This window comes from Spodoptera frugiperda, chromosome 10 (assembly GCF_023101765.2).
Source record: "Spodoptera frugiperda isolate SF20-4 chromosome 10, AGI-APGP_CSIRO_Sfru_2.0, whole genome shotgun sequence".
Classification (NCBI taxonomy): Eukaryota; Metazoa; Arthropoda; class Insecta; order Lepidoptera; family Noctuidae; genus Spodoptera; species Spodoptera frugiperda.
Window position 1 is genome coordinate 1,904,164 of NC_064221.1, and position 60,948 is coordinate 1,965,111.

At 38.2% G+C, this 60,948-nt stretch overlaps 4 protein-coding genes across 4 annotated transcripts in view; 3 read left to right on the forward strand and 1 right to left on the reverse strand.

The window, feature by feature from the left end:
- Positions 1 to 14,237, forward strand: part of LOC118277671 (lactase/phlorizin hydrolase-like) — a 23,427-nt gene extending 9,190 nt beyond the window's left edge. The window contains exons 12-22 of the mRNA XM_050696425.1: positions 764 to 897; positions 5,263 to 5,372; positions 5,847 to 5,991; positions 6,580 to 6,746; positions 7,701 to 7,958; positions 9,140 to 9,228; positions 9,434 to 9,581; positions 10,169 to 10,332; positions 10,739 to 10,891; positions 13,268 to 13,356; positions 14,076 to 14,237. Of these exons, the coding sequence (XP_050552382.1) occupies positions 764 to 897; positions 5,263 to 5,372; positions 5,847 to 5,991; positions 6,580 to 6,746; positions 7,701 to 7,958; positions 9,140 to 9,228; positions 9,434 to 9,581; positions 10,169 to 10,332; positions 10,739 to 10,891; positions 13,268 to 13,356; positions 14,076 to 14,214 (1,596 nt within the window). The 3' untranslated portion in view covers positions 14,215 to 14,237. The remainder of the gene's footprint in view (positions 1 to 763; positions 898 to 5,262; positions 5,373 to 5,846; positions 5,992 to 6,579; positions 6,747 to 7,700; positions 7,959 to 9,139; positions 9,229 to 9,433; positions 9,582 to 10,168; positions 10,333 to 10,738; positions 10,892 to 13,267; positions 13,357 to 14,075) is intronic.
- Positions 14,238 to 20,079: 5,842 nt separating this feature from the next.
- On the forward strand, positions 20,080 to 38,580 carry LOC118277638 (lactase/phlorizin hydrolase-like). The gene is made up of 21 exons (XM_050696197.1): positions 20,080 to 20,221; positions 22,255 to 22,361; positions 22,871 to 23,018; positions 23,591 to 23,757; positions 24,234 to 24,491; positions 24,706 to 24,794; positions 25,309 to 25,456; positions 26,238 to 26,401; positions 27,315 to 27,467; positions 28,020 to 28,108; positions 28,613 to 28,717; positions 31,709 to 31,815; positions 32,911 to 33,058; positions 33,559 to 33,725; positions 34,085 to 34,345; positions 34,794 to 34,882; positions 35,307 to 35,454; positions 36,111 to 36,274; positions 37,226 to 37,375; positions 37,871 to 37,962; positions 38,366 to 38,580. The coding sequence occupies exons 1-21, from the start codon at positions 20,193 to 20,195 to the stop codon at positions 38,499 to 38,501; spliced, it is 2,919 nt and encodes a 972-aa protein (XP_050552154.1). The 5' UTR covers positions 20,080 to 20,192; the 3' UTR covers positions 38,502 to 38,580.
- A 738-nt stretch (positions 38,581 to 39,318) lies between these two features.
- LOC118277669 (myrosinase 1-like) lies at positions 39,319 to 50,185 on the reverse strand. The gene is made up of 11 exons (XM_050696192.1): positions 49,966 to 50,185; positions 48,163 to 48,272; positions 47,544 to 47,691; positions 46,957 to 47,123; positions 46,242 to 46,502; positions 45,789 to 45,877; positions 45,211 to 45,358; positions 43,347 to 43,510; positions 40,878 to 41,027; positions 40,223 to 40,314; positions 39,319 to 39,524 (listed from the first exon to the last, which is right to left on the reverse strand). The coding sequence occupies exons 1-11, from the start codon at positions 49,992 to 49,994 to the stop codon at positions 39,389 to 39,391; spliced, it is 1,494 nt and encodes a 497-aa protein (XP_050552149.1). The 5' UTR covers positions 49,995 to 50,185; the 3' UTR covers positions 39,319 to 39,388.
- Positions 50,186 to 51,487: 1,302 nt separating this feature from the next.
- On the forward strand, positions 51,488 to 60,653 carry LOC118277479 (ATP-dependent RNA helicase DDX24). The gene is made up of 13 exons (XM_035596300.2): positions 51,488 to 51,730; positions 52,258 to 52,780; positions 53,215 to 53,898; positions 54,344 to 54,496; positions 55,039 to 55,192; positions 55,622 to 55,799; positions 56,485 to 56,614; positions 57,296 to 57,428; positions 57,906 to 57,995; positions 58,309 to 58,538; positions 58,896 to 59,073; positions 59,819 to 59,987; positions 60,486 to 60,653. The coding sequence occupies exons 1-13, from the start codon at positions 51,584 to 51,586 to the stop codon at positions 60,585 to 60,587; spliced, it is 2,871 nt and encodes a 956-aa protein (XP_035452193.2). The 5' UTR covers positions 51,488 to 51,583; the 3' UTR covers positions 60,588 to 60,653.
- Positions 60,654 to 60,948: the final 295 nt, after the last annotated feature.

Below are 60,948 nucleotides of genomic sequence, written 5' to 3' on the forward strand. Positions count from 1 at the left end.
ATGGCAATTGGCTCACTACCTACATGGGACTTACAACATAAATTGTGAAATGTGGGTGTACATTGTATAGCGGCATTATGTGCCATAATGTGCACCTCTGCCTACCCCTTCGGATTATAGGCATGACGTTATATATAAATGTCTCTGAATACCGCAGTTAGTATGAGAAACTGTACAATCATCCTAAACCAAGCCGTTTTATGGCACCTCATGTTATACCCGTTTATCTTCTACAAATATTAGTTTTCATAGAGATTCCTTAAAACTACATTAAACAGTATAATTTCAGCTAATGTGCTGGAGAATCCAGTCAACGGATAATGAATTTTTTATCTTTACATGTACCTAAAATAAATAAATAAATTGCAGTGCATTCAAAACCCAACATAGCCAATATATCGTAGCAAATCAATCACTTTTTAAGTGTGGGAGAGCCATGCTTGGGCGCGAATGGGACGACTCGACCGGAGTGATACCACGGCCTCACAGAAAACCGACGAGAAACCACGCTTGCGTTGTGTTTCGTTGTGTGAGTGAGGTTACCGGAGGCCCAATTCTTCCTTTCCCAATCTTCCCAATCCCCGATTCCCGAACAACAACCCTTAAATTCCTAACCCCCAAAAACGCGGCAACGCACTTGTAACGCCTCTGGTGTTTCAAGTGTCCATGGGCATACTACCTCCCATTAAAGCCGTGGCAGTTACTTTTAGAACACCTTTATATATGTGTGAATATAGTTCAAATAAAGGTTGTGTGAAGTTAATTGAAAAAATCAAACAATAAGTGTTTAAGAAGACTAGTAGAGATAATACATAGTTGCGAGATTACACGCTGTATCGTCATGTACTATGTAACATCAGTATACATAATGAATTCTTTACGAGTACTTGTGTCTTGGTAAGTTTACTCAGTTATTTTATTGTAGTACTATGTCCACTGCTTCAATTACACAGTAATAAGGTAAGATTTTCCATATCTTAAAACTTATTATTTATATATTTAATGGGTCAACGTTTCTCCGGCCATCGTAAGTGCGGGCCTGCGGACGGCGAGTAGGGGTTGCTCGCCGCCCGACCAGATTCAGACCCGTGCGTGCGGCGCGTCGCGTTCCGCGCGCGCCTCAAAGAGCCATCAGACCACCACAGATGCGGCCCAGTAGGGCTGATACCTGATCCGGAGCTGCGGACTACCTAGCGGGTCTACCGGGACTCCGGCTCCAAAAGCAGGAGAAGGAACGGGGTGGTTTTTAGTCAGTAAGAGTCTGACACTCCCTCTTGCCCCGCCCAAGGCGAGAGAAGTTATTGGATGATTTTCCCTCCTCAAAAAAAAAAATGGCTCGACGTTTGGCCGCTATCTCACCTGATGGTAAGTGATGATGCGGCCTACGATGGAGCACGTCTGCCCATAAGCAACCTATTCACTCGGGCTTTGAAGACACCCAGGTTATACCCATTAGGAAACACAGGAATTATAACACGGATGATCAGTTCATCCGTGACCATGGCACTTGCAACAGTGCTGAAATATCGGAAAGTCATCGACATAAATAAACATGGTAAATATCCCATCTTAAGTTCTAATGATAGTGTTAGTGATCATGTCAGTTTAAAAATATTATAAAGCTGTTAGTTTGTTTGTTTAAACGTCCTATTTTTTCAGAAATACTGGGTCAAATTGAATGATTATTTTTGTATTTAATAGGTCGTTTATCAAGGAATGCTATAGGTAAAACATCACGTTATAATCAATGCTTACTGAGCACCGTGGGAAAACATGTGGGAGTAGATATCCTATTAAACATTTTAAAGTTTTTGTCAAATCAGTTCAGTGGTTTCCGAGTTTGAGCCAGATTAGCAATTAACACTAGGATTAACCGCTGTACTCAGAGTCATTTAATGGTTACTTAACACAGTCCTAAGCAATTGTTTTCGGAACAAAATCGTTAATAAAGAATAGTAATTTAAGTAGCCATTATTTTTTATGGAATATAGCGGTAAACGAGCAGACGTATTACCTAAAGGTTAAAGCAGACCTATCAGCAATCGCCGCCGCCCATGTACACTGGAAACACTTAGTGCGTTGCCGGCCTTTTTGGAGTTTGTAATTTAAGGGTTATTGGAGAATCGGTCATTGGGCCCCTCCCAATGACCGATTCTCCAATAACCCCTATGGTTTGGGCCATAAACGAGCGTAAATGCGGCAATAATGCGGTACTTTCCTTAATGTTTGCTTCATTGGTGGCTGATTAATTAGGTTTATTCTTTCATTTTCCTGGTTTCGTATATAATTGCTACGGTTTGCCCTTTTACTATGTAGGTTTCATAAGCAGTGATTAGCGGCTAAGCAATTATTGTTCAAGCAAACAATGTCAATGGACGATGTCGATAAAGTACAATTAAAGTCAAAGTCAAAGCATTTAAGTACTTATGTCAATTAATTCAGTCAGTCTGTCTGCAAATGGAGCTAGATACCCGTTGTGAAAAGTAGATAGACTGATAATTTGCAGACTAGACATAGACTGAGTTAATAAAATCGGTGGTGGTTCGTCCCAATATGTCTGAAAATACGTATGCACTTGTAATTCCTCTGGTGTTGCGGTTACCGATGGTTGATATTATAAGTAATTACTTGACATCTAGTGATACGTCTCTCAGCCCATGGACATCCACCAGACAAACACCAGAGGCGTTGGTCGACCTTTTGTGCAATCGGGGATTGGGAAGAGGAGGTACTTAGGCCTACAGTAACCTCACTCACACAATGAAACCTAACGCAAACGTTGTTTCACGTCGGTTTTCTGTGAGGCCGTGGTATCACTCCGGTCGAGTCGGCCTATTCGTGCCGAAGCGTGGCTCTCCCACAGTACACTAACCTGACATTGAATAGGTACCAACATTGAATATTCGATATTCACCTTTGTTAATCAGTCACCGTTGTTTTTACCTTTGAGAAATAAAATGCGTTAAATCGTTTTGTTTGTTACCTAACCCACATATTTCATACAAAAAAATAATAATAAAAGAATGTCGATTATTCGCTATTTTTATAAAAATGTTTATAAAAATATGTTAATCTAAGTAATTAATAATTTAGACAGTTAAGTTAAAGTGTTAAGATAAATTCAGGTACCTATTGAAATAATGACAAACAACTATAATTGCATGGAAACCATTATAATGCAGACTGTTTTTTAGCTTCTTTATACCTAAACACTGGCGTCATACTTACCTAGTAGGTACTATTTGTTTTCGAAAATAATTCTTGTAATATTTTTCCTTAAACAAAATTATAATTTAAACCGACTTCTAAAAAGGAAGAAGTACTACGTTCGGATGTTTGTTTTTTTATTATTTGCCAATTGTGGACCGATTTTCAAACTTATCTATCAGTACTTATAACTAGTTATAACAGTAATTTTTGGCATCTTAGTTTCTTTTTTGTTTTTAATTTTTTGGATTTTTATGTCAATTTTTTATACGCAGTTTTTTTATTTATTTTTTATGCCCCACATTAGGACTTTGTTTTATACATTTGATGGGTTCACAAAAACAAAATCCAAAACTAATGGATTATGGACTTCCTCTACACACAAGAGGGAAAGACGGAGTGTCAGACTCTTACTGACTAAAAACCACCCCGTTCCTACTCTTTGAGCCAGAGCCGGTAAACCCGTAAGGTAGGTAGTCCGCAGCTCCGAATCAGGCATCTGTCCTACTGGGCCCCATCTGTGGTGGTCTGATGGCTCATCGAAGCGCGCACGAAACGCGACGCGCCGTACGCACGGGTCTACTGTGCCCGTGCGTTCTGGTCGCGTGGCGAGCTATGGTGGAACCGGAACTGAAGATTTGTGCAAGTATACTGGAGTGTGCAAGTCAAGAACCTTGTACAAGTTTTGTCACACACACGTTTCGGTATACTTGCACAAATCTTCAGTATACCGTACAGGTATACACCGCTACAGGTGGGGCCACCATGAGGCCCTTGTCTAGAGCGGTCTCTACGTTTAACCCGCCTCTGGTAGTGGTACATACCTACATACGTAATTACACCCAATTATGTAAACCACCGACCTCTGCCTACCACTTCGAGGACTTGAAAGCCGTGATATTATACCAATGAGGTCACTAGTAATTAATTAAGCATGAGAAGTAACAAGATAATTATAATCTTAAGACAATTATTTTTTTAAAGTAAAAATATACATTATAGTGTATTTATATCTATGTAACAAATAAATCCATTGTTTTTTTTAGTCACATTACATCATTATTATGTACAAAAAATAAAAACATACATACACTCGAAAAACAAAATATGAATTGCACGCACTTATGTAATAAACGTTAATAAAAAAAAGAACCCCGATTCGAGAAAAATGTTCTACGGGTTTTTGTTAAAACCTTATCGATGCGGAGTTTTTAGATACGTGAATTGGGTAGTTTCCTAGGTCAAAGATAAATTATTTTGCCATTTCAATATAATGAAATATCCCAAAATAATCCTACAATCATTCTTTAATTTGACGATATGCTTATTTATTTAATTTTTCTAGCTAATTTTAGAGAAGTAAGTACACTATTTGACGCAAAAATATTATAACGTCATACCTTGCGATCTCCTACAAAATTTTAGACGCGTTCTGATTAGCCGGTTCGAATAAACCAACTAATCATAGCGCCGAACGCGCTTTCGTTTCGATTACTTTAAACCTACTCAACACTTAGATAAAACGAATCAAAGTTTAGTAATGGAAGCAAATACGAAATAGACGATGTATAAAGAGCATACTCCTTTTTAAAAAACAAAGGCCGGCAACGCACCTGTGACTCCTCTGGTGTTGCGGGTGTCCATGGGCGGCGCTGATCGCTTACCATCAGGTGACTCGTTTGCTCGTTTGCCTCCTATTCCATCAAAAAAAAAAAAAAACTTACTTAGAAGCGACGCCACGCGATATTTCTTATCGAAGTATCTTTGAAAGTATTTGATAAAATAAAAATATGTGTGTCTGACATTTTAAAATAATGTACAAGACTAGCATTAAAATAAAAAATAATCATCTAGCCTATTCTCTTTTTTTAAAGACGGGAATTTCGTCCAATTACACCTCTCGCCCTAAGTGAGGCGAGAAGGAGAATCAGCCTCTTACTGACTAAAAACCACACCGTTCCTACTTCTGCTTCGAGCCAGATTCCTGGCAATCCGTTAAGTTTTCCACGGTTTAAAAGGTTTAGCTGCTACAAAGTGTTTGTTTGACATTCACAGCATCCTGATCACCCGTTGCTGGTCTACAGAAGAACCGACCTTCCCACCTTCGTTCAAGTTCGGAGTAGCCACTGCTGCATATCAGGTCGAAGGTGCTTGGAATGTTAGCGGTAAGTCTTTAATACATTAATCAACTGCCTAGTTTCCAGTTTTTGACATAACATGAAAGAGATAAATTACGTCACACGAATTTCATGATTTTTGTCCTTGTCACAATTGGTCACATGTATGAGACCTCCCCCTCCCTAGTGTGTCGTCACTTTTTATAATTTTACATCTAGATTTTTTTGAGGATTTTGACAATAGTTCCAATTTAGTGTTTTAAGAGTTAGATTATAATAATTGAAATGTGACGTCACGAATTTTAAGACCCTTCCCGCCCCCTTGTCACATAAAGTCACACTTTGTCGACCCCCCCCCCCCCTTATCGTGTGTCGTAATCAATGAGCCCAAATGGATGCCTGGCCTTAATGGCATTTAGCTGAGCATTGGCCTTTTTGCACCGTAATGATGAACCCTTTTCAGAATACAAAAAGCGTATTCTTTTGGAGACTTTGTAAACAGTCTTCATCATAATTTTTCAGATAAGGGCGAAGGTGATTGGGACAGGCTCTTACACACGCATCCTGATTTGAAGGGACGAGCCAATGGGGACGTGGCGTGTGACTCCTACCATCTGTGGCGGAGGGACATCGAGATGTTAGAGGAACTGGGAGTGGATATATACAGGTAACTCTTGAACACATCAACAGTGTGACACAGACTACTGCTGGACCATAGCACTCCTTTAAATATATAGGAGATTAGATGCAAGAGAGGTTTACCAGTCTCCACACTTGCATGTTGCGTGCCTTGACGGGGCCCATATAAAAATTAGTTTAAGGGCCCCCGTTTTTAAAGGGGGAGAATCATCTAATGGCTCTTCCCGCCCTATCTCTCAAGCCTCAAAGAGAGGACTTATCGATGCTATAACAGTGAGTCCATGTTTGGTGTCCCTTATACATTAATTCTCCTAAAGTTACTGCCAACTTTTGAACGCATGCTTTACGCGGAAAAAAAGGAAGAAAATATTTGGAATTTTGTAATTTCTGAAATGAAATAAAAAAATGGGATGTCATTATTTTGTAGTAATCCCCAACGCGAGTAAGAACTCGTATTATTAATAATGGCTATTATGGCCACTAGTATAATAGCCATAAAATTGATACGGCAGATACGGCGTAAGCTACACCCGAAGTGGTGGGTTGGAAATTGCAGTTAAAAAAATAGCTTTCATTATATAGTAGAAAGATTAAAAGACCTATTCTTGACTTCCAGGTTCTCCATATCCTGGCCTCGTCTGCTTCCCACTGGGTTCCCCAACTACATCAGCGAGGATGGCAAGAACTACTACAACAACCTGATCGATGGTCTACTGGAGAAGGGAATTGAGCCTCTGATTACCTTATACCATTTTGACCTGCCACAGTCTCTCCAGGACTTGGGTGAGTGAGCTCTTGTGTCTTCACTATCGTTATACAGGATGACTTTGAATTCGACGTATTCCGCTTAGTGTCATATTTTTTTTTGAAATAAATCCAGTTTTCTATCGACCAAATTAGTGACACAAAACAAAATTACATAGGAAATTATTTGCTATTTTAAAACAAATGATATTTCTGCTATTATTACTATTTATAAATGATAACTGATGTATTGGCAACTGGTTAAAACTAAAACTACTAAAATCCAACCAGTATTTTTATTTATTGATGTGTTTGTAATTAATTCGGGATTTTTTTACCAAAACCAAAAATGTTGAATATCTCAGAAACTAGCCACTTTCCGCCCAAGGACCTCAGGGCTAATTTTGTAGGAAATTAGTTGTATTATCACCTTCTGAGAAGAATACGTCGAATTCAAAGTCACCCTGTATACATTAATAGCTCTTAAGATTCCACTGCCGGACCATGGGCCTCCTCTACAAACAAGCGGTTTCGCATAATCTCAACGCTTTGTAAGCTTAATATAATCAGGTTTATTAAAGAACTGTGCTAGATGGTCGCTGTTAAAAATGTAGTCTCTTATGGTGCTTTTCCACCAAAGATACTGTGGATGCGTTTGGCTTCCACTAATCAAATTTATTGGTACACATAACTAAGCACCGGTGGAAACGGACTCAGCTAAGCTATGTTTATTATATTAAAACATACGTGCTATGAATGCATACGATGGCTTTCATACTATCGATGCATCGCATACTCGAACTGCGCATCTTCCTCACACAGCTACATAGATTAGTATCAGTGGAAACGGTCACATAATTTTACAGCTTAACTATTACATCTTCGTACCATAGCTACATATCATATCTCTGGTGGAAAAGCAGCCAAACTTTCTACAAACCCCTCTGAAGATTAACAGACTGGACATTACATCAAAAAGTCTATTTATTCCAGGTGGCTGGGCGAATCCTTTAATAGTGGATTGGTTCGAAGACTATGCGAGGGTCGTCTACACTCTATTTGGTGATCGAGTCAAGATATTTGTGACATTGAACGAGCCTTTTGTCATCTGCGAACTGGGGTACAATAGGGGTCATGTACCCTATTACCAGGATCAGGATATTGGAAGGTTTTTGTGCAACAAGAACACCATGCTAGCTCATGCTAAAGCTTGGAGGGTTTATGATGAGGAGTTCAGGCCTTTGTATCATGGTAAGCAAAATTTTAACACTATTATTAGAACTTATGACGAGATATTTACCATGTTTATTTCACTTCGATGAGTTTCCGATATTTCCACAAATATATAAATATCATATATGATAATGATAAACATGGTAAATATCCCGTCATAAGTTCTTATAATAGTGTTAGCGACCATGTCAGTTTAAAAAAAAATTACAGTTTTTTACCCAAAAAACATTTTTGATTTCATTTTCAAGGAGGATTTACGGGATGGTTTTTATTGAGTAAGTTCTGAAAACCTTCTTCCTAGTCTAAAAAATACTATACTGAAAACCGCTACAAAATCGGTTTAGCCAAATGCGAGTAAATCGCACACAAATATACATACATACATACAGGCCAATCTGACAAATTAGACAAAACAAATTAAAAGTTTAGATTTAGCTCTTTCCGTCATTCAAAGTCGTTCAGGAAAGGACTAAGAAAAAACCCTTTTTTTGCTTCATTTCAAAAACAAAGTTCATTGACCCGTTGTGGATTTTAAATCTCATCTTTTTGCAGTGATTAATTACAATAAGATAAGGTAATAGGTATCAATTAAAATCGGTTCTTCGATTAGGTGTCATTAGATGTCCATTAGCATTGAGTAAGACGAAAACATTATAAAAAAAAACAATAACAGGGTAATGACCTATTTTGATTTCTTTTAAAATATAATGCACGTACTTTTTATTTACTTCTAAAATTAAATACTTTTTGACTATAAATTGATTTGAAATATCGTGTGACGATGACGTCACGATTTACTGCATTTTAAAGAGTAGGTAACATGACGTAACGACCTCCCACTGAATAATCTATAATATATAAAAATAAGTCGGGTGTTCTTTCCTAAATCTATAACTCAAAAACGCTCGTAAATAAATTTCAATGGTTTTGCATTCGTTGGAAAGGTCTCAAGCTCCGTGGAGTTTACAGCAAATTCAAATAATTCAAAAGCCCAAATTCTGCTACAAGTCATTATTCTACGCGAACGAAGTCGCGGGTAACTGCTAGTCTTTTATATAAACAAATAATAAAAAAAACGAAAAATGGTTAATTCCCTCGTCGCTCAAATATTCTTAAGTGCAGAATAAGAGGCGAGAGAATAAGAGAATTTATTATTGAGTTCGATTATTCGATGTTTTCATTTATTAATTTTTTTCCAGGAAAGGTGTCCCTATCGAACCTTTTCATTTGGTTTGAACCCGCTACTCCTGCAGACAAGGAGCTGTCCGAACTGGCACTTGAACATTGGGTAAGTCAGATTTTATAATAGAATTATAAAAATAAGGAGATCCCATTTTGATTTGTATTTATGTATATATGTTTGCTTGCGGTTATCTGGCTATTGGCTGGATCGATTAAACTTATCAAAGTAAGTTTAATGATCCACAGTTTACTTGCGTTACGTTCAAAAGTGCCTTCTAATTGAAATAAATGATTTTGACTTTGACTTTCAGGAAGGCCGCTACGGTCACCCAGTCTTCTCAAAAGAGGGAGGTTGGCCTCCCAAAATCACGAAGTTCTTGAATGATAAGGCTAAGAAAGAGGGCTATCCTTATCCTAGAGTGATTCCTTTCACTCCTGAAGAAATTGAATTTGTTAGAGGTAAGTACTTTATTTTTTTTAAATATAGTATATTTTCTTCTTCTTATCTACCTTTTAATTTCCAGTTTCAGTTGCAGTCATACCTACCTTTCACAAGTTATGTTATGAGTCCCATGTAATGAGTAACTATTTATTGAGATACAATAGCTCATAGGCATTACTGTGAAATTGCTACGGTTTATGCTATTAAAATTCTTGCTGTGGAATACTGGTAATGCATTAAAATCCCAATATTCTGTGTTCACCTCTTGCTCGGTAGTCGCGTTTGCAACTACTTAACCAAAGATATCCAAAGTTTATATTTTTTAGGAATTTATTAATAAGTTTAGAAAAAACCAAATTCCATTTGGAATTCAATCAAACACGTATGTTAAACATCAATTTTCAAAGTCAAAGTCAAATAATTTATTCCAATTAAACCATTTACTTAGGTACCGTACTTTTGAAACGTCAACAAAGAAAGAAATAAATAAAAGTCTGTCAGCCTATCCGTCAGTGAGGCAACGTGCTCGTTCCAAAGTGAAGCTTCGAATGGGGAAGAATGAGCAAGAAACTCCATTAAAAAAGTTTTGTGTTTTAAATTCCAGGAACATATGATTTCTACGGCTTAAACCACTATACAACCTTCTTGGCACGTCCACCGAGACCTGGTGAGAAGATTGGACCCTGGCCGCTGTACGGCTCCCAAGAACTGGGCATGGTGATGGATAGCGACCCATCCTGGACTACCGGAGAAGTGGATTGGTTCGCGGTAAATGTTGATTAAAGAAAACGTTTCTCCACCTTTTTATTTTCTCCAACTATTCATGTATGGTCCGGACGCAGCTATGTAGGTTGTATAGCTCCTTCCCTCTTGCACTGCTCAATGATCGACCATTGTGACACAATTGTAATAATAGCAGACTAAGGCCCCAGGTCACACTGTCACCTAGCCATTTCGCCAACCGTCAAGATATTCACCAAAAAACTAACCCGTTCCTACTCCTGCTTTTCGAGCCGTAGCCCCGGTAACCCGCTAGGCAGTCCGCAGCTCCGGAGTCAGTCCGCAGCTCCGGAGTCAGTCCGCAGCTTCTGGTCGATTTTGGCCTAGTTGCTTAAAATTAATTCATCATTCAATCATTCTTCCTATACTTATATTTGGAACGGAAAAATTTCAGATGCATCCCGAAGGTATAAGAAAACAGCTGCACTGGATAAACGATAATTACGGAGTAAAAGAGATCATTATAACAGAGAATGGCTTCCTTAAAGTGAACAGACAACTCAATGATTGGAACAGAGTGAAATATACCAAGGATTATTTGGAACAGGTAAAGACAAAAATAACAATTTGACCCTTTGGCGATAGAACCACCATCTTTTCTCTTCCCGTATCATCATTGTTCGTCTAATACAAAGGGCTCGTAGTGTGATCAATTTCAAAATCAACTTCTTTTAAAGTCAAAATTCAATGTCAAAATTATTTATTTCAAATAGACCGAAAAGGTACATTTGAATGTCAAAGTAAATATTATATTATTAAAAAAATTCTATCGGTCAGTCCTCTAGTGAAGCTATTTGCTCGTTCCGAAGTGTAGATTCCTATGGAGATGAACGAGCAATAAATTCTTGATTATCACATTTTGTTCTTCTGTAGATCTATCCAGTGATAACTATTTATTTATTTATTAAGACACAATTACAACATCATAACAGAATATTCCAAGGCGATGTTATAATAATTATAATATATAGAAATATAGGTACATATACATTTAATAAAATAACAAAAAGAGTTCATATTATGGCAATCATTATCGCATGATTTCATTGCCGCTCGATATAAAACTGTTTTTGTAATTTTCACAAATTTTAAATCAACTGCTATCACGTTTTATACATTTATTTGACCAGGTTTACAAACACTGATTGTTTAATCAGCTTAACTAATAAAGGATATCTTGAAAAATATCTTCAAAATATTAAAACTATTATATTAGCAAATAGGTTACAATGTAAATCTTTTACACGTCAATATTAAACAATAATAAAATTGTTGAAATGTAAATTCTGTAAATTGTCATTAAAAAAAAATGCAAAATGGCCGAAGGGATCGGGATAAAATTCAGGAAACAGATAGATTATGATCTGGAATAACACATATGCTACTTTTATTTCTCAAGATCTCGTAAATTTCGAGATCTTGTATTTCTAGTCTGGGGGCATCCATAAATTACGTCACACATTAAGGGGGAGGGAGAGAGTCGACGAAGTGTGACATTGTGTGACAAGGGGGTGGGAGGGGTCCTAAATTTTGTGACGTCACATTTCAATTATTATAATCTAACTCCTTAAAACACAAAACTCATGTCATATTATGTTAATTTTACTAAAAAAAAATAAATGAAATAAAACAAATTTCACAAATTCTGTTTTAATTTAAACATTATTTCTAGATGTAGTAAAATGTAAATGTAATGTAAAATTATAAAATATGACGTCACACTAGGGAGTGGGTGGTCTCACAAATGTGACCAATTGTGACAAGAACGGGGGAGGGGGTCAAAAATTTGAAATTCGTGGGACGTAATTTATGAATGGCCCTTCTGGTGAGATCTCGCTTGAGCCTCAATCTGGCGGGATTAGCATTCCCTAGCTAGTATCATAGCATGTAACCTATGTCATAAGTTTTAATTAAAAATCACGATTTACTCACGTACATTAACCACTTGTATGTCGGTATATAAGACACAATAGAAAACGCATTGTGTTTCGTGTAGATCTGCGTTCCGACAGACAACGGGTTAATGGAGAAAAGCTCTACTCTCTCCACTCTCACTGTAACTGTGCACGCTGCTCATAAGCAAGAATTTCTCCGTGACTCGAAACTAATAGAGCTTTTCTCCATTGATGTACATAAGTAAACCGTGATTTTAGTTAATATGATAACTAATGATATATGTTTTTAAACTGACATGGTCACTATCTTTAATATTAGAACTTAAGACGGGATCGTGATCATGGCGCTTGCAACAGTGCCGAAATATCGAAACCTCATAGACACAGATAAACATCCCAACTAACATTAAGCGCTAATATAAGAGTTATAACAGATATATAAAGGAGCTAAACAAATCATCAATAAGTGTTATCACATAGGAGTTATAGTGAGCTATAACTCTATTATACCCCTGGATTGGGCACAAGTTCTTATAGCCTTAGGTTCCACAGTGGCGATGTAGTGGAGTTACAGAATGAATTTAAGAGCTATAGTAGAGCAATTGTGGAGGTTCAGTAGCGCTAACTGAGACTTAAAGCGCTGTAAGAGTAGTATTTAAGTGACTAGTGACTCCTCAAGCGGTATGGTAGAGCTACATGCTGCTTACTGACACTTTGAGCGCTATAAAGGGAGCAAATGTATGAATATAAACTCCGTAAGGGGCACAGTAGATCTATGATGTATCTTACTTACTGCTTGAGCGGTTAGAGGGTGGCAATAAGGTAAATTGTAACACCTTGAGTTGCAGTATAGATCTACAATAAGAAATTGAAGCTACTATTCTACCTTCATAACACTTTAGGTTCTAAAGTAAGCTCTATTTGCAGCCATAATGTTTGTTGGGATGGTACATATCCCGTCTCAAGTTCTAATGTTAATCTCTCATGATAGTTATTATAAAAATATAAGGTTTACTTTAAACTTTCAGATACTGCTTGCTATCAACGATGGGATCAACGTCACTAGTTACTTGCATTGGTCGCTGATGGACAATTTCGAGTGGTTTGTTGGCTATAAGTAAGTATTACAATATAAACAATATATTTTTACGTCATTTTTTATGTTATTCGAAGAATTTGGCTGAGAATTGCCCTACCTGGGAAGTAAATTGGAAAATAGTAAAAACCTACCTAGAAAGCGAATTACCGAAATCGCCATTGATAAAAAAGTAATAGGGTAAAAATATAATAGGATGACTAATTTTTATTTTAATGTCCGTCTTGTAAATTATTTAAAAACATTACACACGTGTTTTTTATTTACTTACGGAAACAAATACTTTCGAAGATACATTGTTTTGAAATATCGCGTGATTTAACTTCTAGGTACATTTTATACGTAGAAATGACGTATTTGCTCCCATGACTCCTAAACTTTGATTCGTTTTATCGAAGTATTTTTTATGTTATATGCCAAAATAAAAAAAATACATGTCTAATATTTTTTCATTACCTTTTTAAGCCCGTCATCATCCCTATTAATATTATATGCTTATAGAATAGAATCAGGCGTTACTTTGCGGAAATCCATGCTATACTGCAATTTTTCATGTTATGTATGTGTTTTATGTTGCACCCCTACTGCATGAGCATTTAATTGCGGGCGGGAGGGCGGTGCTGCACGCCGCATGTAAAAAAATACATGTATAAGCGGAATGAAAAAATCTTACTGTATTTTTAGTATATTATAATATGCTTACCTAATACTTAATTAAAAGATTTTCTTGTAACTTTCAGTGTATACTACGGACTGTACGCAGTGGACTTCAAGGATCCGAATCGCACCAGAACACCAAGAGAGTCCGCTCGATACTACTCCAGAGTAACTAGGAGTCGGACCGTCAACCATCGACATATTGGACTTAATTACGTTTAAATTAAAAAAAAACTGAAAACCTATTTGAAAAATTGTTTCATTTATTACATTTTGTATGTTTTTATTTATAGTATAAGCCGGTAAACGAGCAGACGGATCACCTGATTGCAAGCAATCGCTGCCGCTCATGGACACCCGAAACACCAGAGGCGTTACAAATGCATTGCCGCCCATTTGAGAGTTAGAAATTTAAAGGTAGTTGGGGAAGGAACGGGGTGGTTTTTAGTCAGTAAGAGTCTGACACTCCCTCTCTCCTCGCCCAAGGAGAGAAATAATTGGATGATTTTCCACCCTCAAAAAATAAAGGGTAGTTGGGGATTAAAATTGTAATATTAAAATTCAGCGATTAATGATGGTTACATCCAGTGGTCACGTGCCCGGATGATATTTAATGATTTTTAAACATGATTGTTCAGCTGTACGTAATAAGTAGCTATAATATTACTGTAGATAATAATACTCGTATATTGTAGTATTATATTTTATACAAGTAGGCAAATATGGCAGCACAATACCATTATGGTAGACATTTATGAGATTTATTTTTTATTACCTCACTATCTTCTGTCAGTGGCTTTATCAACGTTCCCGTGGTATTAAAAGTAGCCTATATTTTGGTTTTTAAGGGGGGAAAACCACTCCGTTCCTACTCCTGCTTTTCTAGCTGGAGCCCCGGTACCCGCTAAACAGTCCGCAGCTCCGGAGCCTACATATTTATTTTTTACTCTCTATCTTACTGACTAAAAACCACCACATTCGTACTCCTGCTTTTCGACCCGGAGCCCCGGAGAACCCGCTAGATAGTCCGCAGCTCTGGATCAGGCATCAGCCCTACTGGGCCCCATCTGTGGTGTTCTGATGTTCCTTTGAGGTGGCGCGCAGAACGCGCCGCGCCCTACGCACGGGTCTGCGAGCCTACATGTTACAATGTCATTCCAGACCGTAATCTACCCCTGTTTCCGTTTTGACATGGTTGAGTAACAAACATACATACAAACAAATTAGAGCTCAAGAGAAAATTTCTGAAGGTTCCAAAAAACCAAGACTTCACAAGGTGGACAGATGACCTAATTAAGGTTGTAGCAAGGCGCTGAATGCGCTTCCAACCAGCCTATCTGGAAGTCATTGGGGTAGGCCTATGTTCAGCGGTGGGCGTGTGATGTGGGATTGATATGATAACGATGATTAATCAAGGTTGAATTAAGCTGTCAGCCAGCCGCGCGTCAATAAAAATAGCTTTGTTTTATGTTTGAAGATAAAATTGAGTAAAATTGTTAGATTAGTTAAGACATATAATACTAAGCCTAAAAGATTGTAATGATAACTTGAAACTTGGTACTAAACGTGAGTGTTATAAGGTTCGCTGCATGGTACACGAATGTTATAAGTGGAATTTGATCCTGTCGTAGCGACATTTTTACGCTTCCCGGGAAAGTTACGGTCCGGGAAGATTTCACATTCACTTTTTTTTACGGTGTAAGTAGGTAAACGATCAGTCGAATCGATTGATCCTGATGGTAACCAATCGCCACCGCCCATTGACACCATGGGCGTAGCACAGGTTGTTGGGAAATCGGGGATTGGGAAAAATGGGAAGGGGGATAATTGGGCCTGCGATAACCTCACTCACAAAACGCACGCACGCACTTTCACGTCGGTTTTCTGCGAGGCCGTGGTATAACTTCGGTCCAGCCAGTCCATTAATGCCGAAGCATGGCTCTCCCACACTTAAGAACTTATATGTATATAGGATAAAAGTTTAACCGATTAATCGCACCGACAAATCGCTCATTGTGTCAGTTTGCTAATGACATAGCAATAAAATACCTGTGTACGCTACCGCACGTGAATATACATTGCACGAGCCATTTCGATAACACGACACGTGATAACTCATCAATAACCCAATATACATCAATGCTAATATTAATTCTTAATACTTATTATAAATGGGAAAGTTTGTTTGTTTATCCTTATTTCATGTGGCCGTCACAAGCGCACCTACTGGTGTGCTTCACGGAGTAATTTAATTTTAAGTGTGCTCTGTCTGGGGGCGCTTCGTGGAATACCTCCAATGGAGCATTTATATGTGGCGAACCTGACAAGTGACAGATGACAGAAGTCGCACATATACTATCGACGAGCAAATCAACGGATGACGTCATAAATATCCTGCATCGTACATATGACTTGATAGGAGTGATGCCACGGCCTCATAGAAATATAATCTTGCTCAAACGGGATGAAGATCACAGTTTATATGGTTCAGGTTTATCAGAGAGCACTGTTACCCAGTCAACTTGTCACAAAACTGGTGAAAACTAGTTTTGTAAACTCCACTTCACTCTTAAGTAAACACATCACTTCTTGTCAAAACATGTCAGTTATTTTAAAACAAATATCTTAAAGATTAACTTTGACGTCGATATACCAGATCAAAACAAATGTAATCAGATGAAAATAATCTCTAATTCAGTTATCAATCATCTAATATACTTCAGTTATCATTCATCTCAATTATCTTGCGTATGTATGCTTTCTCGAATGATAAGATGACTTTATCAGTGCTGTTGCACCTATGAAGCAAGTACAAAGAGGAGATGCCATAATGTGATTGTGCACTGTGACGTAAAAAACAGCCCTGTCCAATGATATGATAAATGAAAACGTGTTTTTTTTATTCTATTTACATTTGTTCTCCACGGACTTTTGATCCGCGCTCCTGTCGTACATTTTTCTTACAATTAATCTTATCAATATGGTACCTACGTTGCACACTACAATTAACTACAACTATTAAATTACAACTACAAAATAGTAGGTGTAGATAGGTTATAAGCGCTCAGAATGTGTCACATTAAAATGTGGACAATTAGCAACGTTTTTGTAATACTACAACTGGGACTGCTAGATGAAAAGTAGAGAGGGGCGTGGTTTGTAACGTCACGCGATCCCCGTAAAGTGTCACGCATTATGTTAAAAGGAAATCCAGTTATAACATCTCCTCTCTATATTTTCTTCATGGTTGCACCCTAGCGGGTGGTAAACAGAGGTTATGAGATTAGATAAACGATATACAGTATGGAGATCACTCATATGATTTAAATGAAATTACAAGTAGGTAGTACTCGTCTACAAATACTAATTAATGTTTCAATGAAAACAGAAAATTTAATAATGAAAATTTGAAACAAAATAAATATTTAAATAAAGAAAGTATTAAACACTGTATGAACAGTTGCAGCTGCATGTTCCTTGACCACAGAAGAGCTGTAATGTTGTAGGTTGTCTAGAAATGTGACATATCACGTTGGGTCATAGAGAGAATAATACACTTTTTGGCATACCTACTGGGCCTATTTCGCTCATTTTTCGTATAATATCAGCCAAGATGATAACAAATATGTAGTTTAAATTAAGTCAAGTATGGGGAGAAAAAAAAATACCGTATGGAGAGGCCTTACGATATATTTTTTTTTAACGTTGATAAGTCTGCGTTTGGCCCCGCCCCCAACCCGCTTATTGAAGTTAATCAATACTAAAGTTGTTTTCATATTGTAAACATTTCATCAAACACATTATTTTCATTTCTTACAAAAAAAAAGACATAAAACAAATAAAGTTATCTGTTAACAGTTATTTGTATTCTAGATAATAACTGCAAAATAACTTTAGCACGGAGTGAATTTTATTAAATTCTGCAGCATAGTTTGTCCCTTAGTAACTACAAAACTACAATGCAGATTTCGATAAATCACGATAAAGTATTAAGCCTTGTAAACACAATGCCACTGCCTGGTAGTCATAACCGTATACGCAATTCCAATGTCAAGTTTACAATTAATTTTTGACAGTTGCAAGAAAGTTATGATTAATTCAACAAAACCTTGAAATTGAGAAGACAGGTCATGGAAGTTAAGTGTGGGAGAGTCGTGCTTCGGCACAAATGGGCCGGCTCGACCAGAGTGATACCACGGCCTAATAGTAAACGTGAAATAACGCTGACGTTGTGTTTCGTTGTGTGAGTGAGGTTACCGGAGGCCCAATTACTCCGATTCCCCAACAACCCGTAAATTCCTAATCGCCAAAAAGTCGGCAAAGCACTGATGTTTCGGGTGTCTATCGGCAGCAGCGATTGCTTACCATCAGGTGATCCGTCAGCTCGTTTACCGGCTTATACTATAAAAGACTGATTTTTTTAAGGTTCCACATACTAAAGGCATTAAAAAATGCATTTTTAGGGGCACTCTAAGTGCATTATTATTATACGAATTATGTGAATCTTACTTATTTATTTTAGTTAGTACTTAGTTTAGTTATTTTTTGTGCTCTTTTAATATTATTTACATCAATATTTATATCATGGACACGACTGGACCACCTACCTTATTTGTCTACATTGTCAAAACGTTAGGTTAACAGTATTTGAATGTCACCCCCTTCTGACGACAAATGGTTCTGATATTTGGTACACACTATCGTGAGACATACTAAATTAACTAAAAATCACGGTTTACTCACGTACATTAATTGAAAAAAGCTCTACTAGTTTCAAGTCACGTCGCGCGGCCTACTCAGTAGGCTTTTCTCCATTGACTTACGAGAGTAAGCCGTGATTTTTTAGTTCATTTGGTACACACTCTTAATCTTGATGACTATACAATAAATCGAAAGGGCTTGATGGTAGTATATGAATAGAGTTCATAAAAAAAAATTTCTTTTTTTCTTTTCTTTTCAAAAAAAAAAACGTTGCCCCACATTAGGATTTTCTCCTGTGTCGTGGGTGCATTTACAAACATACAAGTTCACATACACATTATTACCATATGAAATATGTTTTGTATACTTTTCGTATGTATATTTGTGTTCAACAATAGTACAAAACACATTGAACGCCTATCTAACCCACTATTACCAATTTTATATTTTTTTTATGAACGTAGCAGAGACATAAATTAAGTACATTTTTACTATCAAGTTCGCCATATAAAAGATAATACGGCGTTATATTACATTTTAATGTAACATGTAATAATAATACTTACCTCTGCCTATTTATTTTTATTTTTTTACAATGAAAATTTTAAAATGTGTAAAACAGAAATGTATCTACATATAAAAAAAATCTATTGCTGTTTGTTCATTAGTCTCGCTAAAACTCGAAAATGGCTGCATTGCTTTGGCTAATTTTGGTCTTAAATTATTTTGTGGAAGTTCAGGGAAGGATAAAAAGGTGAGATTTTTTGAGGTGGTACGAAGTTAGGTAGAGTAAATAAATAAAGAGCTTACTACTGCTGCACAACGTGCCATGGGTTCAATTCCTGTATGGAACAACACTTTGTGTGATCCACAAATTATTGTTCCAAGTCGGGATTCATCCGGAGCTAAGAATTATCTAGTATCTTACGGGGGTTTAGGCTCAAAGAGCAGGAATAAAAACGGGTTGGTTTTTTTTTAATAAAAATAAATAAATAAGCCTTGCCCCACACTACTATTTTCTCCTGTGTCGTGGATGCGTTTACAAACATACAAATTCACATAATTAAACAAACGCCCGAAACGTCAATTTGAGGATCACACAAAGTGTAGCTGCGTGCGGGAATTGAACCCGCTACACGTTGAACGACACCCAATTGCCCAGCCACTGCGCCAACCGCGCAGTTATAATACATACCTACCTGTTAAAAGCTAAATTTACATTCGTAAAAAATATCTTCAATTACGCGCGTAAATTAAATATTTTTTTCTCTGTTTTTTTTTTTTTTTGCTAAAGACAAAGGCTTTAAACTTTGCACCTTAATTGATAACAAAATAATTACTACGACAAAAATATTACAATAACATTGACAGTCATTTTCGCGATTCACTTATTTATTTAAGTGTTTGCTACATTCGGGTGGTGATTGGGTTTATAGGTAGATATATATTACATATATATAAGACATGGGCGCAACGTGTTACAATATTTAGTTCACAATATGCTGTTGGTCACAACCATCGTCCTTTGGTAAGTTCAAATACCTTTTTTTATGACGGAGGGACCTTTAAAAGGCGCCTAGCTTTCTGGGGATAAAAGACTAGGGATTATGAGATTTTTACCTCACTAAAACCACCCCTGTGGCCACCCTCAGCACCTGTAAGGGGCACCGGGACCTCTAATAGACCAGGGGGCCTACTCCGGTTCTCGAATCCGAAGTTTCGTCTAATTTTCGGCCGTAGGTTTTATTGATTTACTAATAGAATTACTTGAAATAACGTTTTAGTTTTGATTTCATATCAAAATCTATTTATTGATCTTCATTTCATTCGTTCATTTTTGTTCACGAAAGTTCGCAATAAATAGCATTGTAATATGCAATCTGTGAAGTTTTTTCGTTCGTTGAATTAGAGTAGGCCCCCTGCTCCGGAGTCCTCGTGTTCATATACCTACATTGTTAATTTAAAATCTTTTTTGCGTTATTCTTAAGTAAACATTTTTGATTGTTTAAATTCTTTAATGTAGATTTTTTTTTGTATTTGTGGCTATTTTTTAAAGGGTTTCCTCCTGCCACATCCAATGACTTCTACCGCGTTAGGCGAGTAGGTTAATTTTTTTAAAGGGGGAAAATCATCCATGGTCTTCTGCCGCGTTGGGCGATTATCAGATTGTTATTGACTAAAAACCAATACCACAGCCCGCTAGGTAGTCCGCAGTTCCGAATCAAGCATTAGCTACATACCAATCTAGATTTACACGCTAATCACACTCATTTATTTAGTTGCCCTATATTTTTCAGAAGAAAAATAAAACTTAGCTCCTGTTTCATCACTTTCATATAAGTACCCGATAAACTTATATGACAGATAGTTCATACAATATTCCCCCCTCAAAAAAGGCCTAAAATAATGAATTATGGTATGTCATAATACCAACGAAAATGGACCAACTTATAATAATATTATCGGTCAATCAATTACTTAGTAAAAAAAATAAACGTATGTATGTTACCTGTGGTTTAAAAAAAACTTGCGCCTTTGTTCTTTTAATTATGAAAATATAAATAATTGCAGCACTTAACAAACTTTAGGTATTCTTTTCTTTATAAATATTCGCATCATCACTTACCATCAGGCGAGATAGCGGCCAAACGTCGACCAATTAAATGTAAAAAAAAATTTACCTTGTTTTGGTCATTTTTTCTAAGGTTTCAAGGTCGTAAGGATCTTTATTTTTTTTCTTTTCGATTTTTTTAATGATGTACCATGCTATTAATACTTTTTCTAAAAGAACTTAAACCCTTAGAACTTTTACCCTCCCTTATTTTTTGTAAATACAACGTCACGCCTTTTATCCTCAAAGGGGTAGACAGAGGTGCACATTACGGCATGCAATGCTACTTTACAATGTACACCCACTTTTCACCATTTGTGTTATAAGTTCCATGCAATTGTCAGACAAAAAAAAACATGCGTAGATAAATATTACTTACTTTTATTTTACTTGCTTTTTTTAGCTTACTTTTTTAAGATTAGACAACTTAATCGTATCCTAATCTAATAACGAAATATTTTATCATAATACTAAGACACAAACATAATACCTAGATTTATGAATAAACTGTATCTTATCGTACTTAGATCATACGCAGAAAGCGTTATTTTATATTCTTTCACTATGTCCGATAACAATTTAATATTCGTCACGATATTTCACTGATACTATAAATTATGACTACAGTTAATTTTATTATATGTACTCATTATATTGTTAATATTATAATAAATATGTAGGTAGGTATATTAGATATACCTGTAGGTATATTATAACAATATGCTTCGTTCTATTCATAGACAACAAAACACATTTTTTATGAAATATTAGGCAAACAAGCAGATGGATCCCCTGATGGTAAGCGATCAGCACCGCCCATGGACACCCGCAACACCAGAGGAGACAAAGGTGCGTCGCCTACCTTTTAAAAAGGAGTACCTACGCTCTTTTCTTGAAGGTTTGAAGGTCGTATCGGTCCGGTACAATTCAGTTCTTCTTTCTATCATCAGGGCTTCACTGAGCCATGCGTCTGGCTACAGCAAGCAGTTCCCTCCAGGATTCAAGTTCGGAGCCGCCACAGCTGCATACCAGGTCGAAGGAGCTTGGAATGTCAGTGGTGAGTGTCCCTTGATCATCTTCTTATTAAGATACACGGTTAACCCAGGAGCTGATGATAATCGGACCCTTAGTACGAGTTTGCTTTATATTGAACGAAAACGAAACGAGAGCGCGTTCGCCGCTCTATACCCTTAGTATGAGTTTGCTTTACGTTTAAAGTAATCGAAACGAGAGCGTGTTCGACGTTCTGATTGGTTGGTTTATTCGAGCCGGCAAATGGTGAAAAACAAATGGTGAAAAGTGCTTCCAACCGTCCTATCTGGGAGGCGTATACGTTCAGCAGTGGACGTCTTATGGCTATTATTAGAACTTATTACGGGATATTTACCATGTTTATTAATTTTGATGAGTTTCCGATATTTCGGCACTGTTGCAAGCGCCATGATCACGGTCTTATGGCTGATATGATGATGATGATGATTACGTGCCGTACTGTGCACCTCTGCCTACCCCTTCGGGGATAAAAGGCGCGACGTTGCATGATGATGACATTTATTTATTTCACAGACAAGGGAGAATGCAAATGGGACCGCCTGACCCACAGATACCCTGACCTGTTCTTAAACCACGACAATGGTGATAACGCCTGCAAGTCCTATTACTACTGGAGGAGAGACATTGAGATGGCTAGCGAGTTAGGTCTACAGTTCTACAGGTGAAGTCATATTATTACATCATAAATTAATGTACACTTATTTTTATACCAGTTTTTGGCTTGATTTTATAATAAAACTACCTAGGGGACATAGAGAGCAAGGGTTCTGTCTTATGGTGTTTTTCCACCGAAGATGTGCTTTGCTACGTTGTTGTACTGGTACACATAGCTTAGCTCTGGTCGAAACGAACTCAGCTAAGCTATGTTTTCTTATATGGCAAGGTGCGTGCTATTGATGCGTGTTATGAATGTGTGCTACGGGTGGCTTCACTATTATCCATAGCGCATAACTTCTTTGTGGCGGCTTTTTTCTGAATTACCAATAATTCTCAGTCATCCCTTAATATATGGTACTAGATAACGAGTGTAAAGCTTTTTATTAAACACATACATTACATAATAATGTAGACCACTCCCTGCTTTCGAGATTAGCAGCTGATGATACGGATTGAGAATGAAATAAGTTCTTGATCAGTAAACTAGGTACTTACTTTCTTTAATCACACAGTCATTAGACAAACTCTTTAAAGATAAAGTATTGAACTAATGTAAAACATATGCTCTCATCCCAGGTTCTCCATCTCCTGGCCTCGTCTCCTGCCGACTGGTCTAGTGGACGAGATCAGCGATGACGGCAAGAACTACTACAACAACCTGATCGACGGTCTGCTAGAGAAGGGAATCGAACCTGTAGTCAGTATCTACCATTGGGAAATGCCACAATTACTGCAGGATTTGGGTAAGTACTCCAAAGCATAATAATTTAATTTAAAACGCAGATTGTTATGAGTTTAATAGAAATTATCTCAAATAGACACACTAATTGATGAGTGAGTAAGTAACCTCACGCATACAACAAACGGTCCATTCGTGCCGAAGCATGGCTTTCCCACATTTGAAATAATACCTTAGTCACAAGTAGTAACAATCACAACCAGTTGTGATCTGAGGCACTTCACAACTAAGCTAACATTTAGCCTATAAATCTGTGACTCTTTGTGTCATCCACAAATTGTTGTTTCGGGTCTAAGTCTCATGTGTATACTTGTATGTTTGTAAACGCACACACGACACAAGAGAAAATCGTATCGAGGGGCAATGTATTTAAAAAAAAAAACTATTTGATTTCGAACAAAATTTCTAATTTTTAAACTGACATGGTCACTAGTATGCAAAAAACTAACAAATTTCTAACCCCAATTCATTTTCTTCCAGGTGGTTGGGCCAATCCCAAGATCGCAGATTGGTTCGCTGACTACGCGAGGGTGGTGTTCACTCTCTTCGGAGACCGTGTGAAGATCTGGCTGACCATCAACGAGCCTATTGTGGAATGCGACTATTACTACGGCCAGGCTATCCTAGCTCCACAGCTGGACTACTATGTGGGACCCTATATGTGCAATAAGAATCTACTATTGTCCCACGCCAGGGCTTACCGAGTTTATGATGAGGAGTTCCGTCATAAATACCATGGTAATAATCACTTTTTTGTCATGTTCCCTAAGAAAGGTGTCGGACTACCTAGCGGGTTTACCGGGGCTCCGGTTCGAAAAGCAGGAGTAGGAACGGGGTGGTTTTTAGTCAGTAAGAGTCTGACACTCCCTCTCGCCTCGCCCAAGACGGGAGAAGATATTGGTTGACTTTTAAAAGGAACAGTAGTTACTGAATTTATTTGCGTTAATTTCAGGAAAAGTCTCAATCGTGAACCATCTTCTGTGGCTGAAAGCTTATTCTTCTGAATATGAAGAGGAGGCAGAAGTTGCAAGACAGTTCCTTGTAAGTATCATAACATACATTATCATTCATCTAGAATACCTTGTCTACAGTTCTAGACAAACATAAAATTGGAGTGTCTATTTGTAATATTGAAATAACCGCAGTTTAGATAGACAGTTGACGTACAGACAGGCAGTTAGTTGATGTACTAAACTACAAATAACACATAGGATACTTTTTATCTCACGGGAACGCGGTCGAAGCCGGTGGTATAAGCTAGTTGGCCATATAATAACGGTAGATAAAATACATTTGGACCCGTTTTCATAAGTCTCAACTAAGGGACTACATAATTAACAGAATCCAGGTAACAGTGTCATCTGATAAACCTGTTCCTTGTAAATTGCAATCTGTCAAACGTGGGGATTGTTCATATGTATATGTCCTAAATGATCTTTAAAGTATTAACTGCCGAAAGAAAACTTTTCAAGGCAAATCCTCCTGAGCATCGGTCACTATAGTGTCCGACGAGTCGGTTAATGTGTTAATGATTTATTATCTTCTCTCTATTCAGACCGGTCGCTACGCTCACCCCATATATTCCAAGAAGGGAGGCTGGCCATCAGTGGTAGAGAAAACAGTCGCGAAGGCCAGTAAAAAACAGGGCTTCAGAGAGTCAAGACTACCAGCCTTTACTGAAGAAGAAATTGAGTTGGTTAGAGGTAAGAGTTAATAAGAAGCTGAGAATTTGACTTACATATTTTTAGAATAGAATCAGGTTTTATTTTGCGAAAATCCATGTCATACTTTATATATTCAATATTCAACAATATATTCGATTTTTAGTTTTAATTCCGCTTATAGATGTATGATTTTTTAACATGCGGTATGCAGCGATATGCGGCCCTCTCGCCCACAATAAAATGCTCATGCAGCAGAGGTGCAATATAAAACACACACATAACATGCAATATACCTACCACTCAACATATGTTTCGCTCCTCCACGGAGCATCGGCCTCTCAAAATAATGTATTGTTAGTGTTGAATTTTTTTTTTTTCTTTTTATGGTATAAGCTGGTAAAAGAGCCTACGGAAGCCATCCATAGCACGCATCCACAGCACGCATATTTTCATATAAAAAACATAGCTTAGCCGAGTCCGTTTCCACCAGTGCCAAGCTATGTGTACCAATGATGATGATGATGATGGATACCAAACGCCTCCACAGCAACGTAGCGTGGAACCTGCAGACTGATCCGGAGCTGTGGACTATCTAGCTGGGTTTACCGGGGTTTCGGCTCGAAAAGCAGAAGTAGGAACAGGGTGGCTTTTAATCAGTAAGAGTCTGACACTCCCTTTCGCCCCGCCTAAGGCAAGAGAAGTCATTGGATAATTTTCTCCCCCTTAAGAAAATAAATAAAATAGTAACGTAGCATAGCACATCTCCGGTAGAAAAGCGCCAACCAGAATATTTGTTGTAACTTCTCCACTTCTTTCCTAGGAACCTATGACTTCTTCGCAATGAACCACTACACCTCTCGCCTGGTGAGGACTGCAGAGCCTGACGAGGACGTCGTGAAGACTTTGTTCACGTATGTCCCTGATGCTGACCTGGTTCTGGACACTGATCCTGCTTGGACTTACGGTTACTCCGAGGCTATGCCGGTGAGTAGGCTTCGGTTACTAGGTGGTGTTTTAGAGCATAATCTATTATACAGTATGTTGACTAACAGAGGACGTTCCTTTAAACTCGTTAATCTATATCATTAATAGATTAAAATAAAAATATCAGCATAGAAAAATAAGCAATACGCGCGCACAGAGTGTTTTTTTTTACGTATCGCTTTAAAATTTTTGGTGAATATTTTATTATTTAAAAAAATAAAATTGTTTTGTTTTTGTATGGTAATATTTTTGTTAACATGAATGTATGGATGCTATACTCTTGCGGGTTAACAGGAACGTCCTCTGTTAGTTAACATACTGTATGAAAATAAATCGGATTTTCCTTCCTCGTGTTATAACTCCAGAACGCACGAACAGGTTTACACGGTTATGCATTCGTTGCAAAGGTCTCGGGCTCTGTGAGGTTTATAGCAAAGAAAACTCAGTAAAAATTTAAGAGAAAAGCAAGAAAACAGGGAAAATCATTGGTGGCGAAACTAAGTTCGCCGGGTTTGCTAATTATAGTATATAACTATCGTGAGACAAACTAAATTAACTAAAACATACAATTTACTCACGTACATTAATGGAGAAAACCTCTACTAGTTTCGAGTCACAAAGGGAGGAAAGGCTAGTTGGCTGCGCGACGTCGCGGCATCTGCACACGCTACTCATGATGAAGAGTTCATGCATGATCCATATTGATCCATAGTCTTTGCCTAAGAATAAACCAACTTAGGAAAATCTCTATAAAATGAACGGCTAGCACAGTGGTTTTTAGTCAGTAAGAGTCTGACACTCCCTCTCCCCTCGCCTAAGGCGGGATGTTATGGATATGATATGGATGGATCATTGGATGATTTTGCCCCTTTAAAAAAAGCACTGTTTATTTGGGAATATATTTTCTTTCTAGATATACCCTCAAGGTTTAAGGGAGCAGCTGGAATGGGTGAGGAAGCACTATGGAGACATGGATATCTTCATCGCGGAGAACGGCTACTCCTCGGGAGGATCCAACCTGGATGACGACGCTAGAATCTCATTCATCAGATCTTACTTAGACGAGGTAACATTCATACATAGTTTAATTTTTATGTCATAGTGAAATATCAACCCTTAAAAATATTTTCAGTATCCTTAGTATGAGTTTTGCTTTAAGTTTAAACTAATCGAATCGATTAGTTGTTTTTTTTTATGTAAACGAGCAGACGTATCACCTGATGGTAAGCAATCGCCGCCGCTCATGGACACTTGAAACACCAAAGGGTTGCGTTACAAGTGCGTTGCCGGCATTTTGGGGGTTAGGAATTTAAGGGTTGTTGGCGAATCGGGGATTGGGAAGATTGAGAAGGGCCTTCGGTTACCTCACTCACACAACAAAACACAACGCAATTTGAACTGGTTTATTTGAGCCGACCATTCAGAGCGCCAAACGCGCTCTCGTTTAGATTACTTTAAACGTAAAGCATACTTATACTAAAGGGTACAACTGTTCAGTTGAGCTTTTATTTAAAAATCTGTTTTGATTGTCTTAATAGAGGGCGCTCTAGGCGAACTAGAGTCGATTTATAAGGTTTTAAATAGAATAAAATTGATGCTATCCCCAATTTTTTCCCAGGTACTGTTGGCTATCGAGGAGGGTATCAATGTAACTGCATACACATACTGGTCTCTGATGGACAACTTCGAGTGGACCAGTGGATATGGGTACGTATATTTAATATGTTCTCTATTTAATTCAACAGTTGACTTAACTCTAGAAGTATAATCATATTCACACTGGTGGAAAGGATAATCTTACGTCTCCGAGACGTACGGCACTCATGTATCTACACTTTTTGCAACATTATTTGTAAACCCAATCTTTTGCCCATCATTAAAACATTAACATAGAGATAAGCTCGAGTTTGCTTTACATTTAACGAGCTCGAAACGTGAGCGCATTCGGCGCTCTAATTGGTTAGTTCATACCCGTTGGCCAATCAGTACCCTTAGTACGAATTTGCCTTATGTTTAAAGTAATCGAAACAAGAGCACGAACAGCGCTCTGATTGGTCAGTTTATTCGAGCCGACCAAATAGAGCACCGAATGCGCTCTCATTTCATTTTCGTTCAACGTAAAGCAAACTTGTACTAAGGGTACGCTTGCCTTGTATAAAATTCCATTTATTAAAGCAATACTATTCATATCATACCATTTCTGTTTTCCAGAACCAAATTCGGATTATACGAAGTAGACTTCACAGATCCGCATCGCAAACGCACAGCGCGCAAATCTGCGCGTTACTATGCAGATCTTATCCAAAACAGATCTCTGTACATTCCACCACCATGCCAAACTAATAGCTTTTAAGATTAAAATAAAATATATTTATTGTTAAATGTGTGTTTTATTATATTACCGACCTTTTTTTTGAGGGGGGAAAATCATCCAATGACTTCTCCCGCCTTGGGCGAGGCGAGAGGGAGAGTCAGACTGTTACTGACTAAAAACCACCCCGTTCCTTCTCCTGCTTTGAGCCGGAGCCCCGGTAACCTGTTACGTTGTCCGCAGCTCCGGAATTATATTACCGACCTACTAAGCCAACCATGGAGTTGAGAGATCACAAGTGATGGTGTAAAGGTACGAGTCCACAGGCCCGCATCGTACGCATCGCACGCAACGGATTTAGTTTATCTTGTATAGAAACTCATACAACTGCGTCCACTGATCCGCATCGTACGGACCGCATCATCAGCAATGCCTACATACGATGCGTGCTGATGACTTCATACGGAATGCGTACGCAGGCCTGTGAACGCTTACCTTAAGAGGGAGAATTCTGTCCAATAATGTCTTCTACCAGAACATTATCATCATCAACAGTCTATAAATGGCCATTTACTTCTCAAACGCAAAAGGTCTGAGCATTAATCACCACGCTTGCTCAATGCGGGTTGGCGATTTCAAACTTTTAAATTAGAAATTATAAGCCCAGGTTTCTTCACGATGTTTTCCTTCACCGTATGTGAGTGGTGTCTAAATCTTAGAAAACCAGTCTTATTTTTATGCCGCTGCGCCAACTATACGTGCTGATAATAATATAAAAAGATAATTTCGCAGTGTAAACAGTAATTATACTATAAGTAAATGCTGTAAACCAGAAGAGATTTTAATGGACTAATAAAATATATCTCTTTTATGCTACGGCCACACTTTACTGCGAATATTCGTGTTCTCGTCGTCACGAAAATACTACATCACATTCGCGTTATCGCGACACGTGTGGCCACAGAATTTGTCCTAGTCTGGATTATTTCCGTAGACAGAAAGAAAAGAAAGGTAGAAAGAAGAAAGAAATATAATTTACAGCTATAAAGCTATTTTTATAAAATAAAATTACAATAACCAGGTGGCAACATGCCCAAGCCGAAAGGGTAGCCACTTCACTATGAGCAATTCACCTCAACGGCAAATTCCCGCCCATCAATGGCGTTTATCACGACTAAGTTCGTCTGTAGCCACATGTGTCGCAACACCACGAAAGTTCGCGATATCGCGATAGTGTGGCCGCGGTATTAAAGTAAGTGTTAGTAAAATGCAAGTTAAATAAACTAAAGATTTTATTATTATAGTAATCATAAATCTGAGTTAAGATAATAGTCACAAGACATTTCTGTGTGTAATCGCAGAGTTATAGGTAGTGAAAGGTAATTTCACTTTTTGTATGTAATATTTAATTTAATTGAGATGGTGAAAACTCTCTAAAAGTGCGAAATTGTGAGTGTAAACGGTAAGACAATGCTTAATGAGTTTTTTTATTAAAATATTTTTTCTCAATCTCCGATTCCCCAATATCCATTAAATTACTAACTCCCAAAAGGCCTGCAACGCACTTGTAACGCCACTGCTGTTTCTGGTGTCCATGGGCGGCGACGATTGCTTAAGGTGATCCGTCTGCTCGTTTACTGGCTTATACCACAAAAGCTAGCTCTATTTTATTTAAAACGTAAAATAAACGTAATATCGATATGATAACAATTTACATAATAACTTCAGATAGAAGGTCCCTTAATTAAATAGGGACTAAATAGTCGGTTATTTGACTTGGTATTACATGGATCTCACAACTTTTTCCGGTAGAAAAATTGATGAGGTGCGAGACTTGGGCTTTTTTACAGAATGTTTTTGATGGTGTTTCTTTTTACTGAAAATAGCTGCTTGTTCTCAAATGAAATCTCATGAGGCTCATCATCTATCTGCTTTGAGAGGAACTAGCAAGATATTTAATATTTCAGATTCTGTAACAAATGAGATTTTGACGGACTGAGAAGAAACTACATCTTCATCATCCTATACAATGATCTGGATACCAGCAGTTTTCTTGAGGTAAGTTTAATTTTAAGTTAAAAAATATACATTCCATCGGTTAGATAATGAATACATATTAGACACTTATTTTAAAGCGTAGTTACATACATATAGAAGTAACGTCACGCGATATTTGAAATCAATGTACAGTCGAAACTATTAGTTTTCGTAAGAAATAAAAAAATGTCATCTGCCCTTTTATTAGCTTTCCGCTTCAGGTTTAGATACCTATGGAAGAAAATCTAATAATTATTTCCTTTTCCTAAGTTTTATGATTGTGTAAAAGCGTAACCTTATCTTTTATTAAATTATGTCAATTCGTGGTATGTAAGATTCGTAGCAATTAGCGTTCCATTGTCCCTGCCTACCCTAATAGGAGACAGGCGTGAGGTTATGTATATATGTAGGTATGTAAATTCCACATTTTACAACTGACAATGAAAGTATGCATTAAATGTCTTAACGAATTGTTTTCTTCACGATAAGATGAAATCTTTATTACTATAATCTTGAGTATTTCTTATTATAATAACATAAAAGTACATATTACTATAAGATCAAGATAAGTAATAGTCCTCCAAGTATGACTACCAAAGTTGATTGAAAAATTCTCGCCTTACTGAAATCTATACTATAAAGCTAAGAAGTTTGTTTGACTGCCCTAATCTCCGGAACTACTAATCCGATTTGTATAATTATTTTTGTGTTGGATAGTGTATTTATCGAGGAAGGTTACAAGCTATAAAACATTACGTTACGATTAAGTAGAGCTGAGTAGAGCGGAGGTAGCTAGAAGCTTATAACGAGTCACGACAGAAAATATTAGATGTTATAAACAGTCAACTAAAAGCTAGAGACAAGGAAAGTTATTAGGAAATAAATATAAACCCTACGGTCCCATAACATCACGCGTAACATATATTGTATGATTATATGATTATCTATTCCATAACCAGTGCGGTATTAGCGGTGGCATCTTCTACTAAAATTCCATTTCCACCTGGATTCAAATTCGGGGCAGCCACTGCAGCATACCAAGTGGAAGGTGGCTGGAATCTTGATGGTAAGTACTGATTATTTGGTCAATAACAATATATGATCAATCAAGCACCAATGAAAAGGCAAATGACCTATCAATAATTTATGATCAAGTGTGTATTTGAAATTTTATGTTTATAACGTTGAATTCGCGTGCCACCGCACCGCTTCGTAATAATACGCGTACTACTAGTACTATACTACTATTAATAAGCGACAAACATTAAAACCGCTTTAACTGCCCTCTTGATCTAGTAATCACAAGTGCTACTGCTCATAATGTTAAAACTATGCTATAAACGCACACACGACACAGGAGGAAATCCTAGTTTGGGGCAATATTTTAAAACAAGGAACAAAATCAGCATGTCAATTAATTTTAATTCTGTTTATAAACATCCATATGATGCTCTATTAACATCACATTAGCAATAAGACGTCTACCACTAAAGATAGGCCTCCCCAAATTATTATTTTTTATAAAACATTGTCCCTTACACTAGGTTTCTCTCCCGTGTCGTGGTTGCCTTTACAAACGTACAAGTTCACATGCACATGACATCCAGACCCGAAACAACAATTTGTGAATCACACAAAGAGTTGTTCCGTGTGGAAATCAAACCCTACTTCCAGATAAGCCAGTTGGATATGGAAGTCACCAGCATCCAGCAGCCCTTTGTTATAGTTCATAAGTCCACCTTCTGTACCCTTAGTACGTAAAATAATCGAGCGAGAGCGCTTTCGGCGCTCTGATTGGCCGGCTAGAATAAACTAACCAATCAGCGCGCCGAACGCGCTCTCGTATCGATTACTTTAAACGTAAAGTAAACTAAGGGTACAGGATGCCATATTGCCCCATTCTTACAAAAATACTGAAACACCAAAAAGCCTAGGTCAACCAGTGACCAGGTACTCTTTTTTTATGAAACACGCCGTAAACGAGCAGACGTATCACCTGATGGTAAGCAATCGCCGCCGCCCATGGACACTTGAAACACCAGAGGCGTTACGAGTGCGTTGCCGGCTTTTTGGGGGTTAAGAATTTAGGGGTTGTTGTTCGGGAATCGGGGATTGGGAAGATTGGTACATTTGGTACCCTACTCCATAATTATATTTTCAGGGAAGTCCGAATGTATATGGGACCGCTTCGTTCATGAACACCCGGAGAGGATCGATGACAGAAGCACTGGAGACGTCGCCTGCGACTCCTACCACAAATGGAGGAGAGACATTGAGATGGCTGAGGAACTGGGGCTGGACTTTTATAGGTAAGTTCTGTTATAAATATTATAATTTTTAGCTGCGGTTCCAACCACTGGTAGTCAATTTTGCATAAATTAATAGTATTTTTTAATGGAACTAGCCGGTAAACGAGCAGACGGATCACGTGATGGAAAGCAATCGCCGTCGCCTATGGACATTTGAAACACCAGAGGCGTTACAAATACGTTGCCGGCCTTTTGTGGGTTAGGAATTAAAGGGTTGTTGAGGAATCGGGGATCGGGCGGAGGGGAATTGGGCTTCCGGTAACCTCACTCACACAACGAAACACATTCGTCGCTTTATCCAGTTTATATTTAATGGTCCCGTTAAATTCACGTTTTTCGTTAGATGAACCCTAAGTTTATTTACCACTGTCAGCTTCACTGACACAATAACAGTTAGAAATGTATTTTTTCTGAATATTTGGATAAGCACTCACTTTTTGCAATATATGAATCACCCTCAGAAAGAGCCTAACCTAATCCAAAAACCTCACTATTTCCAGGATCTCCCTATCTTGGCCTCGCATACTCCCGTCTGGTTTCCCCAACCACGTCAACGAGGCTGGCATAGCGTACTACAACAACCTGATCAATGGGCTCCTGGAGAAGGGGATCGAGCCGCTCGTCACAATACATCACTTCGATCTGCCGCAGTCTCTTCAGGACCTTGGTATAACCATGAATCGCTACTATTATTAAAAAAAACACTGTTTTTCTCTGGCAAAGACCCCTAAGGGTACTCACAGACAGTGAATAGTAAATATATTCACTAACTTAAATATCACACTAAAATTATAAATGTGAAAGTTTGTTAGGATGTTTGTTCGTCAATCGCGCTGAAACTACTGAACGGAGTTTGATGCATTTTGTTATACAGAGAGTGTATGAGCTGACTTGGGTGATAGGATACTTTTTATCCCACAGAAACGCAGGCAAAGCCGCTGGCAGAAGCTAGTTATGTCATATATCCCTACTTACATTACTTGTACATCAGTAACAGTCATTTGTTTAACACCACATCCATTACAGGTGGATGGGCAAACCCCCTGATAGTGGACTGGTTTGAAGACTACGCGAAAGTGGTATTCACTCACTTCGGGGACCGCGTCAAGTTGTGGCTGACTATCAACGAACCAGTAATTCTTTGTGAAGCTTTCTTCAATGCTGAGGTATTTCCACCTGCCTTCATCAGTCCAGATCTTGGAGTCTACTTGTGCAGTAAACACGTAATGCTAGCCCATGCTAAGGCCTGGCGAGTGTATGACAAACTGCTGAAGCCTAAATATCATGGTGAGTAGTTTACCAATCTGTTATGCTATTAATATATCAGTCAATGGATCCATTAATCTACGGATCTATCTAACCATCAAAATATATATATATTTTTAAGAAAACAACAGAAAACAACCCACGCTCTGGGGTTTTTTCCTGTGTCGTGGGTGCGTTTACAAATATACAAGTTCACATACACATAACACCCAGACCCGAAACAACAATTTGTGGATCACATAAAGAATTGCTCTGTGCGGGAATCGAACCTGCTACATATTACTCAGCCACCGCACCAACCATGCAGTTAAAGTGCAATCAATCTATCAATAATATCAACTACAATTATCTTGTTTTATATTATAAATATCTTGAGAGAAGATTCAGAATATTTTACAAAAAATGAGAATGAGGCATGATTCGCAAGGATCAGGAACCATTTATATTAATTAGTTCTTTATCTTTCCAGGAAGGGTCTCGCTAGCCACCCACGTAACATCCTTTGAACCTTTGCGTCCAGAGTATGAAGAACTCACGGAGTTGACCAGACAAAACTTTGTAAGTACCTTATTTACAAACATTACAATAAAATTAAATACAATCTTGTATCTCTCTATAATAATTTCGTTTACAATTTTAACTTCGAACCATAGACTTTGGATTCAGCATCATCATCATCATCATCAGCCACAAGACGTCCACTGCTGAACATGCCCTATGTTAATGACTTACAGACATGCCGCTTTTTTTTCTTTAATTCATGCACTGACTTCTCTCGCTTTGCCGAGGCGAGAGGGAGTGTCAGACTGTTACTGACTAAAAACCACCCCGTTCCTGTTTTTCGAGCCGGAGCCCCGGTAAATCCGCTAGGCAGCCCGCAGCTCTGGTAGATAAGCCGGTTGGAAGCGAAGCCGGTTAATAGCAGTCTCGTATCCGGTACTAAATTTTCTTCATCTTCTTATATAGATTACCATTGTTTTAGGCAGGAAGGTACTCCCATCCAATCTACTCCAAGCTAGGGGGATGGCCTCCCGCTTTAGAGAAGGCTTTAGCAGAAGTCAGCTTGAAAAGAGGATACTCCAGGCCTCAGCTGCCACCGTTCACGCAAGAAGAAATCGAACTTGTCAGAGGTAAAGTTTAAACGGTCTTGGTTGATAGAAGAATATCTATACTACTATACTACTATAGATATTCTTCAATTTGTGTAATAAAGGCTATTAGGCTGCTGAGTACACTTAAAAATGTAATATAGGTTTAGCCAAGAGTATTGGAACATCCTTTTTGGAGGACCGGCAGCTATCGACCTAAACAAAAACTATTAATCACTGCGTATTGGATTTCCTCAAGTGACAATAACAGACTGCACGGTTGGCGAGGCTAGGCTGCCGTGCAACGTGTAGCGGGTTCGATTCCCGCATGGAGCAACTCTATGTGTGATCCACAAAATGTGGTTTTGGGTCTGGGTGATGACACCCAGACCCAAAACCACATTTTGTACGTACGTAAACGTACAAGTTCACATGCACATGAGTGCATGTGAACTTGTACGTTTATAAACGCACCCACTACACTGGAGAAAATGCAATTGTTAATAATAAAAAAAACTAAATTAATAATAAAAAAAACTATTGTAGTTATTGTAACCTGGTGGATCACGCCACCAGGTTTGGCTATGGTGACTCGTGAAATGGCCAACGAATCTCAGATTGACACAAATTTAACGGTATATCTGGTTTTTGTAGGTCAAGAAATCATAAAAATCCCCTACATCTATTTATATTCTTAGGAACCTACGACTTCTTCGCTATGAACCATTACACCAGTCGTCTGATGCGCCCGGCTACAGAAGGAGAGAAGTTCACGCCGTGGCCACTCGGAGACGTGGAAGACCTCAATGGCATCATCGTGAGGAGAGCTGATTGGGCGCAAGCTGCTACCTCTTGGTTCTTTGTAAGTTTCTACAGAAGCAACTATACAACGTGATAGGGGTGGGACTTCTAACCCGTTAAGGCTGAGTACTACATCTAATTTTATCGACAAAAAAAATAATATGGGGGGTTGAACCCCTAATTGAAAATATTGAAAAATAGTGATTTTATCGGTAAAAATAATTCACAAATGTTTTTTTTTCTCACCAAAACATTATCAAACATATGAAAAAAGTAATGAATTAGTTAGCCAAGGTTATTAGCTACCGTTTGTCGTTTCTTTTTTGTTTCTACGACGCATACAACCTTTGATATCAAAAAAAGTAAAAAAAATATTAAAATAGTCATAATTTTTAGGGGGAGGGGATTCGACCCCTTCGACCCCCGACTTTTGTCGATAAAATTAGATGTAGTACTCAGCCTTAACGGGTTAGAAGTCTCACCCCTATCACATTGTATAGTTACAAAAAGATTTCTTGTGTAAATACACTATTCATTTTTAATGAGATGGTAACCAAAAATGCTTGTAGATTATTTTGAGAGAAGATTACGACTTTACCATCCCAAAAGTGATATCGAATGGAAAAATAATACACATGCGTGCTTTTCCACCAGAGATGTGCTATGCTACGTTGCTATGGAAGCGTTTGTCTTCCACCAATCACATTCATATGATACATCGCATACTCGAGCTGCGCATCTTCCACACACTCACAGCTACTTTATTACAACGCATCTCCGTTCTTCAGTCCTTAGCTATTGTTTTCGGAATATACTATAAGTGATAATTAAATATCTCTGAGTACAGCAGTAAATCCTTAAGTTAATTTACCATCAGTATCTAGTTTCTTTTCATCTGAACAACAATTTGTAAGAAAAACTATTAATTGGCAAAATCAATCTTAGTAAATGATATTTGTGATACTTCTACGATAGTTCTATTCTTCATAATAACATTATTTCACTTTCTTAGGTAAACCCTGAGGGTATGCGCAAGAGCCTCGTCTGGCTGAAGCAGCAGTATGGAGACATAGAATTCATGATCACGGAAAACGGGCTGGCGACAAAATCAGGACTAGATGATCAGGACAGAGTCCAATATTATCGGGATTATTTGGAGCAGGTGAGTTATAAGGGGCCTTAGTCTGCTATTACAATTGTGTCAGAATGGTCGATCACTGAGCAGTGCAAGAGGAATGGAGCTATGTAGGTTGTATAGCTCCATCCCTCTTGCACTGCTCAGTGATCGACCATTGTGACACAAATTGACACAATTGTAATAGCAGACTAAGGCCCCAGCTCTATGTCATTCTGTAACTTTCAATAGGGTAGATGACTAATTGTTATTTTAATGTCCGTCTTGTAGATTACTTTAAAATATTACACACATATTTTTTATTTTCTTACGAAAACAAATACTTTTGAAGATTAATTGATTTGAACAGTCGCGTGACGTCACTTCTAGGTACGTTTTATACGTAGAAATGACGTATTTGCTCCCACTCCTAAATTTTGATTCGTTTTATCTAAGTATTGTTATCTTATATGACAAAATACAATTGTAATTTCCCAAATACCATTCCTCGTGACTACTCTTCCAATGTTTTCACACCTGCAGATGCTGCTAGCCATCAACGAGGATGGTGTGAACGTCACCGCATACACTGCCTGGACTCTCATGGACAACTACGAGTGGAACAATGGATACACGTTAGTCAATCATATTTACCTAGCTGCAGGGCGTCCTACACTACGCCTGTCTACACGCGGTTACTGATGATTTGGAAAAAACATTACGAAAAATTTTACAGCAACCTAACTTAACCTGTACCCTTAGTACCTACGAGTTGGCCTTACGTTTGACGACGGTCGGACGCTCTGATTGGTTGGTTTTTTCGAGCCGGCCAATCAGAGCGTCCAACGCGCTCTTGTTTCGGTTACCTACTTTAAACTCATACTAAGGTTACTGACCTTCATTAAATTAAGTCGCCAAAATAAAAAAATATCTAAATATCTTGAATACGTCAAACGCGCCGTATTCAAAATAAAAAAAAATAATAATAACAAGATATCTAAATATTTTTTTAATTTGACGTATTCGTTTCTTTTTCAGAGTGAAATTCGGTCTATACGAAGTAAACTTCACAGACCCGGAACGCACGCGCACGCCGCGTGCGTCTGCGCACTACTACGCTAACATTATAAGGACACACTCTCTCGATGTACCTACTACGAGTATACAACTGTAATTTATTTAAGAATGACCTGGTAATTAATGCTGTTAAATACTGGGTACATGTTGAAGTAAAATGATAAGAATTAGCACTTTTACTGCTTTTTATTTACACGCTATTCACTAAGATAGTATAGATAAGAGCGTTTTCCTTTTGCAACGCACCTGTGACTGCTCTGGTGTTGTTTCCATAGACGGCGCTGATCACATACCATCAGGTGACCTATCTGCTAAATTGCCTCCTATACCTTGAAAAACACATAATTTGTCACTATCTCCTTTCGGACGTCATAAGAACCGATTAGGGAGGGGTCCTTTAACAGAGACTGAACAGCACAGCACCACCGACTACTGTAGGACATTTAAGAATGCATGACGTCTCTGCCCACGAGGGAGTAAGCCGATTCCAGTACTCATTTCTGATTTAGTGGATTTTGTCAGTTTTAAGGTAAGCGTCCATAGGTCCGCATCGTACGCATCGCACGCATCGGACGGATCGCATCAAACGGATAAATCTTTCAGACTGCGTCCACCGTATCCGCAGCGTTCAAATCTGTGGATTTCGGATTTGCCGATGCCAATTTCACTCGGATTTTTTGGCATCGTCATTCCGTATGACGTCATCAGTACACATCGCATGTAGAGGATACTGATGAGTGGTCTGTACGATGCGGATTAGTGGACGCAGTTGTATGAGTTTCTATACAAGACAAACTAAAATCCATTGCGTGCGATGCGTACGATGCGGGCCTGTGGACGCTTACCTTTATTCTTTCCTATCTATAAGTATATTAAGTACCATCATCCACAAATACCAATAAAACAAAAACACATCAGCTTATTCTTTTATTTTTTTACTTACATAGCATAGAATACATATTTACAACAGTAATATCACAACAATCACAGCTCATCCTGAACAAAGCCTAAATCTAATTTGTTCGTTTTGATAAGGTTTCTATAGAAGTGCGCTGAAGCTCTAGGCGTGCGTGTGCGGAGAGGATTGTTGAAATCCACCTCGTACAGTCCAAATTTGTTACTGGAACATACAAATTTTAACAATTAATTAATAGATTTGGTAATAGGTTAATATCGTATAACATAAAGTGTGAAAGAGCCGTGTTTTGGCACGAATGGGTCGGGTTGACCGGAGTGACACCACGGCCTCAAAAAAACCCGCCGGCTCGACGAAAACCTGACGTGAAACAACGCTTGCGTTGTGTGAGTGATTTTACCGGAGGCCTAATTACCCGTCACGTCTTTTATCCCCGAAGGAGTAGGCAGAGGTGCACATTACGGCACGTAATGCTCCTGTACAATGTACACCCACTTTTCACTCAATTTATGTTGTAAGTCCCATGTATGATATAATAGGTGGTGAGCCTATTGCCATCCAGCGGGCATATTTCCAGACTCCGTGCTACTACTGAAATGTTTCGATAAACCGAAAAAAAAAACTCGCACTTACAACCACTCGGCCAACGAGGCAGTCAAAATAGAGTTTATACTTGTTCATAATGTTATTTTGTTCCTATAAATACATATTTGGATTTTGTACAGAACTTGACAGTCATGAAAATCTTCACACTAACGACAACCAAGCATAGGTTTTGGCTTGGCAACTTGGCTTTCCTTTCTTATTTCTTGTTTTTGGTGAGATAATAATATACGCATTAAATTGGACAAATATTGGGTTCACAAAAGTAAAAAGTTTATTATGTTAAGAATAATCCTTACCTGAGTCCATCCATCCACTCGAAGTTATCCATCAGCGTCCAGGCTGTATACCCAGTCACATTGACACCATCTTCTTTAATCGCCAGCAAAATCTAGAAAAATATTAAATTAAATTGCATTCATTAATTATTCAAGTCAATATTGAGATTTTGCGCTGATGTGAGCTTCATCATCATCATCATCAGCCTTTTCTCGTCCACTGCTGGACGTAGGCCTCTCCAATGGCACGCCACTGAGCTCGATCTTCAGCTCTACGCATCCAACCACTACCAGCCACCTTGTGGATATCGCCACTCCACCTAACTGGAGGGCGCCCTACACTGTCTACGCTTGCCTAAACGCGGTCTCCACTCTATAACACGTTTACCCCCACGGATGTGAGCTTAGCTGTTACAATTTGACTATCTAATGCCAGGTCATTAACGAATATTCGTTCGAGCACTAGACTGGAAACTACACTCACTAGTTATGTGTATCTTTACGATTAAGTTTCATCATCATCATCAGAGAGAAAACAGTCGTCATTTATTATCCTTAGGTATTCCGCCGCAACTCCTGTAAGCCAGGATCTACACTAGATACAAACATGAAAATCCTTAGGTATTATCATAATCATCATAATGAACAAAGACCTTCAATGTCAATAATCCCTCACCTGTCTCAAGTACTTCTTATAGTAATCGATCCTGTCGTGGTCATCGAGTCCAGCCTGCGTTGACAGACCATTCTCCGTGATGACGAATTCTATGTCTCCGTACTGTTGCTTCAACCAGACTAGTTGACGGCGTATACCTTCGGGATGCACCTGGAAGAAGAACCAGAAGACTGGTTATATTGTGGAGTGCAAAATTTTGCATAGATACTAGTGATTTTGAATTATAAATGGCCTTTATTATTCCTAAAGTGTCCATTTCTTTTAAGGGTGGAAAATCATCAAATGACTTTCTCTCGCCTAAGGCGTGGCGAGAGGGAGTGTCAGACTCTTACTGACTACAAACCATCCCGTTCCTGCTCCTACTCTTCAAGCCAGAGCCCCGGTAAAACCTCTAGGCAGTCTACAGCTCCGTATCATTCCCAAAGCGTCTACTGTATCAGATTAATTGTGTGTACATCAATTAAATTTAACTTATAGTAGTCCATTGAAATGTTACAATTTGAGGGCCGAATTATGCATTTTTTAGAGGACGCAATTTTATTTTTTGATCATGTAGGGGGGGTCAATAGAAGCTTAACTTGAAGTTTGTGGGGTCGCCACCCTTGTCCCTCGGCCGCCATCTTGGAAAAAGGGATGGAAACACTTTTTTTGCTATATCTCGGAAACTATGCATCGTAATAAAATTTTTAAAATCATAATTTGTAGAAAATTATTTTGCCTACAAATATGTTTCATAACTTTTTGCCCTAAATTAACAATTAAAGAAGTTATAAGTAAAAAAGTGAAATTTTGTTAATAAAATTTTGTCTTTTGCTCTATAACTTTTTTTTACATTTTATAAATAAATGGCTTCAGACCAATCTTGTAGAATATTTTTCGAGAAAAATTTTTCCCTACAACTGTTTTCAATTTCATTCATTAGAAACTCAGTTACAGCGCTCCGAAGTTAACCGGGTTCGTCAAATTAGTCCAGTCAAATAAGCTTAAATTAGGTAAGAATCTCGGAATGCGAGATGACCAGCTGTAATTTTGTAAATACTTGTATATTGAGCCCCTAAAACTTGTCTCAAAACCATGGTATATATGGTAGGGTGTAAGCAACTCTTAAAATTCAGGGTCAAAGGTCCCAAAAATCGTTCTTTTGCGGTTTTTTGGAAATATCTCATTTCCTATGGGTTTTTGGTATTTGTATTCGTTATCAATATTGTAGAATACAAAATTCTCTACAACTTTTGTCTAAATTTTTTTTGACATGGTGAACCGTTGTCGGCTTATAGGGCGGAGAACGCACGGTCAATTTTCCACTTTGGAAGCGTCTATCTTTCAAACAATCGAATTTGACGAAAAATGGTTTTAGAAACCATAACGTCTTTTTTAATGTCCTATCCATAACCAACCATCACGGATAGGTTAGCTGAAAAAAAAATGTCTGATGTGATGCAGTGACCGTGCGTTCTCCGCCCTCTAACTCGACAACGGTTCACCATGTAAAAAAAAATTAGACAAAAGTTGTAGAGAATTTTGTATTCTACAATATTGATAATGAATACAAATACCAAAAACCCATAGGAAATGAGATATTTCCAAAAAAACCGCAAAAGAACGATTTTTGGGACCTTTGACCCTGAATTTTAAGAGTTGCTTACACCCTACCATATGTACCATGGTTTTGAGACAAGTTTTAGGGTGTCAATATACAAGTATTTACAAAATTACAGCTGGTCATCTCGCATTCCGAGATTCTTACCTAATTTAAGCTTATTTGACTGGACTAATTTTACGAACCCGGTTAACTTCGGAGCGCTGTAACTGAGTTTCTAATGAATGAAATTGAAAACAGTTGCAGGGAAAAATTTTTCTCGAAAAATATTCTACAAGATTGGTCTGAAGCCATTTATTTATAAAATGTAAAAAAAAGTTATAGAGCAAAAGAGAAAATTTTATTAACAAAATTTCACTTTTTTACTTATAACTTCTTTAATTGTTAATTTAGGGCAAAAAGTTATTAAACATATTTGTAGGCAAAATAATTTTCTACAAATTATGATTTTAAAAATTTTATTACGATGCATAGTTTCCGAGATATAGCAAAAAAGTGTTTCCATCCCTTTTTCCAAGATGGCGGCCGAGGGACAAGGGTGGCGACCCCACAAACTTCAAGTTAAGCTTCTATTGACCCCCCCTACATGATCAAAAAATAAAATTGCGTCCTCTAAAAAATGTAAAGCTCATGTAACATTTCAATGGACTATAGGAAAAGTCCACTTTTCACCAGTTTTGTAAATTCTATAGAGTTAAGAATTTAAGGGTCGTTTGGGAATCAGGGATTGGGAAAGGACTAATTGGGCCACCCGTCCGTAACCTCACCCACACAAAGCAAGCGTTGTTTTATGTCAGTTTTCTGTGAGGCCATGGTATCACTCCGGTCGAGCCGGTCCATACTATATCCAAATCTTCTAAAATACTTACAAAGAACCAGAATGACAGAGTGGTGGGCCAGCTCTTATCTGCTTGCGTTTTGGCATTGAGCTGTATGGCGTCTGCAAAGGGCCAGGGTCCGAAGGTCTCACCCTCTCTCGCTGGGCGGATCAGGCGACTGGTGTACTGGTTCAGGGCGTAGAAGTCATAGGTTCCTGGAGAAGTTATGGGTTTGTGAACATTATTATTTTACAAAAAAAAAACAACACACGTCACGCCTTTTATCCCCGAAGGGGTAAGCAGAGGTGTTCATCGCGACACGTAATGCCGCTATACAATAAACACCCACTTTTCACTATTTGTTTTATAAGTCCCATGTACGTGGTGTGACGTTATTTTTTTGTTACTTTGTTACTTCCATGTTCTGTAACTGCCTTCGATTCTTAGACCAAACCATCATTTATTTATGAACTCGACTCCAAGACCTCAATAATATTTGCCCCAGCTTCGCATGAGTGCAACGGTGATATATTATGCATGTATTATATATACATACTAGCTTTTGCCCGCGACTTCGTCCGCGTAGTGGTTTTAGTGGTCAAAATGCTGCCGTATGTCATCTAAAATGTGAATTACTTGAGAATATGTTACTGTTAGCATTTTTAAAGATATGTATTCCAAAGAAACCACGACCGCCGATTCATCATTTTATAATCATGATGAAAAGTAGTCAAGGTTATCTATATTAGGTATTATCCTTTAATTTCCTATATATTGCCTATCAATAAAAAAATACATTGTTTCGTTGTTATATTCCAAAAAAAAAAAACATTCGTGTAAGCGTAACCTCAACACAAACAGGATTACTTTCGCATTCATAACATTAGTATGGTAGTAGGAATATTGGCGATTTAAATAAGTATATGTGTATTTAAATAAGAATCGAACGCGAGTGAAGCCACAGGCAACGTATTAACGAAAATGACGAATTTTTAAGCAAACATTAATCTCCTCTATTAAACATACTACGCCTTCTACCCTTTTTATTAAAAAGTAGCCTATGTTTTTTCGCTCCTCATTAAGTGTCTAAATACAAAATTTCACTGTTACAGCTTTAAAAATGACGAATTTCCATATGACCATTCATCCCCTATTTTTACCCACTCTCCCCTTTTTTTGCAATAAAAAGTAGACCATGTTCTTTCGTTCCTCATTAAGTATCTAAATACAAAGTTTTACTGTTACAGCTTTTAAAATGACGAATTTCCATATGACCATTTATCCCTTATTTTTACCCATTCTCCGCTATTTTTTTGCAATAAAATGTATCAAGGTCTATTCTATCTCAGTACTAAATTCCATCAAAATCGGTTCACTGGTTTAGACTTGAAAGCGTAATTACAGACAGACAGAGTTACTTTCGCATTTATAATATTAGTAGGGATTCTGTGCTCCAAGTCTCCAACGCACACTTATTCAATAGCATTTGTTTTTTAGTATCCAATAGCATTTATACAACAATGAACTTTATCCAATAGCAATAAAGCTCAATTTGACTCTACGTATTAGTTAGAAAACGTTTGTATGGGATAAAGGAAAGGGCAGTTTTTAGGGTTTTTCCGTCAATTATTTGATATTCTCTCACCTTTTAAACCTTCCCTGGACTTCTACAAATAATTCAAGACCAAAATTTGCCAAATCGGTCCAGCCGTTCTCGAGTTTTAGCGAGACAAAGGAATAGCAATTGATTTTTATATATATAGATAACACTTCCTCTTGAATCACTTTATCAATTAAAAAAATCAACATCAAAATCAGTTGCGAAGTTTTTAAGATTTGAGCATACAAAGGGACATAGGGACAGAGAGAGCGTCTTTGTTTTATACTATATAGTGACTAAAATCTTTTATCTTACCTCTAACGTACTCAATCTCTTGCTGTGTAAATGGTTGGAGTATTGGCCTGGTGTATCCAAGCTTCGAGTGGTAGTCTCCCAGCGCCTTCTCCAGTGCTGGTGGCCAACCTCCAGTCTTGGAGTAAATCGGGTGAGAATATTTACCGACCTGAAAAACACACATAAAAATGATCTTTGAAAGTCATATTTTAAAATCAATTATTCTGTAGGGTTTAGGCAATTTCATTAATTATGTACATTTAACCAGAATAAAAATTAGACACATTTTTAAGGGGGAATATCTTCCAATGACTAAATGACTTGAGCGAGAGGGAGTGTCAGACTCTTACTAACTAAAAACCACCCCGTTCCTAGTCCTGCCTGTCGAGCCGAAGTCTCGTTAAACTCGCTAGGTACCTAGTCCGCAGCTCCGGATAAATTAGACACTAAATAAGGGTATTTGTAGAGCTGAAGATCGAGCTCAGAGACGTGCCATTGGATTATTAAAGAAGTCCAGTAGTGGACAGACATGGGCTGATAAAGATGATGATAAGGGTATACAAGCTGAAATGGGAAAATAGCTCTTATTGCATACGTACACAGTTCTCTCTTGCTAGTTCAGCCAGTTCAGCATCGGCTGGTGACAGTGGATCGAACCAAATGTGATGATTAGCCACCGACACCTTACCTGTGAATAGATCAATATTTCATCGTTTAAGTTTCTTAAGATAATACAGTCATATGTAACATCGTGTCTTTTAAAACCCGGACGGTGAGTAGAGGTACACTACAAAAAACACACACACAATGTGACATCTACCTTTCAGCAGTTAGGTTATGGCTATGAGCCCCTTATAATAGGGGATGAGCCTGTTGCCATACATCTAGCATTTTTTTTTTATTCCAGATTTCTTGATGTTACTAGGATTTATACGGAACATCGTAAAAATTGCAAAATCTAAATTACGCTTTATCAGACTCGAAAACCAAAAACCGCTTGGTCAGCTTATTACCCACAAAATACTCATAAAATACAATATTTGCCAACTCACCATGATATTTAGGTCTAAATTCTTCATCGTACAGCCTATAAGCCTTAGCGTGGGCCATCACCACGTTCTTAGTGCACAAGTGGTTCCCAACTTCAGGGCTGATAATAGATGGAGCCAAGAGACCAGAATTATAAACCACGTCACAGATGATCAGGGGCTCATTGATTGTAATCCACCACTTCACACGATCACCGAATAAAGTGTATGCGACTCTTGCGTAGTCGACGAACCAATCTGCGACTAGAGGGTTTGCCCAGCCACCTGTAAATAGAAAATGGTATAGACGGATTTCAATTTTGTGCCATCATCATCTTTATATGCTTATAAATGCACGTCTTTTAGTAAGGAACAAGTAACCAAACCACTCAATTTGTGAAAGGGTCACACATATTGCGGATTTGTCAAAGCATTGTTTCCATATTTATTTAATCAAAACAAAGAATGCCGAACATGAAAAAGCCCAACGAAACTTTACTTGATGCCCAAAATGAACCAGAGATACTTTGCTCGGTTAATGTCTTATCGCCCTTAGACGAAGACGATTTAACGTAGGTAATCAAATATCACTTTATCTGGTCATCATCATCATCATCATCAGCCGACAGACATCCACTGCTGAACAAAGGCTTCCCCCTTAGTCCTCCACGTAGAACGACAAGCCGCCATCCGCATCCACTGGCTCCTCAGTATCTATATCTTTATCTGGTCATCTTACCCAAATCTTGAAGACTTTGTGGTAGATCCCAGTGGTATAATGTAACAAATGGCTCAATCCCCTTCTCCAGAAGACCATCGATCAGGTTGTTGTAGTAGTTCTTGCCATCCTCGCTGATGTGGTTCGAGAAACCAGATGGAAGCAGACGAGGCCAGGATATGGATAGCCTGGAAAGGAGAGAGAGATTTATCTGATCATAAATTTATAGGCACTGCTGTTTCAAAAGATTTTACGAAGAATACAATGGTACTATTTTGGCTATGCCAATCTGTTTATTAGATAGGATTTTACATGAAGTCCAACCAAAGTTGTTTTTTTTTTACGGTATAAGCCGGTAAACGAGCTGACGGATCACCTGATGGTACGAAATTGCCGCCGAAATGGACACCCGAAACACCACAAGCGTTAAAAATTGCCGGCCGTTTGGGGGTTAGGAATTTAAGGGTTATTGGGGAATCAGAAATCAGGAAGATTGGTAAGGGGGGTAATTGGGCCTCCGCTAACCTCACATATACAACGCAAACGCGATTTTCCGCCCATTCTTACCGAAGCATAGCTCTACCACTTAAATAACATATCATCTTTACCTATAGAAGTGCAATCCCAATTCCACAGCCATTTCGATGTCTCTTTTCCACAGATGATAGGAGTCGCAGGCAACATCTCCATTGGTCAGGTCTGCTATCTTCTCGGGATGTTCATGGCAAAAACGATCCCATACGCTTTCTCCTTTGTCTGCGAAAAGTATAACGTTTTTTAACCTTGGTAGACTCTTACGTCCAAATACTCAAACTTTAAGACAATCTCTAGACTCAAGACTAGTTCTGTCACTACAAATTCTTTATTAAAAGACAGAGATAGCACGATATTTAAGTACAATTTAAAATTGGGCAGCTTTTCAGTATTTAGGCATTAAGACTCCCAAGGTTTCAGAAAGTTTCATATGCTCTAGTCATAGTCATTTTGGATAGCTGGTACTGGATACCAAGCGGCAAAGCCATTAGGTTTCAAACGGTATGTTTTGACGTCGGTATAACAAAACGAGAGCTCTTGGCGCTCTAATTGGCCGGCCGGAATGAACCAACCAATCAGAGAACCGAACGCGCTCTCGTTTCTGTTTATCTTTTAAATTTTTTATCTGAAAGAACTCATTACATTAAAACAAAGCAGTAAAGAAGTGCAACTATGAGGGTGGTAGGGACTTACCGCTGGCATTCCACGCGCCTTCGACCTGGTAAGCAGCGGTAGCTGCCCCCCATAAGAACCCAGGTGGAAACGTCAGGTCTTCAGTACATGATGTCACTGTTAGCACAGCGCTGGGGAACAAAATATTTTTTTTTTAATTAAAAAAATAACTTTGCCCCACATCAGGATTTTCTCCTGTGTCGTGGGTGCGTTTACAAACATACAAGTTCACATACACATGACACCCAGACCCGGAACAACAATCTGTAGATCACACAAAAAGTTGTTCCGTGCGGGAATCGAACCCGCGACACGTTGCACGGCAGCGTTGCAAACATCTTCTAACTCTGAAGAAGAACTTCTAACTCTTAGGCCTTTATGGACTAAACGGCCTTGACAACTTGTCCATAATTAACATTCACTACTGAAATACTGATAATACAGCTAATTAATATTCTGACGAACAAATAACGCGAAGAGTCGGTTTTCTAGAAATTGTTTTGCTAATTTTGCGTAATATAACAAATCTGCTTTCGTAGATAAAAAAAATAGGGAATTATTAACAACACGGATCATAGAATTATGACCAAAAAGCTCGGTCAGGATGACTTTGTCCTTTCAAAGATATTTTTGTTATCTTTTAGTTTCCAAATAAATACAAGTGGGGTTAAGATTTTAAGATACAAATAAATAAAAAAACGTGAGTGCAAAATATTAATATTTTTATCTGATAAATGCTACTATCTCAATTATATAAATGTCTTATTTAAGATAAGTAAATACTTATCGATGCGTTGTATGTGTTATTATGTGCATAACTCGAAAACAATGAATTAAAGGGGATAGTAATCAAAAAGGTGACGCAGTGGTACATTACGAGGGTAGGGTTCCCAATAATTGTGTGTCTGTTTATTCACCATCCGCCGATCTTTTTTCTTTTTGTGGGGGGAAAATCATCCAATGACTTCTTCCACCTTAGGTGAGGCGGGAGGGAATGTCAGACTCTTACTGACTAATAACCACCCCGTTCCTTCTCCTGCTTTGAGCCGGAGCTCCGGTATCCTCTTACGTTGTCCGCAGCTCTGGATCACCATCCGCAGACCTGCGTTTACCTACTGTGGCCAGAGATCGTGGCGCGATCCCCGACTACCAGAGTGTCTCCTGCGGCGGCTGGGGCTTGAAAAAGATCGCTCGCTCGCGCGCTCCACCACCTCCTTAGCTAGCATAATTGCTTCGCAGAAGGAGCAGACGGTGTCCCAGTTCCCCTCGCTCCCCATCATGAGCTAAACCAGAGCCAGACACGAGACGTCACTTTCGTCGATCACTTCCCTGAGGACACGGCGGTGCTCAGCACATGCAGGGCACAACGCTACTGTATGCTACACCGTATCTTCCGGGTGGTCCTCGCAATGATGACACCCAGGTGTTTCCTCCCGCCGAATACGAAACAGGTACCTACCAAAACTTCCGTGTCCAGTAAGCACCTGCGTCAGGCGGTAGGTGAGGACGCCGAACATAGCGGTGCTCAACAGGGTACATTGCTACCTTATGCTCCGCCATGTCCTCATGCGGTGATGACACCCTGGGCGTTCCCTCCCACCGAATCCAAAACACATATCTCAAGAAACGTGAAGCCGGTAACCGGTAAAACCTGAGTCGAAGACGATAGAAGCAATTGGCCTACCGCCATTTTATATCCGGCACAGCTCTGCACTCTATATTTTGAAAAAGGCCCAATAATGGGTACATACCTACGACCCTTTAATTCGACCACTTGCGACCCTTCTACCAGTTTTAATAATAATTAACCAATACAGAACTTACCACAACACAACAATACTATTCCGATACATCGTCACTACAAGACAACAGAATGATTAGAACTACAATACACACACGCACAACTCACACAAATTGTCAACACATACTGTTATCAATCTTATATCACCATTCAAACATAATTAGTAGATTCAAGTATCCCGACAAACGTTGATATCTGATTAAAGAAAATATACTTTATTGTTTTATTTTTACGCACAAATTCGCACGCAATGAGGATAAAAGACTTTGGCCTGCCTTTTATAGACTTTGTTTATTAACTATCTAAATTAAGGAATAGTTGTAATGAAATGCAAAATTAATTACTTTTTTAGCGTTGATAAGTCTGCTAGATAAGCATGGAGCACTTAGATATTACCTTTTCAAATTTCATTCTGACCTTGAAAAGACCCGGGTCGTATTTCACAGGAAAAATAGATGCCGGCAAATTGTACCATTCTCTGGCTGCACGTATGTTATTGACTGAAGACTCTTACCTATATCCAAATAAAGGTAATTTATTAGGTTATATATAAGCGAGGTCGAGGCGCCCCGAGGTTTAAGACGTCTACTAACATACGTAAGGCGCCAGGGTGCTGTTTCCAAACCTGATATATAGTCCCTAATGTTCCTTTTTCCGAGACACCTATATTATGTACTTACTAAGATTATTTAGACACCACTGAAAACATCGAGTGACAAGGAAACGGTCATGAAACCTCGGCTTAAAGCTAATTTCTAATTATAAGTTCGACAACTATGAAATCTTCGGAACCAATCCAATCCATCCAAACCAATCCAATCCATTATAAAGACAATTTCTCCTAGAAAATAGTAATAGGTCAGATGTTGGTATCTTCACCTTAAATAGGCTACATTAATAGTTCCGATATTGAAATAGATAGAAATAAACATGGGTAATGGTGGTCTTTTTATTTTTTAAGAATATGGGGCAGCGCTGCCCGTGTACCCCCTAATTACACACCTAATTGCATTGAGCAAGTAATCCTAATGTATTGGACAATTTTAATGACACTGCCTTAAAAAACTTATCTGTTAACTAGGTTATTTTAGTAATAAAAGATATCAACTACAAAAATTAATCTCTAGATAGGTTTGTTTTTGGGTCGTTTTATAACTGTAATTAGGTACAAGGATGAGGAATGAAAGCAGGGTAGGGAGGCTTTTGCCCTGCATTGCGACGACCACGGCTAAAAATAAAATAAATAAAGAAATAGGTACAATATTTTAAATAACTGAAATTCTATCTTTATAATGGATGTATCATATGAGATAGTCCGTAGTAACTAATAATGAGAAAATAAATCTTTGGTTCTTTTAAAGACTTTATATACACCTGAAAAAGGCAGTTAAGATATACGTAACATTTAAATTAAGTAAGACCTGTAATACCTACCTTAACGTGCAAATAAATATTTTGAGTTTGAGTTTGAGTTTATATTTCCAAACGGTTATTATTTTCCAATTTCTGAACTATCAAATTCAACGTCAGTGATAAACTGTCACTGTCAAAGTCACATTGTACTTTGTATGGTACTGTTTTGAGGTTATGTTAGCCAAAATAACACGGTGTTTTTGAATTAAATATCTTTAAAATAATAGAATGAGTAAGAAACTTAATAATATGAAATGGGAATCCGTGGCGCTGGATGGATTCCCAGCGTCCATGACGGACAAATTCCAAGGTTTCGTGGGATTGGAAGAATGCACAGATTATAGTTTCGATAAAGAAGGCAAGCGGTCTAAAAAGGTTTGTTTATTTCTGTATTTAACCTTTTTACAATAATAAATTAATGGAACTTTACTGTAAGAGTTGTACCGCCGTGCTCAGAGTCATTTAATGGTTACTTAATTCAGTCCTTAGCAATTGTTTTCAGAACAAACTCGTTACCCTGCATTAGTTTAAAGTAACCATTAAATGTCTCTGAGTACAGCAGCTTGAAAGTTAAAAGATTAATCTTGTATCAGTAAGAAAGTTGTATTATATTTCAGTTTCATAGTTACAAACTGTGGTGTAATATTTTAATTGAACATGTGAAATTGTACCTAAATAAATTATCACATGCATGCATTATTAATTATAGCGATTTTCTGTGATTAATTCTTTTTTACTTTTGAATGATAAAGCAGGTTTTTAAACATGGACATAATTTTTTGTTTTAGTTTTGAACCATCTGTCCTATTGATACCTTATGCAATCTTTGACTTCCTACAAAATCAATAAAATCTTGAAAAATCTTAATCATTAATACAAACATACTTAATTAATATTCACAGAACAAAAAACAAGAAAAACTAGCTGCGAAAAGAGAACGGAAGAAGCGGAAATCCTCTGAAAGTGAAACCAAAGAGGTTCCAAGCAAAAAAGTTAAACTAGACAACGGTTTTATTGTAGAATCATGTAACAACACAGAACCATCACTAGCCAACAACAAACAAAAACGAAATAAGAACAAAAAGAAAAAAAATAAAAATGCTAAAAACTTAAATAATGACAATAATACTGGCGAAACTAGCGACGATGATAAAGAAAATGGCAACACTGAAGAAGTGCCAAAGAAAAAGAAATCTAAAAATAAAAAGAAAAAAGTAAAAGAGACTGTTGGTACTGAAAAAGTAGTAAAAAAGGTGAAACAAAGATTGGGAGATCTTCCGAAGTCTACGTCAGAATTGACTCCAGAAGATATGCTGACTTGGGCAGAGTTTAAGTTGCAAGAGCCTATAATTAAAGCTTTGACTGAACTGGGATTCAAACAGCCTACTAAGATCCAACAGTTGACCCTACCAGCTGCTATTCATGGTAAATATTAAATTAATCTTACTAATATTATAAGTGTGAATGTTTGTGAGTTTCAGTTTATGTTTATTACTCAAAATGGGTGAAGAAATCGGGGTGAAATTTGGAATAGCGGTAGGTAATGGTCTGGAATAACACATAGGACACTTTTTATCTTATGGGACCATGATCGAAGCAGCTGGCTGAAGCTAGTTATTCTTTGAATAGATTATAATTATTATAAGTACTTAAAAATTTTGTCTATTTGGTTCAGTGATTTCAACAGTTTTTAAAAATCAATTCCAAAGTAATTTCAAAGTATTACTTAGTTTTTTCCTTAAGAATAGTTTCTCATTTTTTAAAAGCCTTTAAGCAGCACTGACCTATTCCACAGCCATTACTATTACTAATACAGCCATTACTAATACATTCTAAAACACCTTCATTCTTCTTTCCAGGTCGTAGAGACATCCTAGGTGCAGCAGAGACAGGCAGCGGCAAAACCCTAGCCTTTGGCCTACCAATCCTTTGCGGTATCCTCAAACTAAAAGAAAAGGCAGAGCTAAAAGGCCTAGACGTCTACGACATACCATACAGGAAACCAGCTCTAAAGAAAAAGGAGGAACCAAAAGAAAAGAAGCAGAAATACAAACGAAAAGACCGCAAAGAGAATAAAAAGAAGATTGTACAAGAAGAAAAAGTCAAAGAGTCTTCAGAAGACGGCTATAGTAGTGGGAAAGAGAGTGATGAAGAAGGAACGAAGAATGTAACAGAAGGATCAAAGAACGTAGAAGAAGAGTATTTAGAAGAATATGATGTTCCTGTTAGAAAGAGGGATAATTCGGCCGATGAGGGGAATGACAGTGATGAGGAGAATTACATACATTTGTCTGATATGTTGGACTCTGATGATTTGGCTGATAGTAGTGATGATGAGGATACTGAAGGGGCTGATGATGAAGACGGTAGTGGTATTGATGATGATGATGATGATGGTGGGGAAAGTGGGGATGATGTTGAGAGTGGGGATGAAGAGGATAGTGATGCAAGTGGGGATATAGATGGTGATGGGAGTGGTGACGATGAGGATTTGGAGGAAGAAGAAAATGAGGATGCTGATGAAGTCAATGAGGATGAACAAGGTATTTGTATTGACTTTTTTATAGTTTGGCCATTATAAACGTGTAAACTATCATGTCAAATAGTATAACTATAAGTAGTAGGTAGTAATTGTGGAAAAGAAATTCAAAATGGGTATTATTGCACTGTTTTATATATTATTCTGATGGATGTTTTTATATGTTTAGGGTAATATATGGTTCTAATTTCTGACTGCCTCATTAATCGAGTGGTCGCAAGTGCGACTGCCGGACAAAAAGTCTCGGGTTTAATTCCCGGGTCGGGCAAAGTATTGCTAGGCTTATAGGCTTACGCCCTATTACATGGGACTTATAACACAAATGGTAAAAAGTGGGTGTACATTGAATAGCGGTATTACGTGCCGTAATTTACAACTCTGCCTACCCTTTCAGAGATAAAAGGCGTGACGTTGTTGTTTCTAACTTCTTTTATATCAATTTCTTTCAGGCGTAGGCTGTGTAAAGGTGGTAGACAACATAGAAATGCCCGGCCACGTGTCCGTGAAGACTGGCAAGCCGTTGTATGCTCTCATCCTAACTCCTACGAGGGAACTCGCTATACAGATCAGCAGGCATCTGATAGCCGCTGCCAAGTATACAGGTTTGTGTCTTATGTTTATAGGTGAAGGGTTGATATTTGTGTGTGTTATTTTGCGGTATATAAGTCGTTTGGATTCTAAATTAAGTTACTTAAAACTTGACTGCACGGTACCGGCTACCGTGCAACGTGTAGCGGGTTCGATTCCCGCACGGATCGACTCTTTGTGTGATCTGCAAATTGTTGTTTCGGGTCTGGAAATCATGTGTATATGAAATTGTATATTTGTAAACGCACCCACGACACAAGAGAAAATAAAAGAAGTAGTTGTAGCTTATTTAATCCTTTTAAAGGCAATGGAGGTCATTTATAATACCAAAGAAAAAAATATAATAAAAATAAATAAACAATTTAATTTTATTTGTCCATTAAAACTTAATAAATTGTCTACGTTTTCGATACATTTATAAAAACTAAAAATCTTTGGTTTTTATTACTAAAATCCTTCTATTTTGTAGTCGGTTTAAACCGTACAACTCATAATATCAAAATATTACTTCCTATACGTACCTAAATATTTAATTTTTATTACAAAATATCATCAGGTATAAAAGTAGCCACAATAGTGGGCGGCATGGCGGCCGTGAAACAGGAGAGGGTGCTCCGCTCCGGGCCCGAGATAGTGGTCGCTACGCCGGGACGGCTGTGGGAGCTCATTGGCCAGGGACAACCACATCTACAGCAGTTGGATTCTGTCAAGTAAGTAGACATAACTAATTAATTTTATACGTCTTTCAAATGAGTTGTAGAAACGAAAATATAAAATAAAATACTGATTCCATAGTATCGGCCATGACCGACTAGTTTCGAGTCACAACGGAACCCTGTATCATAAATTACATTATGTGACGACATTACAGCACATTACGTTGCGCACCTATGTTATCTAGTATGTATCAAGATAGTCATTATACTCGTATTCCTCGCTTACATGTAGGTAAGCTAAGATAATGGAACGCCAAATGCCGTGATTCTGGCATACTTCTTTGGTTTAATATACATTAGTACATTTACCAATCTCTTTTAGCATGCTCAACGATTGAGAGCCTTTTTAATGTATAAATGACGTATTTTATGCAAATATGCTTGCCTTATACGTAAAGAGCTAAATATTATTTTCTTCTACAGATTCCTAGCAATAGACGAGACGGACCGCATGATAGAGCGCGGCCACTTCGAGGAGTTGACGCCGCTACTGGAGCGCCTGAACGCGGACGAGGAGCGCAGGGCCGCGCGACAGAACTTCGTGTTCTCCGCCACTCTTACCATGGTGCATGATCTACCCACGCACATGAAGGGGAAGAAAGTATGTCATATTTTTTTATTATTAAAGAACAAAACTCGGAGGGTCGGTTTTAGAGGGATATAGAGATATACAATCACCACTAGATACTTTTCTTTTAAATGGGAGAAAATCATTGACAATGACTCAATCAATGACTACTCCCGCCTAGGGCGAGGCGAGAGGGAGTGTCAGACTCTTACAAGCAACGCCCCTTGCGGGAAAGCGAAGAAACAATAAATAGAGAGTCCAAGTATCTACTAGTCCAGAGCTGCGGACTACCTAGCGGGTTTACCGGGGCTCCGGCTCGAAAAGCAGGAGTAGGATTGGGTGGTTTTTAGTCAGTAAGAGTCTGACACTCCTTCTAGCCTCACCCAAGGCGGGAGAAGTCATTGGATGATTTAGCCCCTCAAAAAAAAAAAGTTTGTCTGACACGCCCTCTCGTCTTTTTTTGGACCCCAAGGTGGGAAATCTTAATAAAGTAGAACAAAAGGTACTGTCAGACCCTTACTGACTAAAACTCACCAGTGGGTGTTCATTTCTTCCATGCTCCGTCTCAGAGTCGCGCTCGAATAAAACATGCGCCACCATCTCGCGTACCCTCTCGCCTCACTCAAAGCGAAAGAAGCCAATAGATGACTCCCCCCCTCTTAAAAAACTAGGATACCTACCCGAAACCCCTAACTACGACATTATCACAATATTCCAGGTAACGAAACACGGTAAGATAATAAACCGTAAGATCGAGAAGATGACTCCGCAGCAGAAGGTGAACCGGCTCGTCAGGATGATCGGCATGACGGAGCCCAAGGTCGTCGACATCACCACGCAGAACTTGGGTGAGCACCACTGTATTTATTTACCTAATTGTACTTCAATGAACAGTACCTCTAGTACGAGTTTGGTTTACGTTCAACGAGTTCAAAACGAGAGGGTGTTTGATTAGTTGGTTTATTCAAGCCGGTAAAGCTCTTTTGACTGCACGGTTAGCGCGGTGGCTGGGCAACTGGCTGCCGTGCAACGTGTCGCGGGTTCGATTCCCGCACGGAACAACTCTTTGTGTGATCCACAGATTGTTGTTCCGGGTCTGGGCGTGATGTGTATGTGAACTTGTATGTTTGTAAACGCACCCTGCAAAAAAACTCATACTAAGGGTACATAACATACCCGCGCGCAAATTTCAGCGTAATTGACGGACGAACATCCAAACAAACAAACTTTTACATTTCTAAATATTAGTGTGATTATTGTATTTTTTTTTTTATTATTATTTTATGGAGCACGTAAGTCTACTACTTATACCGATGGTAAGCAATCGCCGCCGCTTATGGACACTTGAAACACCAGAGGCGTTATTAGTGCGTTGCCGGCCTTTTGGGGGTCAGGAATTTAAGGGTTGTTGGGGAATCGGGGATTGGGAAGGGGGAAATTGGGCCTCTGGTAACCTCACTCACAACAATTAAGTTAATAATATATTTATAACGTCTAACCATCACCCCCTCCCCCCATCTCCGTTACAGGTACAGCAGAAACGCTAACAGAGTCCCGTATTACATGCGCGTTGGAACATAAAGACGCATACCTATACTATATAGTCAAGAGGCACCCCGGCAGGACTATTGTATTCTGTAACTCTATAGGCAGTGTTAAGAGGTGAGATTTGTACTCTATTCTTTTAGTATTAAGGTTGATTTTGCTATAGCTAAAATGGTGTGAGTTAAGACATTTTTTTTATTGGTTCTCTGTATGTAGGTAATGCCCGAATACTCAAATGCTACTCAATTTTAAGACGCTCTCAAATGTAGTTCTCTCACTATCAATTCTTTATGAAATGACAGAGATAGCACGATATTTAAGTACAACTTAAAATTGAGTAGCGTTTGAGTATTCGAGCGTAAGTTTTATACTCTATTTTTGTAAGATTAAGATTGATTTTGTTATAGCGAAGGTGGTGTGAGCTAAAAGATTATTTGGTTTTCTGTAACTCTGTTATCAGTAAAATTCAAAGTATTGATCCCTATTTTATTGGTATTAAGGTCGGTTTTTCAATCCCTTCGTTACCAATTCGTAGATGAACAGGAGAAAATAATAAATCTATAATATGTTTAATGTTATGAATTTGTGTTTCAGATTAGCCCAATTGTTTACACTGCTCAAGTGTCGCCCTCTACCGCTACACGCCAGCATGCCGCAACGACAGAGAATAAAGAACTTAGAAAGGTAAGTTTTAATCCAATTACAAAGAAAACACTAAACACTTAAAAATATACCACCTTTGTGCCTATTTAATAAATCTTAATTTCCTCTTTGTATATGAAGAAAATAGTAAATATAAACTAAAGCATGATTCTAATCTATTCAAATATAACAAAACAATATATTTTTTATAATATCTAACTGTCGTAAGATTTACCAATCAAATTTTCATAAAATACTCTACAACGGACACGCCCGACTAATTTCCAACTCATCCAAAGCCCATACTAAGACAACATACCATAGCTAACTCCCTCCAACTCAAATTTCCTCCCAGATTCCGAGACGACCCTCACGGAGTGCTAATAGCAACAGACGTAGCGGCGAGAGGTCTGGACATCCCTCACGTGGAACACGTGATACATTACCAAGTGCCTCGCACGGCCGAGAACTATGTACATCGCAGCGGGAGGACCGCCAGAGCCAGTCGGGAGGGCCTCACTATACTCATGATGGATCCCTCTGAAGCCTATCTGTATGCGAAAATGTGCCGTACTTTGAATAAAAGTAAGTTTCAAATTTAAATAAATTTATTTTTTGATCATGCAGAAGATGTTATAATGTAACCATCATAACATCTTTTATAACCAAAAGACCATGTCTATTTTATACGGACAAGTATGAAAACGATCGAGGATTCCTCCAAAACTATCGAGCTTCCTCGAAATCAATCGGGCGTCCTTGATCACTTTCGCACGTTTTCAATTGCTTTTGAGCTTTACTTGAAAACAATTGAACGTTACTCGTTATTAAGCCTTTAACTGCCATCAGAAAACTGTTGAAGGCAAATCCTCCACAAACGTAGGTCACTGGTGGCCTACGTGGCAGTTAACGTTTATTATAAATCTATAATTTCCTCCCCAGCATCTGAAGTCCCGACCTTCCCAGTAGACAGTCAGGTCCTGGCTCCCATCAAGGAGCTGATGGTGGTAGCCCGAGAGTTGGATGCACTGGAACTCAAGAAGCGCAGGGCTGCGCAGGCGCATGGATGGAAGGAACGAGCTGCCAGAGAGATGGACATCATTATTGATGATGATGATCTGTATCCTTTTTGCAAATAGTTTTTTTTTTCTAGGTTTTTTTTTAATTATAGGTTGTTGGTAAAGTAGTATAGCGGTGTTGTGAAGTTTAAATTTAAATCACGAATGGTTTTCGAAATTTAATGTGAGAGAGCCATGCTTCGGCACGAATAGGTCAGGACTCGCAGTAAAACCGACGTGCCTCACATAAAACCGACGTGAAATCAGCGCTGTCGTTTTTGCATGTGTGAGTGAGCCCCTCTAACCAGAGGCTCCGATTCCCTTAAATTCCTAACCCCCAAAAAGCCGGCAACGCACTTGTAACGCCTCTAATGTTCCGGGTGTCCATAGGCGACGGCGATTACTTACCATCAGGTGATCCACTCTGCTTGTTTAGTTTAGCTTTTCAAGTGCGTTTGCCGTAGAAACGATTTTGGCTTCATAACCCAGAACCCCAATCACTATTTTTAACCGACTTCAAAAAAAGGAGGAGGTTCTCATTTCATCATAAAATTAACATATTAACTGCCACGTATGACGTATGTCACCGATGACCTACGTTAGTGGAGGATTTGCCTTCAACAGTTTTCTGATGCCAGTTAAAAGCTTAATAAATACTTTACAAATTACCCTTAATTATTATTAGAACTTATAATGGGATATTTACCATGTTTATTCATTTTATCGAGTTTCCGATATTTCGGCACTGTTGCAAGCGCCATGTTCACGGATTAACTGCAACTGAAATTACCCTTAACTCTATCACAGTCCAGTGAAGCAGGTGAACGCGTCAATAGACAAGGAGCTAAAGGCCAAACGTCGGCAACTCGACTCGTTGCTCTCCCGGCCTATATACCCTCGGGGATTCTCCTTCAAATACCCCACTCTTAACAATGATACCACGGTCTTCCAGGGCAGCGAGGAAAATGCACTACAGGTAATGGGATTTCGACCTTATTTAGTTAGAATTTAGGTTAGGTTTGTGTTTTTGTTGTGTTTGGGTGTTGATATTGTAAAATGGGTCTTATTATAACCGTGGAGTTCCATAAACACGTGGGACAAATTTGTCTCTCTGCATCACCCTAAGGTTGACTGTTAGAGTTTGCCAAACTGGCATTAAGTCCACCATTGTATAAATGTGCATAAAGTGTAAAATAAATAAATAAAAAATAAAATTTATCACTATCAAGTGAATAATAATTAGCATGATACTCATATGTACATAACATATTATCCACGTGTCCACAAGTGCCACTGGAGAGAATTCAATTCTCGTGTCACCAAATCTTTGTTAGACGTTATTCTAGTGTCTCAGTATTGAATCAATTTCCACTTTTTTACCTGTAGGTATATTAAATCACATACCTGAACTAACCTGCTGACCACTTTATTTATAGCAGGCGTAATATTAATATATATAGTGTCTTTCTAACAGGTAATGAAAAACGCATTAGAATCAGGACAGCTGAAGAAAGAAAAACGGAAAAGTAAGAACGCGCCGCTGCTACAGCTGCAGAAGAAATTTAAGAAAAAATAGATAATACAATTTGTATATAACTACTGTTATTATATATTGTGTAATAAATCATTTTTACAATAATTATTACAAGGTTTTTTTTTTATTTGCCTTTAAAGAGCCATCAGATCCAATAGGAGCCAAGCAGAACCGCTCAGGAGTGGCGAGTGAAATATAAAGCTGAAGAAATTGTTTGTTTGTTTAAATAATCGCAGAAACTACTGGTTTGAAATGAAAAATTATTTTTGTGTTGGAAGTATTTATCGAGGAAGACTATAGGCTCTACCTCAGGTTACGATACAATCAATAGGAGCTGAGCAGCGAATGGGCCGGCTCGACCGGAGTGTTACCACGGCCTTACAGAAAACCGGCGTGAAACAAC

What these genes read in the sequence shown, in the direction of transcription:
- LOC118277638 (XM_050696197.1), top strand. Translation starts at nt 20,193, where the DNA reads ATGCTGTTGGTCACAACCATCGTCCTTTG. An exon ending in TTAGGTCTACAGTTCTACAG is followed by an intron (nt 23,019 to 23,590) that starts GTGAAGTCATAT and finishes CTCTCATCCCAG; the next exon opens with GTTCTCCATCTCCTGGCCTC. An exon ending in CTTATCCAAAACAGATCTCT is followed by an intron (nt 28,718 to 31,708) that starts GTACATTCCACC and finishes TTCCATAACCAG; the next exon opens with TGCGGTATTAGCGGTGGCAT.
- LOC118277479 (XM_035596300.2), top strand. Translation starts at nt 51,584, where the DNA reads ATGAGTAAGAAACTTAATAATATGAAATGGGAATCCGTGGCGCTGGAT. An exon ending in CATCACCACGCAGAACTTGG is followed by an intron (nt 56,615 to 57,295) that starts GTGAGCACCACT and finishes TCTCCGTTACAG; the next exon opens with GTACAGCAGAAACGCTAACA. An exon ending in GTGCCGTACTTTGAATAAAA is followed by an intron (nt 58,539 to 58,895) that starts GTAAGTTTCAAA and finishes TTTCCTCCCCAG; the next exon opens with CATCTGAAGTCCCGACCTTC.
- LOC118277669 (XM_050696192.1), bottom strand. Translation starts at nt 49,994, where the DNA reads ATGTATCGGAATAGTATTGTTGTGTTGTG. An exon ending in AGAGATTGAGTACGTTAGAG is followed by an intron (nt 43,511 to 45,210) that starts GTAAGATAAAAG and finishes TAACTTCTCCAG; the next exon opens with GAACCTATGACTTCTACGCC. An exon ending in GAGTGGATGGATGGACTCAG is followed by an intron (nt 39,525 to 40,222) that starts GTAAGGATTATT and finishes TGTATGTTCCAG; the next exon opens with TAACAAATTTGGACTGTACG.